Raw genomic sequence first — 72,089 nt, 5'->3', positions numbered from 1 at the left:
CAGCCATTAAGTCCAAAACGCTAATGCCCCTGTCAACTTTAATTGAAAATAAGGTATTGTATTTGTGCATACAAATAATAAATGGAACACTTGGCAGATGATGCACAGTTTAGAATTGGTAAAATAGTATATTCACTGGGTGCCTTAAGATTCACAATAAGGCTCTGTTCGGTAGCAAGCTAAGGAATAGGAATGGAAATGGGAATCAAAAATTTTGAATTAATTTTTACTATTCATCGTGGAAAAATAACTTAGCTTTGAGTGAATTTTTTTTTCTCACGGTGAACAGTAATCTGCCGAACAGGGCCTAAAATAAAACGTAATCGCAGAGTTTAGAATCGGACCATTTGATCTGAATCTGTAACACCGTGAAAATAAAAAATAAAAAATAAAAAAAATAATAACATAAAATTTTAAATGCAAATTGAATTAAAAGCCTAAGTGTTAAATTAAATTGTATATATATATGTATATTCTTCTTTTAGTAATATCAAACAAGTGGAGGGTCTATTTTGAAAAATATCCAAAATGCATGTAAACAATTCAACCCTCTCTTTCTCCCTTCGTTGCTCCCTTGTGTGTTTGCTGCCAAAAGAAAGAGAAGGAGAGATCATCTCTTCTCTCTTAAAAATCCACCAAGAAACCTTGAGAAATTGAAGAAAATAATGGAAATTGTTGAGAATCTCTCTCTAGTGGCCATCTAGCTTCCCCATTGGTACTGCTTTTCTCTCCTCTCTCATCAAAAATCTGAATTTTATCTCCATTGCTAGGGTTTTGCTCAAATCTGAAATGTTTGTATAAATGATGAGTAATCTATCTCCATTATGCTTCTAGGTTGTAAATTTAGTGATTCTCTTTTCAATTCTATCTTAATCTTGATTTTCTATCTACGATTTGGTTCAAATCCGAAAATTAGAGAAATATTTTGATTTGCCTAGTCTAATCCAACAAACAAAGGTGTTGATTGGTAAGTTCTTCTCTCACTCTCTTAAAATCTGAAATCAATTTGGTGTTGATCTATTTTCTTTGTTCCCTCTTTTGTGTATGGTGATAATTAAACAAAGTCATAATATTTTTGATGAAGTGCTAATATTGTCTCCGAAAGGCTTAATATTTATTGTGTATGGTGATAACTAAACAAAGTCATAATATTTTTGATGAAGTGCTAATATTGTCTCCGAAAGGCTTAATATTTACTGTGTATGGTGATAACTAAATAAAGTCATAATATTTTTGATGAAGTGCTAATATTGTCTCCGAAAGGCTTAATATTTACTGTGTATGGTGATAATTAAACAAAGACATAATATTTTTGAGGAAGTGTTAATATTATCTCCGAAAGGCTTAATATTTATTGAGAAATGCTTGATTATTTATTCCAAAATAGATGATACTGATTGAGAAAGTCTCTATACTGATTAGGAAAGTCTTCATATTAAATCAAAAGGAATTTTAAATCGGAAGGCTATTAAATAAGTCTCTTTTATTTGTTCCCTCTTTGGTGTATGTTGTTGTTCAATTGGAATCCTAAAAGGTGAACTTTGCATATTCTATGATGTCCAAAGTATTGAATCAAAATAGCAAGTGTTGATGAATAAACTTGATTTACCATTAAATTTGTGACTGCACAGTGGGCAGATTTTTAGGCTGATTAAGAAGCTAATTTGAATGGGCAATTATAAGTCATTCTGGACTAATGAACAGTCTATTTGATGCGTCTCGGAGTCTAGTTTCTAGTGGTTCAAGTTTCAAGTTGTTTGGAGTTTCCTATAAAAAGTTATTGCAGTTTTAGTAACCAAGGGTCAGAATTTAGGGCTGCTGTCTATAATTCTGTTTTTCATTTATTTTGTGTTCTTGTTTACTCTTTCTCCAATAGCGCTCTCTATTTTTAACACCAAGAAGGTGGATACAAAGTTATATGGATTATGTTAAGGAAAGTATATATGTTAATATAGGTGTAGGCTTGGTTGAGCAAGATTTTGCGGGATCTTTCGAGACGTCCGAACCATAAGCGCGAGATACGCTCTTCATAATCAGGTGCGGGGGTTCACGGGATCTGTTTTGGATTCTATTACTTAGAATTAAATAACGGTACATGTATATATATATATGTGCTTATATATATATATACCGATTGAATTGTTAATTGACTTATTGTGCATGACCTCATGTTGGATCTCCATTGTTAGCATTATTTGCAGCATTGCATGAAAATAAGTAATGATATAATTGAACTGATATGATATTGTTGATCTAGCATGTTGGTATTGTTATTCGATTGATTGTTCTATCGTTTTGATAATTGAATGGAACCACAGTACTGAAATGTGAAGAGGGCAGAGGATAAGTTAATTGTGAATGAAATGAGTGAATTGTAGGGACAATGTCTAGCTAGCTACTAGACTTTGTCTCAGGGCCCATATGCGCATACGGTGAATAACCCTAATTGTGGAGGGTATCGGTAACCAAGGAGAAAGGCAGAGCTAGGCTAACTGATACCAAAAAGGTAGAGTATAGCAGGAGGATTGAAACTGTGGATAATTGATTGTTATTGGTCTCTCTTTGGAAGAGTGACAACCCGTTGCATGATCGGGAGATATGCAATCCTAAATTGGAAATTGACGAATTGATATGGATGTTTGACTATAAACCAGACCAGAGAAATGTTAAGCCAAATGAGATGGATAGTCGATATCTATCAATTGTAACCGGACTTAGCAATTGTATCTGTTATACCAAACCATTCTATGAATTCTTCGATTTCATTTGATTGTGATATGAGTTGGATTTCAATTGCTTCTATATATTGTTGCATATGCATTTCTTTTATCGAATTGTTGAATTGAAACTCGTTGCGGGTTTATTTAGTTCCGGTAATGGATTTCTTACAAATCCAGTAGCCCTGACTAAATTCCGCACTGAGAAAACGGTTGACAAGTTTTCTCACCCCGTATCCCCTCGGGGAACTTTATTCTTTTGTATGTGTTTGCAGGTAAACGCGAATAGAAGGGATTCGAGTGCTCGACCAGTGAGGTTTAAGCCGCATAGCGATAGGGTATGCCTCACATTGAGTCCATTTTGATGTCGATAGGGTTTTGGTATGGTATTTGTGTATAACCATGTTATCGGACCGTGTCGAGTGGTTTTGTAAACATAATTGTATATTAAACGTTTACTGTGATTTAATATGAATTTTTTTATGTTTTAAACTGTGTATAAAATGTTAATGGGAATGGTTTATATTGATTTGGAAATATGGGGATCGATCGAGTTGAAATCGGGGAAAAGAAATGGTATAAAATGGGAATTGATTTGGGATTGTTTAATCTTTCAATTATATAGTTATTGCACGAATTTATATATACTATTAAGTATATTATCATAATCTATAAATGTATTTGTATAAACATGATTTTAAATCGAATTAAATGAGAAGTGGTGATGTTGTAAACCGATATTATGTTAGGTTTACACCGTAATTGCCTTGTGAATGTATAGTCATCTATATATTCACGGCGTAACTGCACGACCCCTAGTTCCGGGGTGTGACAGAATCAGAGCCAAGTCGGATTATTCACTGGGTGCCTTAAGATTCGTATCAATATATAATGAATGGGCTGGATTCAAGCTCAGAGGATAAAATACGTTAGGTGATATAAATTCACTATTTTGCCATTTAACTCATTCCACTTATATTAAAACAACCAATAAAATAGCGAAATAACGAGGCTTCAATTAAAAATTATTATCAAACATGTGTTAAGATGTTTACAATGATGTTATTATATCCAAATATAACAAAGGATATGTGAAATATATATTATATATCTTTCATCATCATTATTTTTGTTTTTCATATTGTAATTATGGTTGTAGTTGAAAAAGAGAGGTAGCACGATCGGTGAGGAAAAAGTTTTAGAATTATTTTTTTTTTTAAATCAAGAGTTCAATTTTTTTTTCTTACGACTTCACAGTTTTTGCAAAAAAAAAAAAAAAAAATTTAAATATGGTTGTAGTTATCATTGATGTTGTCGTTAGTGTTGGTACTTTTTTATTATATGCTTTACATATAACATTTTAAACTTAAAAATTGTTATCCATGGAGCAATTTGAAAAATTAAGAGTCTAATTTTATTGACAATTAAAGGGCGACCTGGCAATATTCCAATAGTACCAAATACATTGCACAACCTAAATTATTAAAAAAAAAAGAAACATATCTACAATAATAATTTTTAATTTCTTTAATACATTATTTATTGTTGTCTGTCAATACATTTCTTCGTTTATCAGACATAGTGATTGTCTTGGAATTATCCTACCATCTGCAGAGAAGATGCAGATAAAAAGAATGGGTTCAATTTAATTTCTTAACAAAAATAAGGCTCGGAATGGGTCAATTGACTCCAATTCTTTATGACAACCTCTTTAAATTATTACTGTCAAATAATTATTTTAAACTAAAATACTATAGATACATTAAATTTGACATTGTAATTTTTTTTTTAAATTTTTGTAGAGACTACGAGTTGTGAGAGGGACTCGAACTCTCGATTAATGGATAGTCACAATCTTGGGATTTTTTTTTTCTAGCCAACTATACGCAGAAGCAGAATGAATGGGTCAACTAATTCCTATTTATTTTTTTAAAAATTGTATTTTGACACAATTTTGGTGTATAAATTAGAGTAGATACTATGAATACTATAAAATTGACTCATGTATTTTTATGAAAATTTTATAAAATTGTCTCTCATACGAAAGTTTTCGAGATTTGAGCCCCATCCCATCTCTTGACATTGTAACTTAGTATACTCATATTACCATGAAAATTATTTTGTGTTCATCTCCGCGTTATTAAAAATTTAGATGCAACTATACGGAGTTCAAGTTTTGCATCATAAATTGTTTTTTGGATTTAACTAATTAAAAAGAGACCATACTCTATGACCACATACCAAAGCACATACGCTTTTATATCTTTGGATTTATATTCACATGACATGAGACTATGAGAGCTGTGTACCACCTCTCATTTTATTTGTAATTAAATTTTCTTTTAATTAAAATATAAAAAAGATGGTTCAACCGTCTACATTTTTTTATACCTCCATTATATCTCCAGCTCTGATTTATTAATAAGAAATTAAAAACTCATATGTTAATTAAAATGTTAGATACAATTTATTTTATTTTCTCAATAGATGCACAAAAAATTATCACTTTTCAATTTTATTTTTTTAATCAACAAGTTGAAAATTTAATATTCATAATTGATCCGTAATAACAATGATCATTTTTTTAATATATAACAGAAACGGCCCTGAAACAAAGTAAAAAATAAAAAATAAAAAAAAATCTTCTCCGTAATTAAATTTTATTTACTTCTCAGGGGCCCCTCATTTGTTTCATGCTAATGTTAGCAGCACCTTTTTTGGTTCACTGCAGCCCTTGTCTGTGCTATAATATGATCATGATAGGATAGTAACCTTAGGTGCTTTCATAACATTTGGAAACTATATGCTAAAATTAAGAAAAAATGAATAAATACTTAGGGCGTGCTCCAGACGAAGGGAGGCGGAGGAAGGGGAAGAGAAAATCACTGTGGAAGGGAGACGCTCAACTCAGACTGAACCTGTCTGACGGTTTTCCCTGCTCTAGAAGAGAAGAACCAAAGAGGGAGCGGAGGTGAAAAGGTACTGTTCGAAAGGGAGAGCGTAACTGCGTAGCGTTGATTTTTGATGAATTTTGTCACCTCTGATTTGAGGTGTAAAATCACTGTTTGAGAGGTAGCGTCCCATCTAAACTCTTCCTTCCCTTCCCTTTAATGAGAGGGTTACTCTCCGTTTGTGGAGCACGTCTTTAGTAATTATATGAAAATAACAAATTTATTACGTAGAATTTGTATAACTGGAAAGATGGTAAATTTGTCAGGGAGAGGGAGCCACTTTCATCTCACCAACAAAACTAATTTGACTGTTTGGTCCTTTCTAGGCTATTTTTAATCTATTTTCAGAATTAATTTTTAATCTAGTGATTAAAAACAATACTTTTCATATGAATTGTTACAAATTCGAAATTCAGATAAAAAAAATATAATTGGCGGGTGGCTTGACCCCAACTCCTTACTCTAAAAAAAATTAAGAAGGCACTAAATCTTAATCTAATGATAGTTAATGATTAATGTTAAAGGATAGAAGCTTAATAGTTAATACACCATCTGATATCTGTTGTTGCTAATCATTATAAACTGTAATTTAATTGTCCTTCAATAAAGCAATAAAGTCTTTCCATATTCTCATAGCATTATAAATCCAACGTGCAAAATGTTTTTTAAAATCTCCATTTACCTAAAAAATGAAAACTTCGTTACCTTCTCAAAACATATGAAAGTAATTATTTTCATCATATATGCAAAATATAATACAACATAGTTTAATGTTAAGTAAATAACAGTTTTAGTTATGTGAGTGGATGAATTTTTCTATATAATATTAAAAAATTCTTCTATCATGAATAAATCTAATTATTCGTACTAATAATTACAAATCGTGAAAAAAATAATTGTGTTTATTATAAATTATTAATACTAATAATTACAAAAAAAACATTTAAAATAGACACAATAGTTGGTAAGAAATAGAACAATTGAAAAGGTAAAATGGAGACCTCCATTTTCTGGGTAATGGAGTTTGAATTTACAAAGTTTCATTAGCAACACTATATAGCAAACGGTGGGTACTGCTCATTGGACGCATAGTGACAACTTAATAGTTCGGGAAAGGTTCGGCAGAGTCAAAAATTCGTGATTCGGGTATAATTCGGAAATAATTCGTTTTTGTAAACACCAAATTAGTATAATTCAGGTATAATTCGGGTATAATTCGGGAATGATTCGGTACAGTAAAGAAGCCAAAAAAAAAAAAAACGCCTAGTGAATGCTGATACAAATGGCTACATTGTAAGTTTATAGAGAAAATCTTAGAGACATGACTCTAATAAAAAAAAAATTACCTTCTCATCTGACATGGAGAGTGACAGATTCTGAGGCGCACATGGTTAACTTCAAAAAGCAATGGCAATTCTGTTATATTACTTAAACCAAAAGGGTAGTTTTTCTGAAAGGAAAAAAGTTTGGAGGTTTGAATAAAACAGGAGGGAGACGAATTTTTCGAATAAAACGCGATTTATACGGAAAATTCGTATAATTCGCGTATCAATCATTTAATTCGCGAATTACCAATAAAAACGCGGATTGATTCGCAGGATGTTCAAATCCGAATTATTCGCGAACTGTGTTACTATGATTGGACGATGACGGTCCAATTCTCTAATCAGTTGTCAGATCAAGAGACGCATTTCTTTCGCCACATTGAATCCGACAATATTGTTTGAGCTTTGTTTATTCATCGGTTCTCACCTGGTGGTTGCTGCCGAAATTTTTATAAATATCCAAATCAAATAACAAATTACGAATCTACCATGTTTTGCAATGAAATTCGAAAAATATCCAATCTGGTTATCCAATAACCAGATTTGATACAAACTTCCGGTTAACCACTTCCCGGACTCAAAATGCACAAATCCGGTTAAGATTTGTGCATTTTGCCTTTTTTTTTTCTTTTTTTTTTTTAAACAGAAATTTTTTTTTTGTATTAAAATATTAGAAATGTTGAATATATTTCTTTAAAAATAGATGGAATACAATATAATTTGATTTATTAGAAAGACTGCAACAAATAACCCGGATCAATATTTTTCAGATCGGATTTTTCGCGGCTGTAAGAAAAATTAATATATTTCTTTATGTGTTATTGGAAAAAAATAAAAATAATTAGATTCTGAGTTATTGATTCCGGTTCAAAAGTCACTTCTAGGTAATCCAGAAAATATTGTGACCTTTCTAGTACATTTAATTTATAAAAAGTTGTATCTATTTTGAGAATTCTTTTTGAAAAACAATAATTAAATAAATTAAAGTTTTTGATTTTTTTCAAAAATAGATACAACTTTTTATAAATTAAATGTACTAGAAGGATCACAATATTTTCTGGATTACCTAGAAGTGACTTTTGAACCGGGATCAATAACTCAGAATCTAATTATTTTTATTTTTTTTCCAATAACACATAAAGAAATATATTAATTTTTCTTACAGCCGCGAAAAATCCGATCTGAAAAATATTGCTCCGGGTTATTTGTTGCAGTCTTTCTAATAAATCAAATTATATTGTATTCCATCTATTTTCAAAGAAATATATTCAACATTTCTAATATTTTAATACAAAAAATAAAAATAAAATTTCTGTTTTCAAAAAAAAAAAAAAAAAAGGCAAAATGCACAAATCCGGTTAAACCATTAACCGCATTTGTGCATTTTGAGTCCGGGAAGTGGTTAACCGGAAGTTTGTATCAAATCCGGTTATTGGATAATCGGATTGGATATTTTTCAAATTTCATTGCAAAACAGGGTAGATTCCGTAATTTGTTATTTAATTTGGATATTTATAAAAATTTCGGGGTTGCTGTCTCCTTACTTTTGAAACTTTATACATTATTTTCCCCTTTATTGTTAGTCTTTTTGTAAAAATATTTTTTACTGTGCATACAAAAAAGTCAGATAATAATAACTTATGATATTTATAAAGCATGTTTGTGTTGTTGCATGATTACACGGATGAAATTTTAGTATAGAAACCCTTAATTTTAGTGCATGATTATACGGATGAAAAATACTGTGCAAATTTTATATTTTAATAAATGATATCCTTAATTTTTTATTAATAATTTATTAATATTGCTTAATAAGTATTTATTCATTATAATATTTGGAAAAATATCTAAATATAAATTAAGAGAAGTGCGAAAATAATTAAAAAATAATATAAAACAAAATAATTTATAAATTTCTATAAAGAAAAATAAATAAAAGCAATGACAAAATATAATATTTTATGTTATTGTTTAATTTTAACAAATCTCAATGTTGAACTGGAGAGAGCTATAGATCGGACAAAATAAATGGGATAAGTTCAGTTTTTCTTTTTCATGATTTTGATCTAAATGCTATTTTTTTGTTATTTATAATTATTAGTGTAATTTTAAATAAATCACTATCGAAATGAGTTTTTTTTTTTTAAATTATAGTGAATATTTTTTGTTAATAATTTAATAGATGATAATCCAGTGCGCTTAACAAAATTATCCTTTTTTTAAGAGCTACAAGTACTTAAGTTCCTCAATTTATATCTCATTATTATTTATGAACCTCGACCTATATTTTTAGGATCCTGATAACAATCCCCACAACTTTATTCCCGCATAAAACCCCCACACAGACTGCCAAAAAAATAATGGGGGGACCGCTGAGTCATTAATAAGTGTTTCGTAAACTGTTAGTATTTAACTTTAAGTATAAAATATTTATCTTGAATTTGCAAAGTATTAATCCCTATGCAATGATCTCTATTTATGAAAGAATAAATCAATCCATCAATTGTCCCCGCACAAAATTTTCTTTCTTTTTAGATTGTCCCCGCGCAACTGGGGACCATTAAATAAACAACCCCTCACCCAATGATAAATACTTCTCAGACATAATGATAAATACTTTATGTTACATGGATACTTTATGCTACATGGATAAATATTTCTCAAACATAATTGCAACTTTCAATAAAACATCAATAATAAATACTTCTCAGACATAATTATAAATACTTTATGTTACATGGATAAATATTTCTTAGACATAACTGCAACTTTTAGTACAATATCAATGATAAATACTTCTCAAGCATAATGATAAATATTTTATGTTACATGCATAAATATTTCTCAGACATAAATGCAATTTTCTTATGTATAAATATTTTCTTATGTATAAATATTTTCTTATAATTTTGGACAAAAATTTTAACTGAGAATTTTTATTCTCTATTATGTATGTATGTATGTATGTATGCATGCACATTATAATTTTCTTATGTATGTATGTACATATATGTTGATCCTTGTATTTTTTCATTGAAGATGCAATTTTGTTGGAGACCATTAACCAAGAGGCATCATGTCATGAATCACATGCACACTCCTTTTTTGATATGTTGGATTTAATACAACTAAGTATGTATGAAATTTCAGTCCAAACTATATCATAACCAAGCGTTTTGGCAACATTGTATTAGATCCCAGGGAATATATGTTATGTTTTATCACATGAGATTGCATGTGTACAAAAGACAATATGTATATATGTTGCATGAATTGAAATCTGTTATGGTTTTATATGAATTCATATATAATAATCGGCTCAACGAAAGTTTATTGTATATTTTTCATATAAATAATTTAAACCATATAACGTTATTTTTTTTAATAATTGGTTTTTATCAATTTTTATCAACTTTAAATTGCAATTTTCAGTAAAATATATGTATGTCAAAGACAACGATAAATACTTCTCAGAAGCAATGATAAATATTTTATGTTACATGGGTAAATACTTCTTAGACATAATTGCAATTTTCAGTAAAACATATGTACGTCAAAAACAATGATAAATACTTCTCAGATATAATGATAAATACTTGTCAAAATAATGATAAATATTTTCTTGAACTTTGTTCTTGAACTTGTCAATAAGTAATGTTTAATCAAATCAAAGTATTATCATGTCAGGAACAATGATAAATACTTCTGAGACATAATGATAAATACTTGTCAGAACAATGGTAAATACTTTTTTGAACATCAATAGACAGATAAATAATTATTAGCGGAGATTGTTATTAAATGACAGTATAATTAATGTGGGGATTGTTATTAGAGGATAGTATAATTAATGCGATGATTGTTATTAAAATGACAGTATAATTAATGCGGAAATTGTTATTAAATGACAGTAATTAATGCGGGGATAAATGGAAATTCTTAGCGGAATTAATGGGGGGGGATAAAAGGCAGTTAAGAGAGTTAATTTGGAGAGAGAGAGTGGAGGATAAATGAGGGGACAGAGGTGAGAAGAATGATATAATTATTCATATTTTTAATCTAAAAATAAAAATTGCACAAATTTGTGATGAAGTTGGATGTACGGTGGGAATAAAACCCTAACCACATTCATGCAAAAAATGGGTTCATTTCAAACTAATACTAATCCAAGCTAAATTTTAAAGGAAAAAAGAAAAGTCATAAAATTGTCAAGTACCGTTTTAAATTCTCTGCCAATATTCCAGCATGGATAGGAATACTAATTTATGATAAAACCAATAGTGCTCTCAAAATTCCACGTCAGCTTGTTAATTACTTTTTTTTTTTTTGATTGAAAGCTTGTTAATTACTTGAAACTGCGCAAGATGAGTAAACCTCCAATGAAAAGAATTGTCTGATTACAAGAACTGGGGTCTGGGAGCATAGTATGCCAGTATGGAGCGTCAGGAACGAGTTCTCTGACTTTGTTATGTCTTATCACATCAACCATTTAAATATTCTCATATCCCCTCCATTGTATTAAAACAGGAGGGTTCCATTGCATACGATTCTCTGCCAATATTCCGACACGGTACGGTTTGTACGTGTAACAACACCACGGGAATACAAACACGCAGTTTTAGATGTGTCGTGTCATGCCTACGGGCTTTTCCTCAAAAAAAAAAAAAAAAGATGTGTCGTGTCTACATGTGTCTCTATCGTGTTTTTTAATGGTGTTATGTCTGATGATTAATAAAATCGACCCTGTTTAACACGTCAAAGGGCAAGGTACGTGTCAACATGGTACGGGTTAACACGGATACAACATTTTTTTTCTTTTTTTCTTTTTGACATTAGCCCGTAGACACACACTAAAAATCTTGCTAGTCAGAATCGAACCTAGGAACCCTCACATGAGGGCATATATCTCAGCCACTGTGCTACACAGTACTTGGCAACACGGACACAACATAGTTATTGTGTCGTTTCCGATTTCGATACTATTAAACACAGCACAAATCTTCTTTAAAAACAATGATTTTGTAACTATTTTAAAAAATAAGTAGAATTTGATCGCCAACCATATTATATTGAGTAATTCAGATTATTTATCTGAATTTTAAAATTAATAAATAAAAATGTTAGAGTAACGTCGGAGCATAAAACAATGCAATATTTGAACTCTCCTCGTCTTTAAAATTATTAAACTATATTCTCAACTCATTCCAACATAAAAAAAGAAAGAAAAAGAAATCATTACTCAGTTGATGTTGACTGTTGCGCTTGTGATAATAACAGTAAACTTGTGATAATTTAAACGTGACTTCATTCTTAGACAAAAACGTGAAACTTCCGTGAAAAATGGAAAGAAAAAAAGAAACAGGCTTTGAATGGGCTGAATTAAAGGCCAGATTCAATAAACCTAATAATAATTTGAATCAACGTGCGCAAATGAAACCCAGTTTAGGCCCAAGAATATAATTATTTTGTGCCATTTTCTCTCTTTGAACTCAACTAAATTTAGAGAACTTCTAAAAGAAAGAAGAAAATTCTCTCCCTTGGTCCATCTTATTTTATTTTTATAAATTTTGTTTTGTCTTCCTTGGTCTTCAATTTGGAGAACAATGAAAATAACCAAGGATGTTTTTAGAGCTCGTTGTGTCAAGGTGAGAGGAAGGGGCGAAGGGTAACTGAATATAACGGATAAGGTTCACTTGTAACTGTAGTCACAAAATTCGTTAATTATATCCGAAAAATTTATTTTCTGGGTGATGTTGAACTGAACGTCGAATTATTCGGTTGACTGTACTTTGATTGAATTAAATCCGAATAATTGGTGAATTTGACGAATTTTTGCCGAATTTTTGACTTCATCGAACTGAACCCGAATAATTTATTTGTCACTATAGTTGTAACTAGGGGTGTACAAAAAGTTCATAGCTCATGATTTGATTGAGTTCTAATCGAAAAAAAGGTTCGGTTCAAAACGAATCAAATCAAATCGGTTCTGAAATGAATCAAACTCAGTTCAGTTCGAAATTGATTTGAATCGAACTCGAACTGAGTTTGTTCTTCTTTTTAGTTCTAAACCCTGCTTCAATTTCATACCAGTTCAGTTCGAAACTGGTTCGAATCGCACCAAATCAAACTTGAACTTTTCTTTTTAGTTTGAAACCCTACTTCAATTTCGAATTAGTTCAGTTCGAAATCGGTTAGAATTCAAACTTCAATTGAGTTAAGTTTGATTCGGTTTGATTCATTTGCAACCCTAGTTGTAACTCAACAAAATTTGAAGAGATGAAAGAGAAGATGAGAGGAGCGGAGATAAACGCTTTGTATAGATTAAATCATTTTTGTTACTTCAAATTAAAATGTAAAGAAGATAAATTTATACGGTAACCCTAATTATTTTGGTAATTTTATAGCACGACTTAAGAGAAAATATGATGAACATTTTCTTTTATGTAAGATAACACAAAATTATTGGATTACTGACGAAATCCACAAGAATCATTTTTTTTTTTTTTTAAGTTAGTCGGCTTGGTGCCGCTAATAATTGTATTAATAAAAAGTTATTTTCAAAATCCAGAATCATTTCTTATAGCAATACTTTAGCAATCAGATCATTTGGTAGATTGAAATAAATCCGAGCTATGAATTCTAAAACATTGTCATTATTTTGGACAATTTATCAATAAAAACTTTAAATTAATAATATTGAGTTTTATAAAAATAAGAGGAGGGTTCAAATGCCTCCATGTTTTTGTGCCTCCATCATGCCTCCATCTCTCTCCATTATTTTCAAAGTTCAAACAGTCGATTCGAACCGCTCAACCCAACCTCTATACTAAAATATGTTTGAAGACCAAATTTTATATTTTTAGGAATTTTTTTACTATTTTTTTAGATAGGTACAAAATCAGTAAATCTGAAGCATCTAAAAACAGTATTTTTGTACCTATCTAAAAAAATAATAAAAAAATTCCTAAAAATATAAAATTTGGTCTCCAAACATATTTTAGTATGGAGGTTAGGTTGAGCGATTCGGATCGACTGTTTGAACTTTGAAAATGATAGAGAGAGATGGAGGCATTTGAACCCTCCTCTAAAAATAATCAAATTATACTTTCACAACAACAAGATTTGCGAACCTCATTTTGAAACTTAATGATTATGTTCAGAAATTATAACTAAATGTATGTGGTTTAAGATCTATATGACATAGATATGTACCCATGTAGGTCTCTATAATTTTAGAAATCAACGATATAAATTAGACTTGTACATCCCGTCAACATTTTGAACTTATGCATTTATATTCCTAACATAGTTTTATAATTCTTTGTAAATCTCAGTATCGAAAAAAAAATATTTAGTTAAGATTTACTATTGATTTGCGGAGCTGTCTGATTAAGTATAAATTCGAGTAGAGACCACTTTTACCTTTTTTTTGGATCCTGATAACAATTTTTGCAGCTTTATTTTCGCAAAAAACCCCGCACAAACTGTCAAAAAAATCATGTAGGGACCGCTCAATCATTAATAAGTTGTTAGTAAAACTTGAAGTATCAAAGTATTTATGTTGAATTTGCAAGTATTAATCCCTATACAATGATCTCTATTTATGAAAAAATAAATCAATCCATCAGTTATCCCCGCACAATTTTTTTTTTTTAATCGTCCACGCACAACTGGAAATTATTAAATAAACAATCCTCTCATAAATACTTGAAAGTTATCCCCGCACAAAATTTCATTTTTTCTATTGTACCCGCACAACTGGGGACCATTAAATAAACAATCCCCTCACCCAATAATAAATATTTTTCAGACATAATGATAAATATTTTATGTTACAAATATAAAAATCTTTATGTTACATGAATAAATACTTCTCAGACATAATTGCAACTTTCAATAGAATATCAATGATAAATATTTCTCATACATAATGATATATATACTTTATGTTACATGGATAAATACTTCTTAGACATAATTGCAATTTTCATTAAAACATCTATGACTTATAGATTAGATGAATATTTTATGTTATATGGATATATACTTGACGATACAAAAATAAATACTTTGTTCTTGAACTTATTACTAAGTAATGTTTAATCAAATTAATGTATCACCATATCAGTGACAATGATAAATACTTCTCAAATATAATGATAAATACTTGTCAGAAACAACGATAAATATTTTTTTGAACTTTGTTCTTGGACTTGTCGATTAGTAATGTTTAATCAAATCAATGAATCATCATGTCAGAGACAATGATAAATACTTCTCAGGATTAATGATAAATACTTGTCAGAAACAATGATAAATATTTTCTTGAACTTGGTTCTTAAACTTGTCAATAAGTAATATTTAATCAAATTAAAGTATTATAATGTCAGAGACAATGAAAAATACTTCTCAGAAACAATGATAAATATTTTCTTGAACTTCAATAAACATATAAACATTTATTAGCGGTGATTGTTATTACAGGACAATATAATTAATGCGGGGATTGTTATTAGAGGACAATATAATTAATGCGGTGATTGTTATTAAATAATAGTATAATTTAATGCGGAGATAAATGAAAATTATTAGCAAAATAAATGAGAAATAAATAACAGTTAAGGAAGTTAATATTAAGATAAAGTGCGGAGATAAACAAGAGACATGAGTGAGGTGATTTATATAATTAATTTTTTTTAGATAAAGCTTACTTTTACGCGGTTCAGAGTTCAGAACGACCTTTGCATTTTTTGGAAACTCTGTGGTTATATCTTTCCATCTAACCGTGTAACAGACTACATTTCATTGGGCAACAGGTCACTGAAACAGTTGTTGTGTTGAAGATTATGGAAAAGGTGCAGTACAAAGGTGAAAATTGAGTACAAATGCGGGACCCACGACAGCTGATATCTTATATTTATTTTTTCTTTCTTTCGGAAATGCAGTAATTCTTGTTGCAAATACGAGTACGAATATAATTCAAATAATATTTAAATACGAATATGAATATAAAACTTGTTTAAATTATATATATAATCGATTTTTATAATAACTTTTTCAATACTATTATGTATTAAAATATAAGTAAAAATATCAAAGTTTATAATATTTATCTAATTATAACGGTGAATAACATAAATATTTTCTTAATATATATATATTAAATTATATGACGTCTATCTACTATTTAGATACAAATAATTAAAATTAAAAACATAAATCTCTATCCGCACAGATATTTAAATATCAGATATCAGTATTTAATTATCAAATACGGATCAAATACATAACATATATTATCCAACTGCTCAGGGTTAAAAGATATTATTCTGACTTCTTTTTTACTACGTTAAATGTTTTTAATTTGTTCGATCTACATCCGATGGTTGGGAAAGTCTTATTTTCAATAATTTTTTTTTTCCTTTCTGATTCTATGTTTTGGACAAAGGATAAGATATAATTTGAATTATTCAAAATATATATAACATGTTTTCAATGTAACTTTTCTCAATTTTAAACCATAACATATTCCTGAAATATTTTACCATAGTAAAAAACTATATCGCTCGTAGTTTGTGATTGATCGTTTGGCCAGAATAATACTCTAATTATGCATATTTTATAATAAAATATGCAATTCAAAGCATATTCTAGTATTCTACAATCCAGAATAAAATAACTATTATCCCATGATTATTATAATACTGCAATGATAGGTCTTCTGATAATGACAGATTTGACTTTTTAAATATGTTGCTTGCAATCTTAAAATTATCATATGTCCAGTAAATATATTATCCATAAAAATTGAAATGATTATCCCTTAGTTTAAAATGTGTCCATTTTGAAATGATAAATTTGATTTACCTTTTTACTTGAGACTTAGTACACTTGTTTTGATAGTTACAGCTGTCTTTAAACAAAGGCAAAAGAATTCATGGTTTTGACTTGTGATAGCCCAACCGTCAAGTGAGAAAATCCGGAGCAATTTGCAAGAATTTTCACAAGTTTCAACGCGCAAACAACAAAATATTTTTATAATTGATGCGTCGGAAACACAAGAGTTAATATTTAACATTAATAAAACATGCATTGTCATTATTTGTTACGGCCATTGTGCCAAACGATTTTACAAATTCAACTTGCAATGAAAATAAATAGGGTGATTTACTAGAGTTATAAAATTAAAACGACCCTGTGTTCTTGTGCTAGTGAAAATATCTTTTTACATGAGAGGTTGCATGTTAAAAAAAAATTATTATTTTTTGCTAAAATAATTGCGTTTTTTTAATTTTGAACAAGTTATGGTACAAAGATATGTTTTTGTTCAGTTTAGAGGTCTTTTATAGGAGTGAAGGGGCGCCTGGAGATGAGCGGAGACCAAATTATTTGATGTGGATACAGCTGTAGTAATTATTCACCAAAGGGCATTTTGGATACGAACTGTATTGGCTAATATGGCCTGTACTCATACAATGTTGCTGCAAGAATTTGTCTATCTCTGGTCCGTATTGGGGCTCTGGTCTCTATTGGTGAATAAGGCCCGTAACAGAGTTTTAGTTCTGATACTGCGCTTTTCTGATCGATCCGATTCTTACTCCATATAATGTAAAATATCCCAAAAACACAGTCATGCACTAAAACACAAAATAGAGTAACATTAACCTATTTCACGTAATAATTAAACATAAATGTGAGAAAATAAGATAAAATCTAAGTCAAAATTCTACATAATTTACTACTCAAATAAGCTTGATCGAGCATAACCATAAAAATTACTCATTTTTATAAACATGTAAATGAGACATGTCAAAAGCAACGTAAAGCATCTTTAGAAGCAAGAAATATGTGAATTTAATTAATAAAATATAGACCCATATGCGTCCAATGAACATACCAAAAGCAACCAAAAAATGTATCGAAATAAAAAAAACTTGTGAATTTAATTATGGAGAATATTGAAATAAAAAAAACTAGAGCAAACAACATGCTTTTTGCATGAAATTTTCTTTGTTTTCATGCTAGGAGGGGATGTGTTTTGGGGGTTTTCGGATCCTCTGCTTTACCTCACCGTTTGAGTTAAAATTGAAACCGTGTAATCAAAATTTAAACCAATCCGGACTTAAATTGTATGGCCCCTTTAAAAGTTGTGTCACTATATAACAAGCAGACCGAATTCAACCTCAAACTGTGAGATACCTTGGGTGGTATTAATACAGGGAGGAGGAGGGAAGCAACGAAATTGTCCATTTTTCCGAGCTTGGAATTTGTACACGCTATGCTTGAAACTTTTATATAAGTTCACAGTGGTTTATTAGGTTTTTTTTATTTTTTTTAAGTAAAAGTTGGAGATCAAGTCACTTAACTATTTTTAGACGATCGGATTTAGCTAAGGAAATAAGTAGTTGAGACCTTGTGAGAATATAGGGTATCTTGTAATTAGATTACTTTCTTCATGGATTAATTGAGGTTAATCCAGGTAGCCCTGGACTTTGTAAATAATTTCTTTCTTATTAAAATCAATCGTTAGTCGGTCTTTGCCGCTAACCTTCTAAAAAAAGTCACTTAACTATTTAATATCCATGTTATTACAAACAAATGATTTCCCTCCTTCGAATTTCGAACCCGTGATCTCTCACATAGAGACCATGTGTCTTGACCACTGCTTGTTTATTAGTTATGAGTTTACATTCAATTAATTACGGACTCCTATTTGATTGTTAATGAATAATACTTAGTCGACGAGCCTTACTACATATCTTTCAAATGCCTTTCAACATACTCCAACTATAATCTTTACCTACTCTTTTAGTATTAGTCTCTATAATAAATCGGATGGTGTGGTGCTTCTCTGTAAAAATAATTAATTGACAACTCAAGAGCACCAACAGCCTCTGTTTTGTACAACAGGGGAACCATGCATATATGCTCCTATTCCATGAGATAATTTATGCTTATGTTTTGTCAAGAAATTTGGTAAATTAATATTTTATAGAAGTGTTAATTATTATTTACAAGTATCAATCTACAATATCGAGTATAAATTAGAGTAGAACTAGGGTGTTCTTAAGTTAGTTTCTTTGTGAAATTAACTGTAAAATTTATTAGATTGACTTCAAAATAATGAATTCGAACTGTTGAAGCCCATCTACCTTATTAGTGACGCGTCTACGTACGAAAATTTAAAATTTGAATTATTTTCTTATGGAAGCAGCTAACAGTTCCCGGCCCTCAGTCCTCCGAAAATCTCCGGACTTTTTACACTAATCCTATAAACAAATTCATTAGATCCGGTAATACTATGAAAACAATCCTATAAACAAGTTCAATGGATGTTCTGCAAATGAAACCGCGTGGTCCCAGATGAAAACGCGTGAAAGCTGTTGAAAACGCGTGGTCAACGAACAAAGTACAATTGAAGTACAATCGGCAGTTAAACTAGGGATCACCTTCTGTGAACATACACATATTATCCTGTGAATATACAAATATTATCCTGTGAAAATACACATATTATCCTGTGAACATACACATATTATCCTATTAACATACACATATTATCCTATGAACATACAAATATTATTCTGTGAACATACATATTGTACTTGAAATTATGACAGTTGAAAGCGCGTCGTTGCCGGTTATGGCAGTTGAAAGCGCGTGGCCGAAAAAGTACTTCTTCCGTTACCGACGGTTGAAAGCGCGTCGGAACTAAGCTAAAAAGGGAAGGTTTTTATACGCGGGGATTTTCGGAGGACTGTAGTTCGGAGGACGTTACCTTTTCTCTTTTTTTATAGAGTCAAGCGCTAAAAATTAAAAGATTTATAAATTAATTTTATGACATTTATATTTTGGACGTTTTTTTTATGACTTGACTCAAAACAAAATTAATTCAAAAATTTTAAATTTTCACATGTAGAATTCATAAATCACTTGTACGGTAGATGGATTTAACAATTTTCATTCGTTGTTTGAAGTCAATTTAATATGTTCTAAAGTTGAGTTCACAAAGACTTAGAACATCCTAGTTCCACTCGTATGAATTATATATATTTTGTATACTGTTGCATTTGTCAGAAACACAATTGTCTTATTTAGATGACTGTGGTGGTTATCAATCCTGAAGTGAACTTTCTTCCTAAGACCAAAATTAATTTCCAAATTTAATGCAACAACTTATATGTTATAATTAATGGAGAAAAATTCCAACACTTTTCCTTTAAAATTATTCTCAGCTCAAAAGTTTCCCTATATTTTTGTTACTGTAAAAAATGAACTCAAATGAATCTATTTCTCCCTTGGGTTTAAATTTTGTTTAACCATTTTGAAATGATTAAGTGGAATTGGAGGGAGGGTTTGTGAAGCGGGAGCGTGTTTCGGAATATCTTTTTTTTTTTTTTAATAACCAGGTAGCGACTATCAGGAGTTTCGGAATATCTTCATTAATGGAAAGGAATGGGAGGGGAGGAAATCAGGAATATAAACGTAGCTAACAGACGTGAGTTACTTGCTTCAGAATTTCTTCTCTTTTTTTTTTAAATGAGCGGAAGTGAGTCTATATATAAAGTTAGTAATTTTGTTCATCTCCAAAATAAAGTGTACAAGAAGAGCTCTTTGTCTCATTATTTTTTCTTCCTGTCTCTATCCATTATGAGGCTAGAAGCCACAATATTTTTTATAACTGGTGCATCAGGTTCACAAAAGTCAATATTTAACGCCAAAAAGCATGCATTTTCATCATCTGTTACTGCCAATTATGACTATTCAAACAGTATTCTTTTTATTTTTAAATTCAACTTGCAATGAAAAAGAAATAAGGTGGATATTTTTGGAGTTCTATTTTTTTTTTCAATCAGAGTTTGGTTTTAGCTTGACCGCATTTAAAATAATAATAATAATAAGTCCAGCTAGTATGATATGATTGTCATTTCAATCTATATAATACCAATTTTAAAATCTATTAAATCGGCTTTAAACGATAAATCCAAATCATTCAAACCAATCTACTTTATTAGTTGTGTGTTTACATGCAAAATTTATAATTTTTCGAATTTATTTAGTTTCAAGTCAAGCAATCAAATGTGAGAGTTTTTAAGTTAATTTTAATGCATTCATTCTTCAACATATTTTATCGCATGACCTGGTACTAAAATAACTCAAAAAAATAATATAAATATTGCATGTAAACACATTAAATCGGTTTCAATAGTTTGGATTCATCGTTTAAAGTCTATCTAATAAATTTTGAAATTGATATCATATGACACCATTGTTATTCTAGCCAGACTCAATAACAATAACAATAACAATAACAACAACAATAATAATAACAATAATAATAATAACAACAACAATAATAATAATAACAATAATAAGAATAACAATAACAATAAGAATAACAATAATAATAATAATAATAATAACAATAATAATAATAATAATAATAATAATAATAATAATAATAATAATAATATTTAATGAGGACGGTTCAAATGCCTCCATGTTTTTGTGCCTCCATCATGCCTCCATCTTTTTCCATCATTTTCAAAGTTCAAACAGTCGATCCGAACCGCTCAACCTAACCTCCATACTAAAATATGTTTGGAGACCAAATTTTATATTTTTAGGAATTTTTTTACTATTTTTTTAGATAGGTACAAAAATACTGTTTTTAGATGGTTCAGATTTATTGATTTTGTACCTATCTAAAAAAATAGTAAAAAAATTCCTAAAAATATAAAATTTGGTCTCCAAACATATTTTAGTATGGAGGTTAGGTTGAGCGGTTCGGATCGACTGTTTGAACTTTGAAAATGATGGAAAGAGATGGAGGCATGATGGAGACACAAAAAAATGGAGGCATTTGAACCCTCCTCATATTTAATTGTTATTATATTATTAATTGCTTTTGATGTTGGTTTCTTCACATATTTTTTAGGTGAATGGCTTGTATAGTCACCTATACTTTTGATATATGAAATTTACTTGATTCACCTTTTATAAAAAGATCCATAGAAAACTGAAATTGATGCTCCGTGTTTTCTTCCAAAACTAGAACAGGTTATCTAAAAGGAAGAGAGGGACTCCGATAGGTAACAGGGTTTAAGTCGTTCGATCTATGTTTAGATTCGCATAAACCATTTAGATTTATGGAACAGTTCAAATAAGTGTATATTTAGATTGGTTTGCATGAATCTCAACCATATCAGACGATTTAGATCGAACATATCTGACAAATTTCGATCCGATGCTCATCGGAAACTCACCGTCTCCTATCTGAAAAGGGTAATTATTTTTTTGAAATGAGAAAAAGGTAATTATATTAGCATTAAAATTTAAAGTTTGGGACAAGCAATTGAGTTCCATTTTCTTTAGTGATTGAAAAATCTCAGCACAAGACGGTAGTTTTGATGATATAAGAGGACTGATATACAAAATGTACATACCTGAATTCATAACTAGCTAATTCTTTTTGAAATTATTTAAAACATGAGAAAAGAGAGGTAGCACAATTGGCTAGAAAAATGTCCTAGAGTTGTTATACTCAAAGGTCGAGAGTTCGATTCCTCCTCACGAATCTTGATAGCTACTACCAAGTTTTCAAAAAAAAAAAAAATTATTTAAAACATATCTGAAACGTCAATGAAATGCTTCCCAAAAGCCAACATGTGCATTTGACTTGGATGGTTCCCCTCTAATAAATTAATAACAATTAATTGATAACTAGAGAGCTCCAAACGCCTCTGTTTTGTACAAGACAGGAGCCATCCCTGCCCATTAGTTCCATTAGGTTATTTATGCTTATTTTTTGTCATTTAAAACAAAAATTGTTTTTGTCTCTGCCAATATGAACACAATATGTAATTTTTAAGTGCCAATCTATATTGTCAAGTATGAACCATATATGTATATTAATTTTGTATATATTTCACATTTTATAGAAGTATAATTATTACCTAGTAGATGATGTGGTATGACTTCATTAGTTGGCAAGTTTGAGGTGAATTTTCTTTCTAAGCCCAAAATATATATTTTTTTAAATTGAACACACAACAAACTTAAGTGTTATAATTAATGTAGGGAAATTTTAAATTTCAATACTTCTCCTTTAAAATAATTAAAAACATATACTTTGAACCGTTTATATGAAGAAATTAATCACTAAAAAGTAAAGCATTTTTTTTGAAGTAACTGTAAATAAATGGTAAGAACAAAATTTGTCACCTAATTTTGGACTACATTTTGATATTTTTGTTTACCATCTCAAGTTTAAATTAAAAAAATGGAGAGGATTTATACATTTTACGTGTTAAAATCCTTATGACGTGCATGTTACTCTTTAGTGGGCTAACAAAGCATTAGTCAAATCTCTTAGAAAAACAAAATTGTGATCTCATTAATTACATTCCTTTCATGAAAATCTTTCTTCGATAGCCTTTTTGACTCTCTACAAGGATTTCACATCTTTGTCAAAAACAAAAAGAAGATTTCAACATATCCGTACCATTTCGGTGTCACCAAATTAAATTTCAGTACATTTTTGATCCCTACCAAAATTAAATAGTCCAGTCAAACATTTGAAATTTGGAAATTCGGCGAAATGAGTAACAATCTCACCGTCAAATTAGAATATAAAGCCACCCCCTTGCTTCAATAATTTTTTTCTATTCTAAGAAACCATCATTTCATCTCTCTCTATAAATCCATCTCTTTTACAACTCCAAATATATATCTATCCATGGCTTCTTTTTTGAGAAACCCAAAACCCTCATACACTTGTTTCATTTTGATGCTTCTTATACTCATAATTACACCACAATTGTGCACTTGTAGACCTATTGTTAAGTCTTCTCAAATGGATTCAAGTTCTTCACTAACAAAGGAGACAAACATGGGGGTGATGGAGAAGTATACGCCGCTATTGTTTAGCATGTTACCGAGAGGCAAATCGCCGCCTTCTGGCCCAAGCAAAGGGACGAATGAGAAGAACACCTAGCTAGCTAACTAGTTCATTAATTAGAGAGATTTTCATTGTTGTTTAATTTGTGATATAGTTAGTTGAAGAAACAATGCTTTGTACATGAGTCTGTCTACAGATATTTATGTAGATAGGTGATATAATTGTATACATATATAGTATAAAGAGCAAATACATAATGGAATTTTGTTTTGTTTGTGTCTTTGTTTACTTTCCTTATTATTGCAGTGATTATGTAGTAAAATTGTTTCACATACAGATCAGCTAAAATTGTATAAATTTATTAGATTAGACAGTTTGTTATCATGTAAAGTTCCCAATTAAAATCTCTTTCAATGTGGAACTCTGTTTTCATGATTGTTGATCTCCATAATTATGAAAAAAATATATATATGCAAAAATTCTTATTCCTGTTCAGAAAATTACAGTATCCAATATAACAAAAATTACCCCAAAATAAAACCACCACAAGAAAAAGAATCTTATCTTTTAGAGGATTAGATCTTATTTTAATGACAGTATGGTCACTTTCTCTCTTTCTTCAGGCACGTAAGAGTATGAATAGAAAAAAGTCGGTGTCAACCATTATACAGTAATTTGTTGGTTACTTGATATGACTTTTCATTGCATTTTTTTTCTTTCATGAGACACATTTTCCTAGAAAGATAAGAAATGAAAAATCGGAAACTAGCCTCCTTTGACCGCTGACTTTTAAATGCCTGGCTGTTACGGTGTTACTGGTTAGGCATTTGTGGTCCCCACACGTCATATACCAAGTTGTAGTTTCCTTCCTCCTTTCGGATTTTCTTCTCTAGTACCAGTACATAATGACAGTAATAACGGGTCACTGATGAAATTAGGGACGAATGTACTGCCAAGCAGGCATGGAATTAGAAATTGAGAGGTTTGATATATAAGTATTATGTAATTTTATTTTATGAAAGAAACTAATAGTATAATTTATTTGTAAAAATTAGAACTTTTGAAAGGATAAAACTAAAATATTCCAATTTAGAGGAGGTGCTTAGCACTCCTTCCTTTTCACCTAGCTACTTTCATATCAAGGCAGAAGTGTTTTGTCACACCCCGCGGCCACGGGTCGTAACAGTCCCCCGCCGTAAGCATACAACGCCGTGTATGCTTACAAGGCTACTCACATTTCAAACCAAACAACAAGCAATTCAGTGATGTTTCTAATATATATATCAGAGTACACAGTCTGGTCAGCATATAATACAACAAAAGTATCTCATCCGGATACCAACCACGAGGCCTACCCTAAATCTATACAACAAAAGATATCTAGGGTCATATACTGGTAAGCTACTAAGGCCTACTACTCTCGTGCCTCTCCGGAATCAGTCGCACCAATACCTGTAAAATAACGGGGAAGGTGGGGGTGAGAATAAATTCTCAGTGCGAATTTGCCACATTTGAATTATTGGACTTGCAATCAAACTCTATATTCAATAATGAAACCCAAACAACAACAATGCAAACAGTTATATAAGAAAACATAAATAACAGAATGCCACTACTCGACAACAGTTAATCAACCTGAAACACAGTTTACGGAATTTCCAAGATGAATCTCAAACACAACATATATTTTGGCTTAACTCGATTCCTAACTCAGTTCAGTAGGGCTTGTAGCAATTACAGATGTTCTTTCGAGCTGAACCTTTATCAAACCCACATCTGTAGGGTTACTGACACCTACAGATGGCCAACCGCTGGACCCTTTATCTGACACCCATCTGCAACCGCTTGGCTTAACAGTTTATTAAGGTCTGGTTCAAATCATGTAAAGAAAATCCACTTTAGAATCGTTTCCAATATTCGTCATATTCAATCGACCGTTCAAATGCATTAACACGTAGGAAAATGCTACCGAGCCATAGACGTTACACAAGTCAACCACAATTTCCAATCACACATCTCATAACATAATCACCCTCCCTCGTCCCAACCGGTACTGGGAATATCGAGGGCCGTTCACCTAAGGCCATTTAGGATCCTGGGAATCCAAGTCAGCATACAGCCCGACTTGGCAAATTCATTGGATCCAAGTGCTTAACTTCGTAAATCCATTCACATACATATCAAATCAAATCAAATCAATCGTGGTGACTTTCAATCAAATCAGATCATAATAGATCGACACAACCTACAACCATACCAGCATGCAAAATCACTCAAGTCATATCAATTCGAGTTTAATTTGATTGGGCTATGCAAATGCTTTACACAATTCAGATGCAATCAATGATATTCAACATGACAAAACGAATACACAGTTTAATTCCTGAAAATAAAGTATCAAACAAGTCCAAGAATCCCGCACCTTATTATGACGAGCGTACCGCTTAGCTTAAGGATCGGACGTCTCGTATTGTCTAGCAAGTTCTTGCTCGACCGAGCCTACACCTATATTATACGTTTACCTGGTTTAATTCGGGTTCAGTGGTCCATACGTTTACTTAGGGTTGGTACAGTCCCAAATCAATTCTTTTCGGTTCCTTCTTTCTTACCAAAATCCTCTAAAACTACACAAAATCTCATCTAGGTCCTCTGGACCATACAACTCTCCATTTGGTGACCATCAATCACCGTTTCACTACTTTGGTTCTCGGTTCATTTCAATTTACCATTTGGTTAACCCTAATTTGGTCAAAACCTCAAATCAGCCGTTAAATGTTCTAAAAATTCACGATCAGGAGGCAACCCTACCGATTACAAGTCTAATTGGTCGGGTTAAGCAAATCAAATCACGATTATGCTAACTTTCAATTTTGGAACGAAACCCTAGAAATCAGATTTCATAAATCGGAAGAAATCGGGAAAAAGATTGGCAAACAAACTAGTAAGGAGTGTAGAGGAACTAGTCCTCGAGCAATTCGAACACAAATCTCGGGTTTAAAACGAGAATCTGAGAAATCGAGAAAATTCGAGTTTTCGAAAGAAATAAGGAGAGAAAGAAATACCAAATAGAAGGGTTCGGAGAGATCCTCGGCTGCTTTCTCGGTTCCAAACTCGATTTCTCGCAACAATCGGGAGTCTGAAAGAAACGGAAACTCACGGGCTCTTTTCCTTTTCTCTTGGACGAAAATAACTTAGAAATGGGGAAATGGTGAAGTGAGAGAGAGAGAGAGAGAAGGTTGGATTTGAGTTTTAGGGCAAAAATCACCCTGAGTGCGGATGCCCCCATTCGCACTGCGGGTGGCTTGACCCGCACTCGGGACTTAGAAAGTTTTCAGACCAAATTCAAGAAAAATCCGAGCCTAGTGCGGATGAACCCCACCCGCACTGCGGATGGACCCTTACCCGCACTGCGGATGGACCCTTACCCGCACTGCGGATGGACCCCATCCGCACTGAGCCTATAATGTTCTGAAATCTCGAAATTTCGACGCGATTTCAATTCACAATTAACTTACTTATTTAGGGAAACCTTAATTAAGGTTTAAACTTCCATTTTATTAACACAATTAACTTGATTCTTTCTTTTAAATCATTTTAATTTAATTGTAAAAATTTCGTAACGTAACATGTTTAGTCACCTTTATAATGTTTAAAATTTTAATTATGTACAGTAAAATTTACTATATATATTTTTTGTGAGTATGTATTAACCTCCTATACATAATATAACAATTTTAAAGGGGCTTTAATGTAAAATTCCATAACTAAAATATTTTGAAATTGTAAACAAAGGCTCTAGCTACATGCTGGGGTGGCTAAATGTATTACCCCTTCAATTTTTCTTGATCGTTCAGCTAAATATTAATTATGTACACTAAAATTTAATAATTTTTTTGTATGTATTAGCCTCCTATATATAATATAACAATTTTTAAAGGGGCTTTAATGTAAAATTCCATAATTAAAATTACCCCTTCAGTTTTTCACTTTTTCTTGATCGTCCAGTTTTCGTATAGCCCCTCTTGACATTAAAATCCTGGTTCGATGTAACAAATAGTTGAGACTTTATTCTATAAAAAGAAGTTGAGACTTTAAGGTGTATTTTTTTTTGGAAATAAACTTGTTTGTTTGACGTACTAATTATGACCCGCCACACCGTAGGAAGATTTACTGATCTACAGCAGATCTTTTGTTTAATTAGACTTTGGTATAGTAGAGCAGAGGTCAACTGTCTCCATGCCTACTCTTTGACAAAATGCACACACTTCATTCATGCATGCCTAACAAGTTGTAAATTGATGGAAGCTTGATTGATAATTTAGCGGTGATTTTTCGTTCCATTTGTTTTTCTAACTAGCAAATAAAATGTTCGTATCTTGTTTAGATATAGCGAGTTTGATTGAATGTTTATGAAATTGTTATAGGTAGCATGTATCATTTTACTAGTACAAGTGTGTGTGTGTGTATTTATGTTTACATGAAGATCAATGGATAATTTTTTTCTTACTAATTTGACATTTTTTTAATGTATATACATTTATTTTTAGAGCTAAAATAACATAAAATTTAAAACTTAATGTCAAAATTAAAATCATTAAGTATGATCTATATCATTTTGTTCATTTTTTTTTCTATGAACATGTAAAAAATTATGATACTTTGATTTTGTTTTGTTTAGTACTAGAAGTTAGTAGAAATACACTGATAGATAAATTATGGACGTTGATATTTTAATTTATTCATATAAAATCAAAACCGAGAAGTAATAAATTTTATATACATTAGAGAAATAATATAAATCACATCTAATTGTTTTATTATGAAATATAAATCTTTGAAGTTTTTTTATTAGCAAATTAAAGAGTAGAAATATAATGTTAGCACAAACTATGGGCATTTAAAAGCTCCACATTTTCTTACATGGGAGGGACATGTGACACCACCTAAAAAGAGAAATAAAAATGCTAGTTTTTTTCTCTCCTCTATTACAAGTTATAATAGTCAATATGAAGATGGCCATAATAAGCTCCCTTGTAAGACATACACAATTAGAGGCGGGGTCAATTGACCCATTAATTTTAAAAAAAGTTTGGACTTATAAATGATTTTTTATATAATTTAGAATAAAATATTATAAGTGTTGTAAAATTGATTCTATTCAAATAAATAAAAAAGTTTATATAATTAATTATTTATGTTTGATTCTTATAGTTTAAAAATCTTGCTCCGCATACACAGTAATTCCCACTTACACCTTTCAACTCTGGGATAAAATTAACAGTATCATTTACACCTTTTAATGGGCCAAAATTCGGCCCAAGGCCTATTGATGTTTAGGGCAAGAGCATGGGCCATTTTTAATTACCCTTTAACCCATTTAATTTTTTTCCCGTATAGCTCATATAATACTACCGGTAAAATGATATCTGAGTGGTTTGTTTTAATATAATACGAGAAATCAACCGGATTAGTGCAATAAACCTTTTGTGAATGCCTCGGTAATATGCCATAATTCAGGGATTCATTAGTAGTTGGTACTATAGTAACACAATTCGTGAGTTATTCGCGCTTAATTCTTTCTTTTTTTTTACATTTTCGAACTGAACACTGAATAAAACACACAAAAAAATGTATAATACATTTTATTCGTAAATAAAATGAGAATTACGAATTATACACCAATAAAATGTGATTATTTATTTTGCTTTATTATGGTATCGAATCATTTTTGAATTATACTTGAATTATTCTCGAATTAAGAATTTTTGTTCTACCAAACTGAACCTGAACTATTCATTTGTCACTATGATTGATACAAGCAATCGCTAACCCCAATGTGGTGATATCGACTGTTGGAGGGAATGCGACAGTGAGGGATTTGCCCAAGATTATAGCAGCAATGAAAGAAGCCCTCGATTTTACGTATGAACTTTTTTTTTTTTTTTTTTTTTGAATTTGGTATCAATACTTTGATTCTTAAATTTGAGAAGCAAAGAATAACTTCTCCCACAACTAAGCAATGGTGGTGATCAAACAATTACAAATAGCTTTGGTGAAGGTGTGTTAACGGATTTTTCCGATTAGTCGGTTGATTATTTATGTTTATATCTGTTAATTCCTGTTTAATGTCTGTTTATTCTCATTTAGTTGGCATTTGTTGGTCCATGATCCTTTATATGTTGGGTGTTTTAGTCAGTCAAATAGACCGATTTGTTCGATTAATCTGCTACACGTTTTGTGTTGTCTTATTTGGACTTTTTCTAAATGACAATTTAATCAAACTTTATTATTGATAAGGAAATCAAGTTAAAAATAAGTTTACATGATAAATTTTATAAATTAAATTAATTATTTTTGATAAATTATCTGTAAAATTCTAATTAATAGGCCGCACATCGATTAATTACTTGACGGTACTCTGTCTGTCTGACAGACGCATACCGTAATTTACAACAAAATGTACTCTTAAAGATGTGTTTATATGATCCCTCAGATTTTTTTTTTTTTTTTTTTTGTAATTCTGTACAATGAGGCCCTTTACTTGACTTCCGAGTAGGGAGTTCAAACGGACTTCAAGTTAAAAGGAACTTCAATTTTTTTTTTTATATTGACCATCTTATATGTTATACAAGTTAACAAGATACAGGATTATGTGGTCCGCATATTGCCAAAATTATAATAATTCCGGACATTGAATATATCCCCCAAATTGTTGGTAGAAGCTATTTATTTCATATAATTAAATAGTCTGCCAACTTTAGTATAAATGAAATTAGGATTCTAATGATATTGTCTAAATGGTAAACTTTTTTTTCTTTTTTCTTTTGCACACCCTTCATATATAACAGAAATCTTAAAATGAACCTCCTATAATTCAAATAAGGCACGAAATTATTTTAACTTGATCGGGAGTTATTCTATATGTAGAATACCCCAGAGAATACTCACGCACCGGTGCCTGTGCCAAATTGCATATTGGGATCTTTATTTCAAATAATTAGATAGTCTGCCAAATTAAGTAGTATAAATAAAATTAGGATTCTATTTTATGATATTGTCTAAAAGGCTAATTGTTATTTTTTTTTTTTTTAACACCGTTCATATATATAGAAAATAAGTAGAACTCCTCCTCATTATACCCTTATAAATATATTCCAATAATTCTAGTAGGCTCTATTCATGTCACTGCATGATAATCTCAACAAGATATTCTCTGGTATGAATAATTATGTTTCCATTATGAATGCAATTTCTTTTCTCTCTTTTTTAGTTCTCTCCCTACAATTAATGATTTTCGTCACTTTTACCTTAACTTGTAATATTTTTTGGGTACTTGTGTCTCAACAATTTTATACAATCCATGCCCCATAGTAGATTATGAAAATTAAGCTTCGGAACATTTATGTATTAAGAATATAGCTTCTGGAGTATGTATGCCAAATGAACTCCTTCGAATCCCAATTAGTACAAATTAATTGTTACAGAAATGGAATTAGAATGTTGGGAGTTTTGGTGCTTATCGTTTATACTTTCTACAGTATATTTTGATTCTCAATATCATTCTTAATTGTTAGTGTAAATATAATAAAGATTTACTGACTAACTAAATTTTATTTCTTTTACCTTTTCATGCTTGACTTCCGAAGCAAAGGAAATTAATGTATGAATCAAATCATTTGTAATCTTGAAATCTCTTACGAAGATAATTCAATTGTAAAGACCTGATGGCCAACTGGTCAGAGCTCCCACATGACCCCCTTGAACTCATAACCAGCTACCTTTCTTTAACCGATGTCAATCGTTTCTCGGCGGTGTGTCAACCATGGAGGTACATTGCGAAAAAGAAAAGATATGCTCCAGTTCCACAACTCCCATGGGTAATACTAACAGAAGACCCTGAAACCCGAAAAAGGAAGTTTTTTAACATGTCAGAGCAAAGGCATTATTATATCGATCTCCCGGAATTACGTGGAGGATACTGTGTTGGTTGTTCATTTGGTTGGCTTTTCATTGTTAGCTCCAACATAGAGCTCTATCTTGTAAATCCATTTACTGGAGTCCGCTACTGTCTTCCACCCTTGCCATTCTTCAACGAGGGTTTCGGTCTTGATAATTCTCTTGACGAATTTTTATATGAATCATATGATGATGATGATGATGATGATGGGCATTTAACAGAGACTTGGTACCTTAAATTCTTGCAAAAGCTGACTATATCAAGAGCAGTTCTATCTCATGATCCTAACAAGTGCGAAGATTTTTTTACGATGATTTATGTTCGTGGATCATGTAGGATGGCCTTTTGTAGACCCAAAGACAAGGTATGGACCATTATTCCTCATAGTCCCATTAATGATGTGATATGTTATAAAGGGAACTTCTATGCTGTAGCAGCATACAATAGTCTTTGTGAGGTTGATTTGGGTCCTGATCCTCAAATGCGATTGATAGATCCTTGGGTCCAAGAGTGTACTACGGGTGAATCTAGGTACTTGGTGGATTATTTTGGTAAACATCTCTTACTAGTGTATAGGAACAAAGTCAAGTGCCGTGATGATGATACAGTCAAAAAACACGATGAAGATACTGACACTGACGGTGATTTAATCCGGTATCGTGATGGGACTAAGACTACCTTCTTTGTTGTTTTTGAGCTTGATGTGGAAAAGGAAGAATGGCAAAGGTGGAATGATTTGGGTGGCAATACCTTATTTGTGGGTACTAATCGAGCTATTGTTGTATGCGCCTCTAAATTTCCAGGTTGCAAGGCTGATTGCATCTATTTCACTTCTGATTCCACTGATTTTTTGGCCAGTAATAAATACGGGTACAATGATGTTGGCGTGTACAATCTTATCGAAGATCGCATGGAGGCATTTTATGAAGACCATATCCCGAACACATCCATGCCTACTTGGCTGGTTCCCAACCCTTAATTAGTAGTCTCTGATATTAGAAAGATTTTTGTTTATTCTACCATGCATGCATGTTTGCTTTAACTTTTATCAAAACAGTTTGTTAGATAGTTATTTATGCTCTATTTCATGTTCTATCTGACGTTAAGTATTACCAAAAATAATTTATGAATAGAGAAAATATTTTAAAAGTCTTTTGATGATTTTATGCTCTATTTCATGTTATTTTTGTTCTATTTATGCTTTTCAATCAATAAATGCAGGCATTTGATTTTTATCCTTGTATCATTTCTTTTTCAATATTTGAAAAATCTCACCGTTAGAAAAATACTAAGATAAAAAATTAAATGGTTTCAGAGCCAAGGACGGACCCAATAAGGCAGTTGTCCCCCTGAATTTTGAACTGTATTAGAAATTTATGGGCCGATTCTTCTTTTGCCCCCCCTCTGGCCCGTTATTTGTCAGCCCAAACAAGAACAAACTTTAAGAAAATAATTTAACAGCCCAGATACTTGATAAGGCTTTTGTTCTCTCTCGGTTAATTTAAAAGAATTTCAAAGAAGTTAACAGCTCAATTTTTCTCCCCTGCGCGCAGAGGGCTCCTCTCTGATCTCTCTCGCTCCCAACTCCCAAAGTTTAATTACTTCACGTAACAACATAATCAGTGAATTGAACTATTGAAATTGCATATTCTAAAAATTGATTTGCTTCTTTTCTACTTTAGTGCTTTCGGGCATATGAGCTTATAGCAGCTATAAATTGCTTATAGAAATCAATTCATTATTTTTCAATTTGAAAATTCTCTCTCTGTTTTCTAATTTGTGGTCGGATGAAATATTGAAACTTCATATTAGGTTTAAATTAGAAAATTGTATAGAGGTACAATTTTTTGAAAATACATGTGGGTCAATTACCCTCATACCTTGAAGGTCTCTCCACCCCTATTTAGATATCCACCATAAACTATTAGGACAATTTGATAATTTACTACAAGTTAGTTGTAATTATGACTTGTTGATAATTTGATCACTACTAATTTCTGAACAATATATTTTGCCTTCTCATATTATATATTCACAGATTCTAAGGCTAGTTTGATGTCATTATGGTAACTTGGAGGTTGAAGGGCAAAATTGTCATTATACAAACCAGCACTGTTGTGAGAAATAATGTTGTGAGATCAGTAAAGTGCAATCTCAAATGTACTTGTAGTTGTCAACTTGTATTGGTTGGATTATATAATTGAGTGACGCTATGGTAATATCCATATTACAAATTAATCCATTATACTAGACGAGGTGGACCAGCTAATAGACACCATGAGAGATTCTAATCCTCCTCAGTTATTTGTTGTTAGTTTATCATTATTTTACTTATTCATTGTGAAAATTAATAAGTTGGGATAAAGTGAGGCTAATTGTAAGTTATAAACTATTTTAAGATAGAAATACTGGTTCAAGTTGAATTGAGTCAAACCCATTGCAGGTATATAGATAGGGGCGGAGGTAGTAACATCAAATGGGGGTCAATTGATTCCATTTATTTTTAAAATTTATGTATGTATATGTGATTTTATGTATCATTTAGATCAAATTGTTACGAATACTGTAAAATTGACTCCCATTTACAGTATAAAATTTTTACATTATTGATCCACATTAACGTTTGACCCCCATAGTTCCAAGGTCTGGCTCCGTCCCTGTATATAGACAACCCATTGCACAGGCATATAGACAACCCTCCCATGAGCATCCTAGAACAAAAATTTCCAATTTTAAAAATTTCTATGATTTATAGTGAATTTTTGAAATTTCTATTTCTATGAATTATTTTTATTACCCAGAACTTTTGACGGTATTTTTTAGGAAAGACAAGTTTAAGTCGGCGCTTCTTAGACATTGGAAAAAAATCTTAGAAATACGGAGAAAGTCAAATTTTGTGCGTTCCTTAAACGCCGGCAAAAAAGCCTATAAATGCCAGAAAAGACTTTTGCCGACTCATATTTGTAACACTTGTGTAAATGCCGGAAAAATTATTTAGTGGCATTTTTTAGAGTATTTAGTGGCGTTTTAAAATGTCAGGATATATTTCTTGTAATGACTTATAGAGATATGTAATATTAAAAATAAAATTATTTAACAATTACAAAGTTAAGGAAGTAAAACTATAGATTAGAAAGGCTAATGATGAATTTTTGTCGGGTCTTAATCGGCAATCAAACGATTTTCAAAATGCATTTAATTGATATACAATCAATCTAAATATATGACATGTCAAAATTTTATCTTCTATTTTAATTATATTTTGTCGTGATTTTAAATAAATTTTATTCTTAATATTTATTTATTTTTTTGAAAAATTGGCAGCAGCTCCAAAAAGAATTTGATTCTTATATCACTATATATTTCTTCAATTAGTATAATTTTTCGAGATTGTAAATGGTCAAGTGTGTCCTTCAATGTTCAAGTATATTGGTACATAACACTTGGTGTATTATTTTTTTTTCATGAACTAAAAAAAAAAAATATTACAAGGTGCATATGAAGTAAAAAAATTGCATACAATATCAATCATTGCGATTATAATTCCATGCAAGCAAGAAAATACTACTAATGGTTATACATGTAATGTACTAATGTGTCATCGAATGAGTAACTAAACACATTATGAGTGACACATATAAAATAAATTATTCACATTTTGTTGGCACCAACAAAAGAGATTTTAATTTGTTAGAACTATCTTTCTAATTCTTTATGAAAAATAAACCTTAAGTATAAAAGAATTTGCATTGAGCATTTACTCATTTAGCTATCAGCTCTTAGTAGTAAGCTCTGAAATAAGTCCAAAAAAAATGAAAGAGGCAACAAGTGAAGTCATTCTTGCATTCTCTTCCAATAGCATTTAATAATTTCCTTTTACATATCTAATAAATGCTTAATTAAGTTTTACCATAAATGGATTCTAAAGAAGGGTAAATTGAGTATCAAGAAGGCCATAATAACCTAATTGTTGCTCTCAAAATAGCACCGCTTAATTTAAAACAAAAAAATCAGGTATCAAATAAGACTATATATGGTACAAGGAAACAATTTTTTTTTGTTTTGCCACTGCGAGCAATGCAGTTTAAGCAATTAAAATAGAGCTCCTTAGTTTAGGAAGTACAACACAAATCAAACTCAAACTGAGTAATGAATAAAACTTAGGGCTCGGGTTAAACTTACCCATAAATAGGAGCAAGTTTTAATTGTTTTCTAACACGCCAATTGTATTAAAAAAAACAATTTTTTATTATCTTCAACAACGCAAATATGACTCATGTGGATAGCAATGCCATCATCACCCAACATCCCGAGCTCTTCCAAGACACCACTGGAAGCATCACTCGAGAGGAGATAGAACAAGTTATTGACACTTGGTCGGCTAAGAAGCTATATTGTGGAGTTTTTCTAAAATTAAGAAGCTACTCCTGAGCTTTATTAAGGGCACAAGAAATATTTCTCATTCTGTAGGCTTATCACTCTCATCTTATTTTTCCACTGTCATGCAAAGACACTTTATAAGAGATCAATTCAAACCTTCCATATTCAGGTTGCTTCATTGCATCCAGACTGATCTCAAAGCAAAATGGGCTGTTCTTGTCTTGTTGGAGCAGAGACTTGAGCAAAAGTACCCAAAATTTTTGAAAACTAGGATTTTCATCCCCTTGGTGGTTGCATTTGTAAATATTTTGAGCAGTAATATTTCCAAATATTATCTCAGCAGTTTTGTTCCTTACCAGTAAAGGAATATGCCCTGATGGGTCCTGCACATATAGCTGTGGCATTTCAAAAGAGAGTTAATTTTTACTTTCAGACATTTTTCTGGTGTGGGCGAAGCTACAAAGTTGAACGAAAATTGAGGTTAAACTTTGTGGAGGAAGCCCAAATTTCTTGATGTTGGGCACAAATTGTATGGCTCAGCACTAGCTTGACGTGCAATGGCCAAATTAAGATTCTAATCCTAAGGTTTCGAGAGGCTTGATTGAGGTTTCTTGGTCTACTTTATCAAACAAGAAAACAATTAGGTTTCCTATCTTCATTAAGAGATTTTAATGTCAAGATCTTGCTATTGAGGCATATTTTCTTTGGCATAAGAGGTCACTGGTTAGGTACTGTAATTTTGTGCAATTGCCATTTACCCCCAATTGTGGAATCAAGAGCCAATTCAGTATAAGATGAGTGTACCTAAATTAACCTCCATCGACAATAAAAATGTGCAACTGAAGTCCAACAAAAAAGGCGAATAAATAGAATGAAACAAAAAGCAAACAGTCTACGCATACAGGTGCATAAACTGGACATTACAGTAGAAGAAGATTTGGTACCAGGAAAGGCCTATATATCTGGCTTGGTTCATGAAGACATGTACTGCATTTTTCGCTATATAGCTGAATTATATTTCCTCCTGATGAACTTCTGCAAAATATTTAAAAGAGTGCAGTAATTACTCGTTTATTATTAATGACACACTAGTACAATTTGATGATGATCGATATTTAGTTAGGTTTGATGTTAGAAATAGAGATGTGGAAAAGCTTATATAAAGTATTCACTAACTTTCAAGCATGCCTGAAATGATCCCTCCATTAGCACTTCAAAATTTAACTAAATCCTCCAATGTACACTAGTACAATGGAACCAAATTTAACTCAAATTAACCCTCCAATGTACACTCAACAAAAGAAAAAAAAAGTTATATTCTATTCACTATTGAGTATTATGCCTCAAATTCCAAATTCTAGCTATATCCAGCATTTATGAATATAGAAATAAAAAACAGACATAGTTGAACATACCTTAAATCGAGTGGTACACCACATTGGCAGCAACCTTTGGTTACAAAAGCTTGTACAATTTTCTTGTCTGGAATTCTGTAAAGGGTACTGCTGACATAGAAATTCTCCTTCATACCAGATTTTTCAGGGAAATGCAATGAAATGTCAATAATAGAGGCTTGAAGGCTCATGCTACCCGAGCTGGAGAGAGACAGTATATCCATGACTGACAAGTCAATCTTTGGTTTCTGTTCTTCTAAAGATTTCACCTTTGGCAACTCAATCTAAAATTATAAGCAACTGGTTAGAAATACTGTACATAAAATTCCAAAATTTGCAGAGTAAAAGATCATTGTGATCACTTACTTTTTCAATTTGATCAAGTGCGGATTCAGTAGACAACACCCACTCAATAACCTTTTTCAACTTTGCTCTTAGAGCTTCCCCCAAATTACAGTCAGCGGCCAAGGCATTAATTCCTACATAGGTTAACATGACATTACAGGAATGAATTTGAGTTTGTAAAAGGTACTGGAAAAATATAGCAACTTATAGCCCTTTCCATATTTATATCCTTTTCTTAAATTTTTCGTGTTTAGTTACACAATAAATCCAAAGAATACTCACTTGAGGCATAATTAGACATTTGATGGGTTAATAAATAGCAGCAATTAAGGTAACTTCGTTTTTGGAAAAACACCCACTACTTATAACTTATTGCCAATAACATAATTGATTTGCGCTACTAGAGTTACTCTTTCTTGCACAGATTCAAATGAAAAGAAGAAATTCAAATGAACTATACTATTCTTTTTATCACTAGGGCAAGTCTTTTTTGCACTTTCATCTATTGCAATTTGCAGTAACTTAGGAAGAAAGGATTCAATTCCATGTCAGCTCTTCAAATTAGAATATTAATCTGAAATTTAATGTGCTTACCATACTTAACATTTGGGGGGAATTTGACGTATACCCCTCAAAAACTTCAAAATTACATATTTCCCTCTGTAAAGTTTGAAATTACATATTTCCCCCTCTAAACTTCAAATACTCACAAATTTACCCATTTTATTGTCTTTTATATTAAAACTCATTCTAAATTTATAAAATACCCATTTTACCCTTTTATTAAAAGCATATAAAGCCCATCAAACTCAAAATTGAATCTGAACAATTTTTCTACCATCCAAACTACTTTTAAATATGCGTGCGCAAGATCAGCACGAATCTTGATGCGAACACGCACGTATATTGATGTGACGTGCACAGATCTTAATGGGATGCGCACCAATCAATATTGTTTTAAGATCCGTGCATACTAGATCAACACGAAATTGAAGCACTATGCACAGATCTTAATGTGATGCACACGAATCAAACGGTAGAGGAACCCTTTAGATTTAAATTTGAGTTTGATGGGCTTTATATGCTTTTAATAAAGGGTAAAATGGGTATTTTAAGATTTTAGAATGAGATTTAATATAAAATACAATAAAATGGGTAAATTTGTGAGTTTGTGAAGTTTAGAGGGGGAAATATGTAATTTCAAACTTTAGAGGGGGGAATACGTAATTTTGAAGTTTTTGAGGGGTATACGTGAAATTCCCCCTAACATTTGGGTGTATTGAAATTTCATGAGTGGACATATTTCATTAAATTTACCACATCACTAGTGCTGAACCCTCAAGTTATGGGTAATTTTAGCAAATGAAACAGTTGAAGGGTGTTTTATGAAATAATGTTATCATGTGTGCTTTTGATAAAATTGAATCCAAAACATACCTCTAGAGGCAATTAATTGGCTCGAATATACCAAAACCCGAATGGTTGAAACCTGGACAGTTGAGGCCTCCAAAGTTTCTCTAAATTTGGTAATTTTGACATCTGAAATCAACAGTACAAGATTGAAGTACTTATATTCATTGAAATAAAGGCATCATAAAAATAAGGAGTCTACTACTGTTTTAGTATTTTTACGTGGAACAGATATAAATGAAATGTTTGTGGACATGAGTATGATTCACAACAATAAACTGCAATTTGACTAGTACAATGGTACAGGGTTCCACCTAACATAAAGAATCTAATTGTTTCTATACCAGTTTAAGCACAACTAATCTTTAGGTCACATTGTACAATTACATCAAAGTTCGACAAAAAAAAAGGTACACCAATGTGTGAAGGTACCATTACAGTATGTACAGTATTGCAATATGGTTAATTATCCCTAGATTGAGCTTCTGCTTGTAATTTATAAATCCGAAACCCTTACTTTGCAATAAAATAACATCACCAACATGTATAATTGACCTAATATTCTTCGACCAAACAGAAAGAGGGAAATTTGGTCTTGAGTTGTCACCGACTTGAATCAAAGTCTTGAGAAATGCACCTTGTTTTGGCCCATATTCTCTCTGTACCAAACAAAATAATGATTTCAGCACAAAATATAGGCAGCTTAAGACTCTCACCTTCCCAAATTACAACAAATGGGTGCTCTAATTTCGTACGTCTCAATTCTAGCCACTATTGTCCCAATTAACCTAATTTTGTTTTCTTTTTTCCCGGAATAAACTTGAGTGTTCCCAATCTAACCAACGCAGTTGCACTGTCAAAAAGTGGTCATGCTATGAAATAAAAAAATTAATTAACCTAAAGGAGAAATCAAATCACTCGCCATTATCAAAAAGGAGAAATCTACACATTTCGGTGGTACAAAAAAGGAAGTTGGAGATTTTAGTAAACATTGCAAGTAGTGAGAAATCTAGAAGAGATCGAAGATATAGCAAATGTACATACGTAGATTGACTGGGAGTGGCGAACGAAAACGAGGAGCTGGACGAAGTGGTCCACGTGGCCGCTCGCGCTGGCGAGATCGATCAGAGGTCCGTACCATCCGGTGATCGACGCCATGATAGTTCCCTCTCTACTCTCTTTTCAATTTTAATGTTTTGGTGCGGTTTGAAAATTCAAATAGAAATCGTTTAGTATACAAAATACAATCGATATACACTGTAGAAATAGGGTGGTGTACCGGGTACGCATGCATGAAGCCTGAATTGGTTGGATCCGGATAGTCGGATCTAAGATTTTAAAACCGATCTAATCCGGCGCAACCGCGCAATCATAAATGATTCATATTAAGTCCGACCCGTCTAGCCTAGCACAATGCACATGGAAATATGCAATGATGCACAGCAGCGTGTCTCATTCTGTTATTAATTCCTAATATAAAAATATATATAATTATTTATTTATCAACGTATATAGTTAATGAAAACAATTAATTCATGAATTATATTCAGTTTAATCATAGATTATTTATTCAGCAAAATACTCTAAATAAAAAAACATACGTTTAAGCCGATTAGTCGTTGGTGGTGACCAAACTGTCATGGATTTTCCGACTAATTGATCGATTATTCCTGATTAATCGCTTGACTGTATCATGTCCGTTCACCAGCCGCATACCGTTATTTACAGCACTGCTCAAACTAAGTCACCTATAGATATATTGTCTAGTTTAATTATAAATTTGAATTCATATCTCTGTTCTTATATTAAGCACGATTAAAAGACGATTTCAGATTGAATATCAACCCTCCATTCAAATAGTCTGTCTTATTTCGATCCTCTGATCCTTTTAATATTTTTTTACGTATAGAACTCTAAATTTATTTAGACATGTACTCACCATATATAAATTGTATCATCTTTCTTATTTGTCTTGATTTCTTTCTATTTTTAAATGTCATTTAAGAATTTTTTAGATTGATTGACAATTAATTGGTCATGTTTTCATTTCTTTCCATTTTATTTTATCATCTAAGGAATGTTACAAGTCATTAGTATAGAGTCCGGCTAGTTTAACATCAGTGTCATATGACACTAACTTCAAAATCAATTGAATAAACTTCAAACAACTAATCAAAACTGTTCAAACCGATTTACTTTATGAGTGATGCTTTTAGATATAATTTTTTATATTTTTGAGTTATTTTAGTATCAAATCAAGCGGTAAAAATGTTGAAAAATGAATGTATTAAAATTAACTTAAAAACTCACACATTTGACCACTTGAATTGATACTAAATAAATTCAAAAAATTATAAATTTTGATGTAAACACACAACTAATGAAGTATATCAGTTTGAACGGTTTCGATTCACTGTTTGAAGTCGATCAATAGGTTTTGGAGTTGGTGTTATATATGCTAAAATGGCACTGATGTTATACAAGCTAAACTCATTATTATATCATATTGTATGAAAATATGTTAAAAAGATCAAAAAGTCGTATATGTCATTTAAGGAGTATTATTTACACGTAGATGTCATTTTATATGTCATTTAAGAATATTATTTGTTATTTAGTCTAAACCTTTTTTATAAAAATATGTTATTTTGTATAAAAATTTTTAACTCATAATAATTTTCCGCAACGCACGGACAAAATATAATACATATATCACCACTATAAGTCTTAAATATATAAAAATTAAAATCCATCACAACAACATTAAGTTTGCTGTGATCTTTTGTACATGAAGTACATTTCGGTAATATTTTTCTTCTAAAATTAGAAAGTTAGCAAATTTCAAGAACATATATGGCGTAACATTAGCATGTAATATTTGATTACAGCAAAATATATTCACTGGATAATTAGAACATAATATGTCCAAATAATTTATATAAAAAATAAATACTGCGGAATCATTTATAATTAAGTTCTGTAAATGGATACAATATAATAGGCCTAGGCCCAAATTTTGTATCCAAAATAGTTTTTGAGCCCAGAAATATCACACGCATAAAAACATAAATATACAAGTGAGACTATGCTATGCAATTACGGATCGACCGTGATTTTTAATGGAATCACTAAATAATAAATATGATTTTTATATTAAAAATATACTGAGAGGTCAAATTATGTATTTCTTTTAGATTTTTATTATTATTATCCTAGATAAGTAGGAGATTATTTTTTTTATTCTTAATCGGTTAATTAATTTTAAAATAAAAAATATTAGTCAATAAATATACATATTATAATAATATTGTCATTCCAAATATTAGACAATGGAACATTCAAACTTTTAATATGTAACATGGAAATGGTCCATGGAACAAAATTCCTACGGTAATTAATTACTTGACATTTATTACAGTCATATAATCTCCACAAAAATACAGACGAATCCAATATCCAATACCAACATGACCAAAACAAAACAAAACAAAACAAAAGTCATATACAATAATGCATTGCATTGGATTCTCTCCAACCACTAGTCTCTATCCCTCCACAAAAATACAAGGTCAAGTTGAACAAATTTTCTCGGCTCATCATAAGATGATGTTTAAATGGGCCCAAAAATCATCAGCTCGTAGCATCAATCTACAATTCTAACACATTAAAGCCCAAAATGTGGACCCATTAATTACTCTACGTACCACTGTTTCACTTTCGCGTCCCTTCCGTACGTATATTTAATTAATTTATTTTGGTCTTATTTACTTACCCTCTTTGCATGATTACAATTAATTACTCTACGTACCACTGTTCCACATCTCTTCCGTACGTATATTTTATTTATTTTATTTATTTTGGTCTTATTTACTTACCCTCTTTGCATGATTAGTTTTATTACTTACCCTCACATCGGGCTATTTTCATTTTTACTACGCTCTTAGCTTTAAACTGCATACATAAATTGGTTAAGCTGTCCTCAGTTTGAAATATCAAAAAGTTGAAACTGTAGACATCCAATTTCTGTCCGCAGTTTGAAATTGAGGACGTGGTGAAAATAAAAATACTTAGAAATCGTGGTTATTTGATTTAAATTTTTTTAAGATTGTATAAATAAAAATTTCGGGTACTGCTATTTATGTTGAGTCCTTGTGTTACTTTTGGAATGTTTAGAGCATCTACATCTCAGTAACTCAAATGAGTTTCTAAATAATCGTTAACTATTTTTTACAAATTAAGATATTTATAAAATTTCTAACTCTTACATTCTTGAAATTAATTTTATATTTTCTAATAAGTCACGTCATCAACAAATTAAAAAGAAAAAAATAATTTGAGCTAATTATTTAGTTAGCATAGAGTTTATAAACAATTTCTTAATAACAAATTTTACTGCATAGTTTTTAAATAAAAAATTCTCTCACATCTCTCAAACTGAATTAAAAACTACCATGTCATAATAAAAAAAAACACCCGAAGGTCATAATATCATACAAAGCTAAAAACATATTTATTACTTTTAACTTCTAATTTTATTATGTTTATGCTATTGTCAGATTTACCAGACACGCAAGTTGTCAAATAGAATTTATTATAAAACACACTGTCTTTTAGGAAATAGAATATAACCTGGTGGAACCATTACCTCCAATACAGTTCTTTTTTACAGAAGGCCATTAAATCCTCTTAATTAATTTCATTCCCAATATATATGCATCTTGTTTTTTATTGTTTTTTTTTTGCAGGCCATAAAATCCTGTTAGTCTTCATCAAAGTAGGTGTAGTTCAGTTAATGCAGTGAATCACACAATTTTTTAGACTATATTGCCCCTATACCTTTACTAGAACTTGGGGTTTATTACTTAATTTCATGTCTATCTTATGCAGTGCTGTTAAAAATGGTTGTTTAATTAGGTCGATTAATCGTGCGGTTAGTTGTTGGTGGCGACCAAACTGTCACAGATTTTTCTGACTAATCGGTTAATTATTTCTTATTATTGCCAATTATTTTCGATTAATTGCTTGGCGGTATCATGTCCGTCCGACAAGCGCAAACCGTAATTTATAATATTGATCTTATGTATACGACTCAAATATTATAAATAATTTTATATCTCTGTATAAAGCAATGACCATTTATTATAAACATTACATTGCGTTTACTTACTCCCTTATAATTTTACATAAATTATTATATGTTTACATATTCTACCACTCAAATAAAAACGTATTAACCTAATTACACAAAAACATTTAATTAAGAATATTTTTTTCTGGATTCTGCCGGTGATAATTGGTCAAATTAAGTTCTTTCTACAAATATTTTTGTTTCATTTTATTGAAATAGCTAGTAACAATGTTTTTGCTGACTTTTATGGTAATATATATATATCTGAGGCACAGAAATAACAGTGCTTTTTGCTGACTTTGAAGGATGCAAAGATACTAAAAAATAATGAAAAATATATAATTTCTTAAACAAACAAAAAAACATGATTACATGTAAACCTGAGTAGCTGTGTGGTCATCTATCAAAAATCATTCCTCAGATAACAATTTTTGTTATTTTCTTCTAAATAAAGCTCTGTTGTGTCACAATCTAATTAATATTAATTGGTAATTTAGTCTGAGAGATAGGGAGAGATCATGTGCAGTGTCACATCTTTAACAAAAATGGGATGGAGACCTTTAAAAAATAGGAGAGAGAAATGGAAATTTTGCGGACTTTCATTTTGTAAGAGTATATATACACTATATTATTAAAATGAATAGAGACAACAACCAAATATTTGCTTGAAGAAAAAATTGTATGCATATGCTGTCATGCTCCATATCAGTGAAATTAGTTAAAAATTTGAAATACCTGATTTTTCTGATTTGTATTTATATCAGTTCTCTCATTGTTGGCATTGAAATGCAAAATTAATTAGTAAAATATTTGGAACCTCTGATCATTCTGATTTGTATCCATATCTTATCCTGTTTTTTGTCGGAAAATTCCTTACAGGCGTTCTTTAAAACTAAAGCTGTGTCTGGACATTAATGATTTATATAACCATTTTTGTATAAAATAAATTTTACAAGTAAATAAAATTTTATAAAAGGAGGAGGGATCAAGTTACAACAAGTATTTTTTACATTTTAAAGTCCAAATCGTCGATCCAAACTGTTAGATGTGATCTCTACAATAAAATGTGCTTGGAGACCAAATTTTATATTTTTTGAAATTTTTTTACTATTTATTAAGATGGGTACCAAAACTAGTCAAATTCAGACGATTGAATTTTGTATCCATCTTAATAAATAGTAAAAAAATTCCAAAAAATGTAAAATTTGGTCTCCAAGCACATTTTATTGTAGAGATCACATCTAACGATTTAGACTTTAAAAAAGTAAAAAATGCTTGTTGTAACTTGTTGTAACTTGATCCCTCCTCAATTAGAATTGAATTACTTTGAGAGTTATAACATACCTTAATTAAGTATATTAAAAACATTTGTTTATTTAGTGAGTTGAGAAAATTATATATATGAACCATATGATCAAAATAAATGAAGAAAAAAAATCGAATGACCGTGCTGATAAATGATGTAGCATCCTTAGAAAACTCGGAGACTTAACCATGTTTGTATAAGATGAATATTCTTTATATTACTTCTTTCTTTGTCCCTGTAGCAATACAAGGATTCTTAGATCTCAGTTCCATTACTCATATTATTGGAGCTAACTATTTGAATTACTCATGAAAAATTGACATGTTGAATCAAATTTTTTGTTAATTTAAGTACGAATAAAAAAATTAACATAATTTAACACCAAACTTTGCATACCTCCTGATCATAAATTCCGCGTAAGACAGAACTACCCTAAAAAATTGACTTGATATGTATATATAATAAAAATATTTTGAATTAACAACTTAAACTGAAAATGGTATGTGTCAACAATTATTTTGGTTGTAGATTAAAGTTACTTTGGATTAAATTGTTTACTTTGAGCTAAGACAAATTTAAAATAATCATGTTTAGTTGGAGCTTGGTGGAGTAAACTCATGAAGAAAGAAAATTATAAAATAAATATTATTCTAACCGTGGGATCTACACATAAAGTAAGTTATTATATCTAGAGAGGTGGAATAACTTACTTTCGATTAACTCAAATGTTAATTCGATCATCTTACTCGATTCTTTAAATTTACTTCTCATTTAACTACTTAAAAGTGAAGTAGAGAGTTTACTCCACCATTTACTCTACAATCAAACATGACCAATGACAACAACAAATTTATAAATGAAATGAAATTTGAGCATGTATGCAACATTATTTTGAATTTGATGGAGGCGCCAATTTATGTCCTTAATTAATTTATATCAACCATGTCTAAAATAAATAATAATTAATGAACCGCTAAATTTTGTCCTGTCCCCGTAGAATTAGGAAATTAAAAACACAATTGCCATCGATCCCGCCTACCTAATGCTCTCGACTCTCGAGTGTGTTATTAATTTAGTGTGGTTGCACCTCAATTTCATAGTACAAGAGAAAGGAACAATACAAAGGAAAATGAAAAGAGGTGATCATGATTGGTAGGTAATTAAATAGGGAATGGAAATGAGGAAATTGTTTGTGAAAGTTTAGGTGGCATGCACTCTTCAACTAAAAAACATAAAATGCTACTATATATATAGAGTAAAGCTAGCGTGTGACATGCTCATCAAGAAAGTTTGGTGAGCATAACTCCAAAAGTATATCGGATCGACGTCAAATGCCAAATCCAAACCGTTGAAATCCATGTACTTCATGAGTGATGCTTATACATGCAAAATTTTGAAAGTTTCGAGTTTATTTGCTACACGGTCAAGTGGTCAAAGAAATAATAAAAATTGAATATATAAAATAACTTATAATAAAATGTTCATTTCTTTGACCACTTGACCGTGTAGCAAATAAACTCGAAACTTTCAAAATTTTGCATATATATGCATCACTCATGAAGTACATGGATTTCAACGGTTTGAATTTTGCATTTGACGTCGATCCGATATACTTTTGGAGTTATGCTCACCAAATTTTCTTGGTGAGCATGTCACACGCTAGCTTTACTCATATATATATATCAAGTTTAGGTGGCATGCATGCACTCTCTATCTAAAAATAAAATGGTACTATATATCACCATCCGACAATAGCATAAAAATATTGTCATACCACCATTTTCATTCCAAAATTTTCTCAATTGATGTCTCCAACATAACAAACCATCATGGGCCTTCGATTCGTTACACTTGAAACATTATTTCCCCTTTTTATATGGGGAGCGAAGGGGTTAACGTTGGATGAACATCGATCATACCAAGTATTCGAAGTTAATTAGAAAACTTCTGTAAATGTTCCCATTTAATTCAATAAATTAATTTAATTATGCCATCAAGCAACCGAACCCAAATATGCTTTTGAGTTTTGACAATTGATTTTTCATTTCCGTTTTGGCTTAAAAAGGCCGGTCGCATTTAATTTATAATCAATTTAGTAATAGTCTTGACAAGTATCAAGAAACATTAATTATTATAAATCTAACAATATTTTAAGAGTGACCAAATGTACACTGCACGCACCACGCATCAATTAATGATTCATATGATATCACAATTCACAAGTCCCATTATCTGCAAATTATCTAAAAAAGGGTCACATATTAAAAAAAAAAACATTTAGCTAGTCACATTGTGACATTTCAAGTATTTTTGAGACAATTTGTATCTAACCAGGCCCAGATGGACATATAATCGGTTTAAATTGAAATTCTGACTAAATTTTGAAAAGCTATCTGTATACAATATATATCAATTAAAGGGGGGAATTTTAGAAGGATAAGTTTTATATTATGAAGTTTAGAGGGGAAAATATGTAATTTTGAAGTTTTTGTTTCCCTTTAATTGATGGGCTCCCTTTTTATGTAATTGATGGTTCATTATTTATCGGTACAAAATTAGGAATGGCTGCTCTGCTCAGTTGTGTTGTGTTGGACCAATATTTATTTATCTCTCCTTTTATTTATTTAACCTTACCTGATTAATGATTGTATATTTCCCTTGTTTCTTTTTGTCGGACCCATACAATTTGCTTTACGACAAACCCGCACGTCTCCTTTTTAATGCCTCTGTCTCTCCCGCTTTTTTTTCTACCTATTTAACCCCCCTCCCCTCTCTTCCTTTACTTTTAAAGCCACCACAGCACGGTACAGACTACAGACTACAGACTACAGACACAGAGAGAAACAGAGAGAGATAGAGGTCATAGACTGTGCAAAGCTTTGTACTTTGCTTTCCAGAGAAAAAAAAAAACAGAGTATTATTCGAGGAAGAGAAAGAAAGGCCATGGGAAACCACAAATTCAAGTTATCAGACATGATACCTAATGCATGGTTTTACAAATTAAAGGAGATGGGAAACAGAGGAGGCAACACCAAGCTCATGAAGAAAACTAAACCATACTACCAAAACTACGCCTCTCCTTCTCCTCCATGCACACCTCACAAACAAAACCAACCTCTCACCCCAAACAGAGCATCTTACTACATATCTAGAAGACTAGAATTAGATGCAGACAAGCTGTTAAGTGTTCCTTCTCCAAAAACCATCGATACACACTTCACCTTGTTGGATTCACCAAGAAAATCCAAGAGAAGAACCAAGAGGAGGCAATTGAAACCAATGTGTACTGCCACCAAGCCAGTTAATTCTACGGATCCCTTCCGTTGCGGGTGTCGAGTTCGGAAACCGGAACCGGAACCGGACCCCGAAACCGACTCGGGCACCGATTGGTCTCAACCTTGCTGCACATGTAGAGTGACTACTTCTCCAACGGATATAATCATTGATGTCACCGCATCGGAGAGATTTGTCTCAAAGAAACTCCCTCCGATCGTCACGAAATCCCCGCCTGACGAGAAGAAATCTCCACCAAAGGAGGCGCAAAGGCGCAAAACTAAGGGGAAAAGCCCTAGGGTTTTAACCAAGAAGATCAAGCACCGAAAGAGCAATGCTAGGCGGAAGGATAGCGTGATTTTGGACAGCTTTGCAGTGGTGAAATCTTCGTCAGATCCGATCAAGGATTTCAGAGAATCGATGGTCGAGATGATAATCGAGAACAATATCAGTAAATCAAAGGATTTGGAGGATTTATTGGCATGTTATCTCTCGCTCAATTCAACTGAGTATCATAGTGTAATTGTGAAGGTGTTTGAGCAAATTTGGTTTGATCTCACTGACATTAATAGGTTGTAGCAGAGCAGGGGGGTTAAAATCCGTTCGATTTACATTGAGATTGTGCGATCGGAAAAATTTACAGTAATCTAAACCGTCTGCGTAAATCTCGATGCTAATCGAACAGATTTCGGTCCGATGCTTATCGGAACCCTTCCTCTTCATGTAGCAAGAAGGATAGTTAATTATAGATGAATAGTATGTGCCTTTTATTATTGGCTTCTTTAATTATTAGGGTAAGTAAGAATTGATTATATATTTTTTTTCTTTCTGGTAGTGTAATATGACTATAAAATAATTGTAATTGTACTGTTTAATTAAATCCTCGGTTCTTCACTTCTTTTTTTTTTTTTTTTTTGCTTGTGGTAAATTTAGTTTGGCCTATAAACACTTTTTGCTTATTGCAAATGTTTCTTCAGCTTCAATTTGTAGTTGCAAATTGCCATAACACCCTTTTGTTTGTTTTTTTCCAAATAATTGAGATAAGTTCAAGCATATATTTTTTAGCCTTCTTATAATTTAATAATTAAAAATTTAATGGCTTCTTAAAACCTGAAACTAAATTATTAAAATAAGATAATTGGATACAATTTGCATCATTTTTGCGTAACAATTTCCGAATGTTAATTCTTCCCACTTTCTATAATTATAAAAAAAAATCATTATAAAAACTTTCAAAACTATTGAGGCAAAATAAATAATGATATGTAAATACTGCTCTATGAAACAAGACATAAAAAAATGGACATTTTTTTATTGCCGCACGGATTACTCATAATAAACAATTTAATGAACATGCATTACTCAACACATGAAGCAAGCTCAGTGGTCTGATTATTTTTTGCTGTTTGTCGGGTCATCTTGATATTATTCAATCAATGATACAAAACGGCTGCATTGTTATTCATAGTTAAGTGGTGCATTATCAATTAGGTCCTTCATAAATTCATTTTTATTTATTTAAAATTCGTCCAACATTTCTTTTATTTACAAATTAAGTAGGTTTTCTAGCCGAAACTTTTTAATTTAATAAAAGTTAAATTTGGATATAATTCTTTATGAAATAACTAGGTACTTCAAATTTAATTTTAAAATTTTAAAATCTAAGTTACTAATATGACAAAAAAAAAACATTGTGTATGTAAAAAATCATTACTTAATCATGTCTCTTTTTGAATCCAGTAGCTTCTAGTGATGTAGATTGGGCAATTGTCATATCAACAACAGTTTTATCAAAATTTATTGCTATGATTAAAAATCAAATATCTTTTCAACCAAATCAATTACCAAACAGGCGCTCAAATAGATTCTTCTTGGAAATGCGGTAAGAAAAAAAACAAAGCCTCAAATTATAAATGCAAATGGTTATCTTGAGCTCCACACTGAATGGATTAAACTTTAAAAGTCAAATTTTTACCTTAGTTTAAATGTGAGAGGTTGTAGGCCTGAATCTTTGCTTAAGGCCTAGAGAACTTGAGTCAGTATTCCCGCAGGTACCTGAGGTACAATTTTAAAAGAATGGACGGTCCAGATTAATCCTAGCGGGCCAAACTCAATCCGGAGCAAGTGGTGACTGTAGGGAGTCTGCTTTGAGATTCGTGTCACAGGAAAATAACGGTCCAGATTCATAGCTTGCACCTCAGGTACCTGGGGTGATACGGATTCAGAGAACTTGAGATATCTATAATCTATGTAGCAATTAATCTGGTTCTATCCCTCCATTAAATAACAAGCATGTGTCACTTCATGAATAGTTGGCACTGGCAGTGCATTGTACAAAAATATTTAGTCAAATCTAAGACCTGAAATGTTGTCAACTGTAGATACAAGTACAACGGGAAAGTATCCTCTGCTGAATTTTTCCGTGCGAAGCTGTGCGGTGCTTTTAATCTGGTCCGTTCGTTTCGAATCGGACGGACCAGATCAGATCTTGCGCGAATTTAAGAAAAACTCAAAATTTGGTGAACCCTTAATCCAGTTCGTCCGATCCGAAACGAACGGACCAGATTAAAAATACCGCACAGCTCCCCACAGAAAAATTCCACAGAGGATAGCAATTCCAAGTACAACACCCTTTTTAACCCAGTGTTGTAAAAAACGTCTGATTAGTTGTTAATGGTGATCAAATTGTCATGATTTTTTTTAATAATTGATCGATTATTTTCGATTAATCACTTGGCGGTACCTGCTCCGTCCGACAATCGCATACCGTTATTTACAACACTGTTTTAACCTTGTCATATATTTCTCATTTTTATCTATTGTTTTATCTGATATTTAAACAAAACAAAAAAAGCAAATGGAATTATTCCTCCTTTTATTAGATAATTACATGGAATTGTAAACAAAAAAGTTTCTCTATTGTTGTACTAGATTATAATTTAACACTCATGTGACAGTCTAAAACCTATATTGTATTACTCTTTTTACTTGCATATTCATCTTGTTTGAGTGGAGATGGAAACAAAAAGCTGCAAATTGCTTTTAAAGCCATATATTTTTAAGTATTACTCTTTAACATTAACATTACGTTTGGTTGATACCAGAATTATAAAATAAAGTTAATCTAGCCTAAATTATATTACTTTCTCAGATGACTTAATTTTCTTGCGTTTTGATTTATTTAACAGGACTACTTCTCTCTCTGTTTTTTATGTCTCAATCAAACATAAATAATTTAAACAGGCTTAATTTAGAATAACCAACTTAAATCTTCTTAATCTTTGTCCCCAACCAAACATCAATTGATTAACATTCACAAAAGTGATTAATAATGACATCCCTTTTCATTATTCTCCGAGTCAGTGAACCAATAAAATTGCAGTTAGACACTGTTATTCAGAATAATAAAGTTACATTAAATTGCTTTTAATGATATACTGTGGAACACATCTATTGCTGAAGAATTTGATAATCTAAAAAGGGAGTACAAAGGTGTCCTTTTCTTTATTCTCTCACTTTACCGACTATACTTATATAGTTATATGAAATTGAATTTCCAGACTATACTTATATGGAATTGAATTACCAGAAATTTTATTTTTAGAAATGAATTAAATATTTTGTAAAGAACTCGAAATATGGAAATTCTTTTTGATACACTAGATATACCTGATCATTAATTAGATTTCTTTAGAAATTTAAGAAACTAATTCATGTATTATGTTCCTTAAAAGTTTGTAAACACATTTCAATGACTAAAATACAAACTATAAGAAATTAAATCAATGATTTGGTTATTAGAAATCTAAAAAGAAGACCGAATCAATTATTGTATTCCTAATGCATAAATAATTTTCCATCTTTCTCATTCTTGAAAACTATTTAATAGATTTCTAAAATAAAAAATGTTGAGTTTCTTATGAATGTTTGTCGACAAAATGAAGAAGCTTGAAGAAAAAGGTTGCAATGATAGATTTTGATAAGATGCCACTAGATATGTTTCCTTTTTTGTCCCCAAATAGACAGAAAAGGCAAAGTTCTAGCAAACTTTTCATCAATATAAAAATTTAAAAGGAACGGATACTTTCGATATTAGAAAATTTTATAATTAAAACAGACAACACAATTTATTATCCAAAATGTAACCCAAAAAAGTAGTTAAAAATATTGTTGGAAAACAAGAATAGAAACCATACAATGCATGCAATTTTTTTTGTACTTTTTAGGGTTTTTTAAAAAGAGGATTTTGGATTGTGTTTCCCTTTCTTTAAAAAAGTGGAAAATTGGATTATACCTAATAAATTACGACAAAATTTTAATTATTTAAACTATGAGAAAAGGTAATGTCCTACAGTCCTTCGAAAATCCCTGCGTATAAAAACCTTCCCTTTTTAGCTTAGTTCCGACGCGCTTTCAACTGTCCGTAACGGAAGAAGTACTTTTTCAGCCACGCGCTTTCAACTGCCATAACTGGTAACGACGCGCTTTCAATTGCCATAATTTCAACTACAATATGTATGTTCACGGGATAATATGTGTATGTTCACGGGATAATATTTGTATGTTAATAGGATAATATGTGTATATTCACAGTATAATATTTGTATGTTCACAGGATAATATGTGTATGTTCACAGAAGGTGGTCCCTAGTTTAACTGCCGATTGTACTTCAATTGTACTTTGTTCGTTGACCACGCGTTTTCAACAGCTTTCACGCGTTTTCATCTGAGACCACGCAGTTTCATCTGCAGAACATCCATTGAACTTGTTTATAGGATTGTTTTCATAGTATTAATTACCGGATCTAATGAACTTGTTTATAGTATTAGTGTAAAAAGTCCGGAGATTTTCGGAGAACTGAGGGCCGGGGACTGTTAGCTGCTTCCTTAAACTATATCACTTTATTTACAAAATTAACTATTTTTGTCAAGGCTGCTCATCACGGCTGGTTGAGATCTTGGTCTCCTACGAGAGGACCGGAGTTCAAATTCTACATGTGAAAATTACATAATTCCATTTAAGGAGGGGTTATTAATTAAAAAAAAATCAGAATTTTGTAAATTAAAATTCTGAATTATAATCAAACAAAAATATAAATTAAATATATAATTTCGAGCCAAAGCTTGAATTTAGTGTTCAAGTGCAGGATAAACAAATTATCAAATCTCATTTTATTTTCAGTTGCAAGGTTATAGTGCAATGTCCATCTTTCATATCAAAATAAAATGCGTTTGTGATGTATTTCATCAAAATATAACAGTAAAGATAATTACTTTCTTCTTTCTGTTTTTGAGAGAGCGATGGAAAGATAAAATTTAAAAAAGTTTGATAAAATAAAAACGAAAGATGGAGAATATGAAAAGGGTCGAATCAAAAGTGACTGAGTACAATTGATTAAGATTGACAAAAGATAAAGGAGATGGAATCAAGAGTCCATAGGAAAGATGGCACTTGTGCTTTGAATATTGAGTACCAATTAAGAAACCAAGAGGCCCCCCTTCAACATTATTATTAGTAATAGACTAATAGTTGATAAAACAAAGTTTTTGAACTTCTGTTGTTCAGCCCACAAGCAGATTTGGCGAGCTTAATTTCAAAATCTATTAAATTAACTTCAAATGATAAATTTAAACTATTAAAACTGATTTACTTCACAAGTAATGTGTTTTCATACAGAATTTAGCATAAAGTCAAGCAGTCAAGAAATGAAGATTTATAAGTTAATTTTAATGCATTCATTTTTTATCCTTGACTTTATAATAGAGTAATTCTAAACTTCAAAAATTTGCATATAAATAGATTGCTTGCCAAGTGATCCGTTTCAACGGTTTAAATTTGTCGTATGAAATTAATTAGATTGATTTTAGATTTAAACTCACCAGAGACTATGTGAGATTAAGAACATTCTAGTTCTACTCAATATTAAAATTACTAATATGTTGTATTTACAAAAACAGAATTGAGGAGGGATCCTCTTACATTCCTTTTTGGTGACATCAGATTACAGTCTGTATTTTCAAAATTCAAACAGTCGATTCAAACCGTTCAACATCATGGATATATTAAAATGTGCTTGCAGATCGATATTTTTGTGATTTTTTTTACTATTTATTAATATGAGTACAAAAATTCAATGGTCTGAAAATAACGATTTTGTAAAATACTTGATAAATAGTAAAACAATTCAAACAAAAGTAAAATTTGATCTGCAAACACATTTTAATTTATCTATCATGTTAAACGGTTTTGATTAACTGTTTGAACTTAGAAAACTTTGAAAATGTAGATTGTAATTCGGTGTCAACAAAAGAAAATGTAAATAGATCCCTCCTCAATGGAATTTGCGCATTAAACATTTTTATCTTTTATATTGGAATGTAATAGAGGGCGATTCCGACACCATGAACATGAAGGATTTATATCACATATTATATTTCTTCCAATAAAATATTCCCCATAATTCTTGAAATTTTCAATTTTCTGACCGTAAAGAACCCTAAATACCCTCTTGTCTCCATCTTTGCCCCAACAAAGACATCAAATTGGCACACTCTACCTTGGAATGGGATCAGTTGCTCTTCAAATCCCTGCTATTTTATGCTCTTCTCTCTATCTCTCTCCTCTTTTTCTCTCTCCTCTTCTTTGAAGTGAGAGATAGAGAGTAAAAAGAATAGCAGGTTCCTGCTTTTTCTTTGAGAAAAACAGCGGATGCTGATCCCTCTACCTTCCATTCCATCCTTAATGGCTTCATCTGCCATAATTTTCTTATAATATTTGATACTACCATATTTATTAGGGGACGCTTATACATGCAATCTGGTACCCGCACTGCACGGTTCTATATGGGACCCCCCCCCCCCCCCCCCCCCCCCCCCTCCAAGTCTAGATACTGCTACGGTTCTTTAGTTTTTCCAAATAATCTACCATTGGGTTAAATCTCAACTGTTCCTCTAATTCTCTGCTCGATTTTTCTCTACTATTTTATTTTGTGCTGTTTTTTGTCCTTTGATTGGTGCAGATAGTTGGGTTAAGATAGGGGTCAAAACGGAACGAATTTCGAGCGGATAATGCTAATAGCCAAATATGAATACTAAATGGATATCAAAATTAAAAATTAAATCTGTCTTAAATGAATACAAATATTGGAGTGGATAATTGATAAATAAAATTCAAATACAAATAAGAAATGAATAATTATTAGATAATTGAGTTATATGAACTTTAAGATACAAATATTAATTAAAGAAATTATATATTATTTTAATGAATAATTGTAAGTTGATGAAGAAATTGATGTTTAAATGATAAAAGGTAATTCATTTACGTAATATATAAATAAAATAAAGAAAAATAAACAAAATATAGTATAGCATATTAGTTAAGAGTTTTGGCACTCAACCAATAGTATGTGACTTGTACCATGAATTTTTTACAATGTACTATGAGTTGAGGACCAAAGCTCGATCTTAACCAATGTACTATGCTTCTGTAGTTTATTTTTCTTTATTTTACTCACATATTACATCAATGGATTATCTCCCATCATCCAGACCAATGTAGTAAAATGCGGATTTGTATGCGGAAGTACATATGCAGTTTTACTATGCTTTGTTAAAGAAATATAGATAAAATAAAACTAATTTATATCTAAAATTTTGTTTAGTCTAGTAGTTTGTACTCTTTATCATATTATAAAGGTTATAAATTATAATATCCTTCAACGCAAAATAAGTTTTAGGCTTTTTTTCAAGTCCACATAGATCGTATATGTGCATGTATATTTAAAACTGCATAAGATTTTATATGCAGAAGACTACTGCATAAGCATATTGTATCTTAAAGACCACTGCCTGAATTTGACTGCATGAGATTTTATATGCAGAAGACCACTGCATGAGATTTTACAACACTGAATTCCAGACATCAATCTCTCCATCAACTTAATATTTGAATTCTTTTAATTAATATTGTGTCTTAAAGTTCACATTACTCAATTTTCATTTCATACGTATGTGAATTCGTATTCGTGGATTATCTGTTTCATAGCCGTATCTAATTAAGGCGGAATTAGTTTTAAATTTTGACATACGTTTACTATCCGCATTCATAATTGTATTCGTTCAATGAAAGGCAGATACGAATTTGGTATTAGCATTATCCGCTTCAAATTAGCTCTGTTTCACTCCTACTTTTCTTTGTTGCATTTTTTTTAAAACCCGTAGGTGATATTTCATTAATCATGACAAAATCAGTTGCATATCATTTCGTACTAGTACATACAATATTTGTACTAGTACTTACACTATTACAACTGAAACACCCTTACAAAGTAGATAAAAAAATCAGAAAAAAAACAAAAGCAAAGGTTACTGTGCTCGGATCAGTATATAGTGAGTCTGCAGGATTTTCTGTGCTCATGCTCAAATTGGTAGATTGTGAGCTCATATAATTTCTTGTCATTAGCACAAAGTAGTGTTGTTGTAATCAAGACTAGGCAGGAGTATCCAGAAGAGCCTTAGTGCTCAGATGAGTTTTGTACTTGAGTTATTTAAAAAGAAACACAGAGAAAGGAGATAGAAAGAAGGAGGAAATGAGGAGGAGGAGAAGAAGAGGAGAAAATAGGTCACCGTCAGCATTATCATCATTATTGACTATAACTATTTATACATAGATATAATAGATACTACAGTAGAGGTAGGCAAATTTATAACACCCTCATCTGAACCCGTTGAATCAAGACGAGGCAAAGAGCGACAAAGCGAAGGAGCCAAGATTGGTGGACCTCAGATCCCTTTATCGCCTTGTTGTCGCCATTGACGATATTAACAAGTGAGTGGACCAAACCCTAAGACTACCCGAGCAGCACAACTGGAGATGGGATGACAGTGCAAAACGAGGCGAAGTGAATGAGCCGTGACTAGATCTGAAGTGGAAGCATTGGCTCGACAGAAACAAGGTGGTGGTAGTTGGTGAAGCGTCAACTCAAAAGGTGGACCTCGTCGGCTCAATAGAGATTTTTTAAGGGCTGAGAATGGTCATCAAGATTTTGATTTGATTGTCGAAAAAGGGGGAGAAAAAGAGAAGAACTTGACTTCATCATCGACCTATTCGCGCTCTAAGTGTAAGAATCTAATTTGCAACTATTGTAGGAAGAAAGGGCACACTAAGGCCGATTGTTTCAAGCTTAAGAATAAACAAAAGACAAACCAAAAGGCATACTAGAATGATAGGTCTTTATGCTATGCTAATATAGTTGAAATTCAAGTTGATGATGTATTTTAGGAGTTTATTTTAGGGTTTTGTTTTAGGAGTTGATGATGTGTCTTTTGTTGTATTTTTATGTTACTATGCATGCATGCATTGTACTCCGGGGCAGATCGTAGTTGAAGTTGAGAGGTGCTGAGCCACCCCAAGGTCCCCAAGTTTTCAAAATTGTATTACCAAGTATCTAAAATTATTACTAATTTGTTTTTTTTTATATGCATTAGCACTCTCAGTAATAATAACAAATTTAAAAAGCTTGAACGTAAATTTCAAGATATTATTTAGCCTCCTTATACCGCCGTACCCCTAGTTATATTGTATTCATTTATGTACAACTAGGTTATGGTGCATGTGTTATTTCGTATCTATATACAGTAGTTGTCATGATAGGTTTCGATCATCAATAATAGCTTCTATTATGGTAATATTTAGAATAACTATGGGCTTCAAAGAAAGAACTTGTTATTCATAATAACTAATATTCTCATTAATCTGTTGTTTCTTGTATTTGATAAAATAACAACTATTCAGAGATATGAAGAGAGAGAGAATAATTCAATCTTTTTCGGATTTCCATAATAGTATTTTTTTACTAATCCAAATAGCACAATTTTCACACTAATGTAAAAATTCTTATTTTATTCTATTTTTATCTACTAATCTCGATTTCTATATTTTTTTTATTACATTACATATAAAAATAAAGACGAAAATTAAAAATAATAAACGAAGTTGTGGAAGATAGAATCTTGACTTAATGTCTTGTCGGGTCAGTCAAAACCTCTTGCACCGACTTGAGAAAAATAATAATTCGCTATAAAATATATGTACACCTTACGTTTTTCTTTAGAAATAATTAAATAATTCACCGGGAAAAAAGTTGATGGAATTTTTTGATGCACCAAAAAAAAAAATCATTGATTAAGTTAGAAGGAAATCATGTCTCTTTGGAAATTAAAATATTTTTATGAGTTAGGAGAGATAAAATTCTCACAAAATTGAACCTGACATCTAAAGGATGGTAATGTGATATCTCTTGTGTACTTTGTGATCAACCTGAGAGTAGTGAACATTTATTCATCCATTGTTCTTATATTATATTATAATAATTTTACATTTGATTGTGAATCATTAGCTGATTTATGGATGTTGGATGCTTATATTTCCTTAAAAGATATATTATTAGTTGAATTGTTAAGAGGTGCTATACTATAAATCGTATTTGTTTTAATGATGCTAGTCTCCTTCCCATTAAGGCTATTGCATCTAAAATTATTTCTTTATCTACTTTTTGGTGTCAATCTAGATTAGATAATTCTTTCTTACTATTAAATCTAATGCTCCCTTGTGATGTTAAGAATCTCCCATATCTACTTCAGGAGGAAAAGGAAAAGAGTCCAAAAATGGCACAGGTAGTGGATCTCCTACTATCTATTTCCAAAGTGGAAAATTCAGAGGAAGTTCTAGATTTTGGAGATGGCAACCCCCCATATTCAATGTCTGGAGAAGTTCTAGATTTTGGATCTCCTACTATTCATGCCGCCATATGATGGCTATAAATAGGGGTGGAGGGGTGTTGGAGAAGGCATACCATTTCCTTTGCTAAGTTGGAAAGTCTAACTGATCGTCTGCGGAAGTTAGGTTCCTTTCTTTCTTAGTTTTTTCTCTCAAATAGTGTTTGAGTAAGAAAAGAAATATATACGGGTTGACGTATATATTTTTTAGAATTGTGAGTTGTAATCTCGTGAAGTTCGCGGTAACTCTGCCTTTGCACGTGGTTGTGAATTAGAGTATCTGCAGATCGTGAGACAACTGTTTTTGCGAGTGCCGCAGGTAGAGTAGTTTCTGGCAGAAGAAATATCCGCTCTCTGGTTATTCCTGGTGGATAACTGATAGAGGCATCAGGAATCTAGTGCTTCAAGTCCAGCAGTAGCAGGTCCAAGGCAAGTCCAGCGGCAGTTCCAATTCGAATTTGGAACCAACGTATAATGTTATATTAATTTATTTAATTGTTAAATAAATTTAGTTTTAGAAATCAATCAAGGAGTAGATCCTCGGCTTAAGTTAGATGTAAAAAAATTTGTTTTACGGTTTTTTCCGTATTTAAGCCAGTACAAGGGTAGCAGCGAAACCCTACAGGTTCATGTCTTCCCAGTCCTCGTCAAGCTTTTCTCTAATTGGCGGATCAACAATGCTCATAAATTCTTCGGCGTCTTCGGGTGAAAACATACGTTGCAAATTCCTCCTCGTGAGGGTTTTACCCGTCCAAAGATTGTTAATAATTTCTTTTTTTTCTTCACGTGACATTGTAAGAATAGGATTTCAAATGACAGTGGTGAATTAGACATTTGGTATTAATTCTAAACAATTCATAAAAATTAATAACAATTTATCTTGAGCAGTTTGCAACAATTCCTAACAATTAAAAAAAAATTTAAAAATAAAAAATAAAACTGCAATCGCCTTTTTCATTTCCGTAATCGCTTTCATTTTCTTTTTTTTCTCTCTTTCAATTTTGGTGAGTTTGAGAGAGAGGAGAGAGAAACTATATATTTATAGTGTCAAGAAAATAAAATTATCCAGACCTGATCTAATTTCATTTTGAGTATTTTAATAAAGAAAATTGAAACCTCGGTAGATTTGATTATTTGTATTTTAAGTTGGAAATTAATAAAAATGTCGGTCTCGTGTTTGGCGCATGCATGCAAAATATAAACCAAATATTCTTGCTCTAGTAATTGTGATTGGATCGCTCAAGGCTTCTATTTGCTCACATGAACTCCACAAACTTCAAAATGCGCATCTGCATTTAAGTGATGTGACTTAATTCAATGCTATTATAAATTGCGAAAAAACTTAAAAGTCATTAACTGCTTATGGGCATGTAGCACGTTGTATAAACAAAGTTCATCACACGGTTTCGTGTTCATGTCTTCTCCAGACCCTACAAAACTGGAGTCGTCCGGCTGTTGCAAAATTTGTTCATGAGCTATCAATTTATCAAGTTACTGATAATTTCTGACAACTACATCTTTTAGGTGTTGCAAGTAATATATTTGGATTTGATTATTTTACAAATATTTTATTTAAATGGTAGTGAAGAGAGAATATTGTTGTATTACAACTCGATAAATGTCAATATAACAGACACATCTATTAATTTAGTAAGATTTGGATGAAAAATATAACTATCAATTTATCGATTTCGATTGATTTTTTTAAACATAATTTTTAAGAGGATATTATCAAATGACTTTAGTTTTTTTTTTTTTTAAAATCTAGACTACTATGTTATATCTTTCGGCTCTCTTTTATCTTTTTTAATCCAGACCACCATTTTGTGATACACTGAGTTTTATTATTGTTTTTTTCATTGTCTTAAATGAGTGAAAATAACTGTCAATTTAGTTGTAATATTTTATTAGTACATTATTTTTATAACTAAATTATAGTTACAATAAACTACTAATTGCAACAAAAATTTAGTTGCGAATTTACTGTAATTAAATCTTTTGCAACCACTAACAATCAACATTTACCATTGCAAATTATTTTAACGCAACTAATTTATTTGTACTGCCAAAAAAAAAAAATTGATAGTCCGACCAGCTTGTAAAAGGTGTAGTGTTTTTTTGTAAAAATGGAGAAAATACTAGGAATTGTACATTCAACAAGCAAACTAAGATCGATCTGTGACAGGTTGCTCAGTGCATCTTGCCATGTTGCTTGATATGAAATGGTGCCAGCCTTATAAGCGTGAGAGGTACACTGCTTCTTTACTCAGTATCTAATATAAAAAGTAATAAAATTTTGTGCAAGTTCATCGTTCATCAAATAACATACATTTACTACAATTTATAGTTAACAACATTTGATGGGATGTCAAATGATTTTAAAATTGTATGAAAACTACTGCACAAATAACATATAAGACATAAATTATGTTTATAAAATTTTGTCTATTTGCTAAACATTATTAAAAGTAGATTGAAAATATTTTAAATTATCAAGATGAGATTTTCATTTCAAAAGGAAAAGGAAGCATGACCAGTTCGTATCCTCTCAGGTATTGCAGAGGATTATTATCACTTTACGGTTTGAAATTAAATCTCAACCGATTTGGGATTCAAGCCACCATAGATACAGTACTTTTGAACTTTGAGATTCGTGCCAAGTTAAAAAGAACGGTCCATATCTAGTAATTGTAAAATATTCCCTTATCAGGTATTGGAGAGAGGATGTGAATTCGTATGGCCGCTGACCATAGTGACAACAGCTGTGTTAGATTAGAATTTTTTTTATAAACCATAAATAATTAAATCAAATTTAGGGAACCAATATGATTACTTTTTTTTTTTTGAAAAACCATAAGGACCGAACGGCCCATTCGGTCTCCAAAATTGTCTTTTCCCCAGACCGAATGGGCCATTCGGTCTCACCTTTTTTTTTTTTCAGTTTTTCTAATTTCTCGTGTGGCCGATGGTTTAACTGGGAAAATTATACATTATGCATTTCTCGTGTGGCCGGTGTTGTGAGCAATTATTTTCCTTTTCTTTTCAGAATTTTTTTTTTACAAATATATTAAATATTTTGTCAGGAAGAGAAATTATACATTATGCATTTCTAAAAATAATTATACATTTTCTTTTCTATCTTTCTGATTCCTCACAAAAAGAAATTATACAATTATAAAAATAAAAAATTCTAACTATAGCAACCCACATCAACTTAAAATTTTAAATTAGTTTCCTTTCTTTTTGGTAGTATTTCTAATGTATGTTTCAAGATTTAAATTACTATAAACTTGTACCACACAGAAGACAGCATGGAAATTGTAACAGAAGAACTGACAACAGTGAAAAAAAATATGGGAGACTTAACGCACCGTTCGGTCTGGAGAAAAAAATGGCATGGGATTGATGGGATCTTCTGTGACCACAGTTGTGAAGCAGTGGAAAAACTGAAAAAAAAAAGTGAGACCGAATGGCCCATTCGGTCCAAGGAAAAGACAATTTTAGATACCGAATGGGCCGTTCGGTCCTTATGATTTTTCAAAAAAAAAAAGCATTCATATTGGTTTCCTAAATTTAATTTAATTATTTATGGTTTATAAAAAAAAATCGTTAGATTAAGCAAATTTATTATCTGTTTTACATGTCGCAAATGTACTTGCAAGTTATTGGAAGATTCTCTTGACTTGCATAGTGGACCGTTTTCTATTTTTTCTAACACAAATTTTCAAATATTTTATACAGACAGAATGATAACTTTTTTGAGAAATTTGACCATAAGGATATATTTGGGTGCAATCTAGAATAAAATAATTAGAATAGCTACTATTTGAGAATTGTGCTAACTCAAATCTATTCAGAATAGCTAAAAAGTTGTTTGGATCCATTCTTTGGAATAGCTACTATTGAAGAGCTCATCCACGCTATTCCAAGTATTTGTTGGGTTAGCGGAACAAGGCTATTCTTGTTGTTCAGAATAGCGTTTGATGTTGTTTGGATGACTCTATAATAGAATAGCACTACTATTCTAAGAATAGCGCTATTCTTACTGCATCCAAACATTAAGTTTATAGTACAAGAGAGTTGTGTATTGGTAACAGGATCCGTATCGTTGTTTTTTTTTTTTTAACAAAAAAACAGTTTCCTACTATTTTTTTCTCTATATATCTCTCTTCAAAGAATAGAATAGAGAGAAAGAAAATCACGTGAGAGAGAGAAAGAGGAAAGAGATAGAGTTAATAGCAGGGGAACAATAGAGATTTAAAGAGCACCGGATCATGTTCCTTTGTAACAACATGTATACACAAAAAATATATAAACTATCATGAAATAAGAAAGAACAAGGAGATAATAAGAAGAAGAGGAAGAAGAAAAAGAAAAGAAAAAGAGGGATATATCATATCAACAAATATCAACAACAAAATAAAAATAACATTTAACTACGAGAGAGTTGGACTAGAGGAACGTCGAAGCAAGACGAAGAAGTGGCAGTCAGATCCGAATTATAGGCGAAACATTTTCACTTTTTCTTCTATATGAATATGTACTTGTAAATTAAATTTTATATTTTTGTAGAACTTTTTAACTATCTTTTTTAGATGGATAGAAAACCATTGTTTTTGGATGATTCAGAATTTTCAGATCAAGTTATTTTCTACAAATCTAATTAACTAGTAATACAATTTTAAAAATAATATAAAATTTAGTTTACAGATACATATTAATATCGAGACTATGTTGGACAGTTCGGATTGATCGTTAGAACTTTTAAATTGCAAATTTGTGTCCCTAGTACGGACCAAATGCGCTATGCATACCATAGACTCACTCTTGAATATATTAAGAAAACATTCAGATAGTTGTATTTTTCATATTTTATAAAATTTAACTCCAAATATGTATAACATATCGTCCAATTTAAATTTGAAAGACATATAAGTTGTTCATATTTCTTTATTATGTACTCAGACTGATGTATTTTTCGTTCCAAATGATTGTTTTATTGTTCTAAGCATACAGAGTTCAACATTGAATATATTCGGGATTATAGTATGTACATATTATCCTTAATTTTTAAACAGGTGGACTATAAATTTAGAAAATACCATCGTCTACTTTAATGTAGAACAAAATGCCAATATTTTTATTGCTATCTATTTTACAGTGTTCTAAATAGCGACGCTGTAGCGTTTGTGAACCCTAAACGCTAAGCTATGGCATAATAACGCACTATTTGAGCTACGGACGCTATAGCGGTAATAGCGGTCCGCTATAGCGCATAGCGTGTAGCGCAAATAGCGCCCGTTATGCAACATTTGCTGTTTGTTTTTTTCAATTTATATGAGCTTCAAAAAAAATCTCATATTGAATTTTAACCGTAATTTTTTTTTTTTGCAATTGACGTACTAAGCTTTATATTAAACTATTAAATATTCAATGAGAGATCCATCAAACGAAATCAAAATAAGGAAGCTACAACGCGCTATGTAACATGAGCTATTTTTTTTTTTTTTTTTTTCCTTTTCAATTTATATGAGTTTTAAATAAAGGCTTAGATTGAATATATTAAGATATTTCTTGAAGTAACAAAAAGATAGAAAAAAGATATTTACTATAAATAGAAATATCTATGTAACATGATATTTACTATACAGTAGTTTGAATATTTTGAATATATTAAGATAGTCAATTATGTCATACTGTCTATGTTATTTTGAAATTTAAATAGAAAAAAGATAGATTATGTCATGATGCTGAATATATTTTCAATAGAAAAAATTGATAGTTTATGATATTAGTATTACTATAGATATTTTGAGTCGCAATTTGGACTTTGTATTGGTTTAATATGAATATTATAATTTTTTAATTAATTTGATATTATTTATTGTTCTATGAGACTTAGATAATGGTGATATTTAGTACAAATATATGATACAATTTTTATAAAAATAAGAAAACGCTATGTAGCATAGCTTTCGCTATAGCTTTTTTTATAGACTTCCCGCTATGACGCGATAAATGCTATTTAGAACCTTGCTATTTTATATCAATATTATTTTCTTTTAGATTCTCTTGGAGTGCCCTTCTCATGAAACTACAAAAAAAATTATCAATCTTGAACAAAATACTATGAAAATATGAGAGAATGCATTTCATCAAATATTTATATGGACGATCGCTTGTTCTATATTAAAAAAAATTGTCATGCATGGCACCCCGGTTTTATTTCTTCGTTAAATATTTGAAAATTTCTATGAACATAATTTAAAATGTTTTATCACAGAATTCTGAAACACATAAAAAGCACATTCATTTTATGTTCGACTTGTCATTTCTTCAAGTTTTTAACCCTTCCCTTTGTTCGAGGAAATCTAGTGTAGATATCCATCACATCTAACTTTTAATTTATTATAACTACGGATTTTTGTCAAAGAATTAAAAAATATATATATATGAACATTACAAAAGAGAACAATCACAAAATGACAAAATCCTTCATAACACCCGGCGTAGGCATTTTATAAGTACATGCCAAGACGAGAGTAGGCACAACTATTTAACATAAATTTTTTACTTCAAGAAATATATCAAATTTAACTTTTTTGTTCGTATGTTTTTTTTGTTTGATTAATTATAATTTAGAATATTAATGAGAAATTTAATGGCTGTTGTAAGTTATATCAATAAGAGAGATATAGTCCTATAGAGTTTATTATTTGTGTCAATTTTATTGAAAAAATTTATAACAATTTTGATTTTGTTTGTTTCATTTCAAATTTGAAAAAAAAAATCAATTCTATTGATTACAATTATATAAAGTTAAATCTTTCTCCTCCTGTATCTTTTATCTCCAACATAATTTTGTCAACTAAACACAATTGAAGAGAAATTTTTCTTTTATTTTTGTTCCCATCCTTCCTCTGCTCTCCATCCAAACAGAGTATTAGTTTTTTAGAGTTTGTACGCGGATTATATATTTTTTGTGGCTAAGGGCTGTAATATGCATACAAATTCAGTTTTTTAGAATTTATATGTCAAATTAGACATTTTTTACAACTATAGTTTGATATCTATATATAAATTCTAAGGAACCGATCGAATCGGTTCTTTAGAAAATGCTTAAAGGAAATAAAACAAAAATCGGTTCTTTAAAAAATGCTTGAATGAAATAAAACATTGATTCGATTTCTGTTATATTCCGAAATTTTAAAATGTGATTAAAATGCTAAAAACAAACTTTACACTAAAATAAAAGTTTTATAAAAAGTTTTAAAGTTAAAATAATTATTTTAAACATTTTTCGAACTTGTACAAAAATTCGTTGCTAATTAATAAATGACAGTTAATTAGCAACGAAAAATATTCGTTATGGACTTAGATTCGAAACGACTAACTAAACGTAGAAATTTAATTAGTGATAAAAATAACGAATTGCGCGACTTAGAAATAAAATTAGTTAGAAAACACGTAAAATAATTAAAGGTCCTATTTTTAAAATTTTATAAACGAATAACACTTCTAGAATATAAATAGCTTAACTATATTAAAACGGATTATAAAATTCGCAATAATCATATAATTAATAGATTATATTTAAATGATTGCCTTAGGGATTTTAATTGTAAATTAACGTTCAAAACCGAATTTCGAACCCTTTTTAAAATTAATTATAGTCTGATCTAAATAAATCAAGTAGATAGGAAATTAAAATATATTAGTTAAGTGAAAACACGTATAATGTACCGCAACTCTCGAACAATTATTTTATTACGAATAATTCGACATTTGAATTTATACAAGCAATATATCTTCAAATTAAATCATTAGAATATAAATTTAATTAGGATTAAATTAGATTAAATTAGACCAAGGTGAATGATCAATAGTTGACGAACTTATAAATTAAGATTAATGCTAAGCTCAATGACATGAGATTAATTAATTAATATATGCCTAATCAGATCAGTCCGACTGACTGAACCGGTAATTTTATAAAATCGAAATAATCGAGAAATCGACTTGTACATTAATTGGGACGAAGGTTAGAATAAAATTAGCGTAGATTTTAATTAATTTAAGTTACGTGATCACAGATCAGCCGACTCCGTACGAGTTCGACTCGTGGACCGATCCGACTGACCCGCAGTTCGGAGCATACGTGGAGCACGTTGATTATTAGCGACTGAGACTCCAGCCCCCTCAGGTGTGGGATATCTGAATTATTCTTTTCGTGGGCGTACTCTTACCAGTCGTTCCATCTGACCTGACATTCGCACTTTATTTTTAAGTAGTTGTATTAAAACTTTAGAGCATGTTTATCATTTCTGCACTGTAGGTAGAATTGCATAAATCCTGAAAAACTCGAATTTACTGTATTTTAAAGAGTAGAGTAATTAAATAATATTATATATATATCTTATTAGAATGTTAGGTTATTAGCTGTCTTCTTCTCGTAGAAGACTATATTATTATTTTACGTGCATACGCATGCATTGGTGAGAGCTGAGCAGAGCCGAGTGACTTCGTTCCGTCTTGGTGTCACTTGGCATGGGACGGCCCGACAGCCACTGAGCTGAGGGTCACTTGATCCTTGGATGGCTTTAGGATTTATATTATATGTATAAACTTGATTATGTATTCTTTTCGATTCATTTTACCATTGCGTGCGGGCCGGACTCGAGCCCTGAGGCACGGACGATTCGGGATTTATTCCTTCCCTACATTAGGAGCTACTTTGCCTAGAACGGGATTCCAAGCCGGGTAGTGTTGGGTAGAATCTTGTACGGGGTTCCAGCACCGGTTTGGGTAGAATCCAAAACGGGATTCCAAGCCGGGTAGTGTTGGGTAGAATCTTGTACGGGGTTCCAGCACCGGTTTGGGTAGAATCCATGTGTGGTGTCCTATTGGTCTGGCCGGACGGTAGAGTTCTCTTCTGCTCATGAGGAAAGAGATTAACTTTTTACGACTTGCATTGTATGATTTCTCCTATTGGATATGTTTGGGTGATGAATCGTAGGTGAGATGACACACCGGATTTTGGTAAAGATATAACCATCGGCTAGTGTGCAGTTCTTGTGGGCAATGCGCGATGTCATTAGGCAACGTGTATCATTGTTCCCTGATCACAGTCCTTGGATTATATTATTCAGATTCTTTTGGTAAAGGTATAACCATCGGCTAGTGTGCAGTTCTTGTGGAGCAATGCTCGATGTCACTAGGCAACGTGTATCATTGCACTCTGATCACAGTCCTTGGATTATATTATTCGATTCTTTTGATCCTATTGGCACGGCACGGGGTGATTTACTTTATCCATATTATTATTATTATTATTATTGTATTTGGACACACAGTGCAATGAGTACTGGATTTCGATTTGATTTATATCCGATATTACACCTTGATTTTATTTTGGGTTATTTCGCATGTTGGCATAATAGAATAATTGCATCATGACATCATTCAAAAGTATTATAAGTTCTATTAGATATTAATATAGGTTCACACATGTGCATATTTTTAATTGTATTCATTTTATAAAATAAAAGTGCTTTGGCCGTAGAGGATCCCTGAGGGGATAATTCTGGGTCACATACTGGGCGATTCGTCGCTCACCCACAAGTTGTTTCGTGGGTTTTAGGTACAGGTTCTGGCGGTCCACAGCAGGAAATGTCAGGAGCTGTCCCCGAGGGCCACATCACTTGACCTAGTTAGGGTTAGGCTTTTGATTAGGTTTACGAGTCCCGTATTTTCTGTGTTATATATACGGGTTCGATAGATCATGTATCTCCTTCTATAGATGGTGTTATTTGGATCCGAGATGGATCGAATTATATGTTATGTATGTGTATGTTTATTTATTTGCTATGTGACTGATGCTTGATATTTATATTATGTTGCTTCCGCTGCTGTTTGATTTATTATTTGTGATTAGCCTTGCGTGCTTAATGATTAATTAAGCACGAGGCGAGGGTGATCACATCTTAAACCAGAATTCCTGGTTTGGGGTGTGACAATTTCTTCCATTGCGTCGAAAATTTATACTTCTTTCTTTTTTCAGATAAATATTTAATATATTTATTATTAAAAATTCTTCAATTGTTTAATCTCGAACTTTTGAAGTTGTCATTTTAAAAAATTAACAGAGTTGATATTTTTTTAGTTAAAACTAAAAAAATATTTTTACTCGGTACATATATATTATCCGTATCCGTATAACCATTTCTCGTTACAATTTGGATATAATTTTGATCAAATGGTAGCACAGATAATGTGTGCGTACCACCTCTGTGGGGTGCGCATATAATATATGCGTACCAGATAAAAAATGAAAAATATATAGCAACTCTATATTATTTTTGAAAATGATAACTATAATAATATGGGTTTTAAAACATAAAAGAAGAAGGCAAATGCCAAATAGAATCTACCAAAAAAATATAAAAAAGACAATAATTGCTCAAAGAAGGAAACCCGGAACTCCTATAATTTGGAGTACGGCTGGCGGGAAGAGGAGATCTTTTAATTTTTTACATGACAAGAAAACAAAAAATATTCCACCGTAAAAACACATTATAAAATCAATAATTTATGGTTTTACGGGGCCCCACTAAATCTGAAGTCAAAGTTGGGTACACGTGGCTTGAGATTCACCTATTATTTCGGGTTCTTTTTTCTGAATGGTGGGACCCACTCATCTTGTCCTACCTCCACCGCCCTAATCACTCTTTAATAATTAGGGTGAAGTAAAATATTGGTTCGATGAATATAATATAATAGAGGAGCGTTCAAATGCCTCTATCATGTCTCCATCTTTTTTTGTCATTTTCAAAGTTCAAACAGTCGATCCGAATCGCTGAACTTAACCTCCATACTAAAACATGTTTGGAGACCTAATTTTATATTTTTAGGAATTTTTTTATTATTTTTTTAGATAGGTACAAAAATACTGTTTTTATATGGTTCAGATTTACTGATTTTGTACCTATCTAAAAAAATAGTAAAAAAATTCCTAAAAATATAAAATTTGGTCTCCAAACATATTTTAGTATGGAGGTTAGGTTGAGCGGTTCGAATCAACTGTTTGAACTTTGAAAATGATGGAGAGAGATGGAGGCATTTGAACCCTCCTCAATATAATATCTCACGATGAACAAATTCTCGAGCACAAATTATATTAAAATGAGAAGGGTTCAAATGCCTCTATTTTTTGTGCCTCCATCATGCCTCCAATTTTAAAAACTTAAATAACTCAAAGTTTAAAACTTAAACGTCAAAATAAAACCGTTAGATGTGATCTATGTTATTTTCTCTATGTGCCCATAAAAAATTATCACATTTTGATTTTGCTTTTATATGAATCAATAAGTTGAAAAATCAACGTCTAGAAATTATCCACATTTGTATACATTTTTACAAGCTCAATATGACAATCAAAACAAAGTTGAAATGCCATATTTTTTTACATGTGCATAGATAAAATGATATAGTTCATATCCAACGGGTTTTTTTTTTTAATTTTAAGATTTAAATTTTGAGTTATTAAAATTTTTAAAAATGGAGACATGATGGAGGCACGAAAAATGAAGGCATTTGAACCCTCCTCTGTTAAAATATATCTAAAAATTTATGATGATTGTAGGACTTACAATAAAGTCTCTATTGACTAAAATTATTAATAAAGATTCACATCACCTTTGCTTAATTGATGTATCTACGTATTAAAAGTCGTACACGAAATAATTGACGAGCACGGACAGAGTAAAATATAGCAGCTCTGGTAAATTTGATGATGGTATTAAGTTTGATATGAAATCTCTGTAACATTAATAAATTTGGTAGATTGTATTAAATTAAATTGACTCGTATATATTTAATTGGTCAATGGAGAAGTACCGGGCTACCGGGACAGCACCTGACACAATGGACAAAAATTCTACATAATGTAGATAAGGAGCTCTACACGTGCGGTTCATCTAGTCGGTGTGTGGTCCCAGCATGTTCGCACGTGTACGTGTTGCTCACCTCACCTCACCTTTGCTTAATTGATTGAGTTATATATAATTCCCAAAGCAAAGAATCATTGCAGTTCTGAGAAATTCTTTTGACATTCTAATTTGTATATTTCTAACTTCAGGAATCAGGTTATGCTTTCAATTTTCAAATGAGAAGTTAACTAGGAGAAATATTATATTATTATGTAAAAAAGGTGGACATAACTGACA

The 72,089-nt window shown here is 31.2% G+C and overlaps 3 protein-coding genes across 4 annotated transcripts; 2 read left to right on the top strand and 1 right to left on the bottom strand.

Annotated features, from left to right (window-relative positions):
- The first annotated feature begins 31,617 nt into the window (after nucleotides 1-31,617).
- On the top strand, nucleotides 31,618-32,829 carry LOC144575179 (putative F-box protein At4g22060). Its single transcript, XM_078325296.1, has one exon. It carries the CDS (start codon nucleotides 31,618-31,620, stop codon nucleotides 32,827-32,829), a length of 1,212 nt encoding a protein of 403 aa, XP_078181422.1.
- Nucleotides 32,830-35,900: 3,071 nt separating this feature from the next.
- On the bottom strand, nucleotides 35,901-40,599 carry LOC144574863 (uncharacterized). Of its 2 annotated transcripts, XM_078324948.1 has the most exons (7): nucleotides 40,424-40,599; nucleotides 39,897-40,038; nucleotides 39,407-39,508; nucleotides 37,991-38,103; nucleotides 37,646-37,908; nucleotides 37,175-37,265; nucleotides 35,901-36,625 (listed from the first exon to the last, which is right to left on the bottom strand). In XM_078324948.1, exons 1-7 carry the CDS (start codon nucleotides 40,535-40,537, stop codon nucleotides 36,332-36,334), a joined length of 1,119 nt encoding a protein of 372 aa, XP_078181074.1. In that variant the 5' UTR covers nucleotides 40,538-40,599; the 3' UTR covers nucleotides 35,901-36,331. The 2 variants fall into 2 exon arrangements, with proteins under 2 accessions (XP_078181074.1, XP_078181075.1); XM_078324949.1 differs by lacking the exon at nucleotides 39,897-40,038 and having other exon boundaries at nucleotides 36,093-36,625; nucleotides 40,424-40,578.
- Nucleotides 40,600-48,588: 7,989 nt separating this feature from the next.
- LOC144574570 (transcription repressor OFP1-like) lies at nucleotides 48,589-49,980 on the top strand. Its single transcript, XM_078324554.1, has one exon. The coding sequence runs from the start codon at nucleotides 48,757-48,759 to the stop codon at nucleotides 49,663-49,665; it is 909 nt and encodes a 302-aa protein (XP_078180680.1). The 5' UTR covers nucleotides 48,589-48,756; the 3' UTR covers nucleotides 49,666-49,980.
- The last annotated feature ends 22,109 nt before the right edge of the window (nucleotides 49,981-72,089 follow it).

Source organism: Carex rostrata, chromosome 23, assembly GCF_964058835.1.
Source record: "Carex rostrata chromosome 23, lpCarRost1.2, whole genome shotgun sequence".
NCBI lineage: Eukaryota > Viridiplantae > Streptophyta > Magnoliopsida > Poales > Cyperaceae > Carex > Carex rostrata.
This window is presented reverse-complemented; position numbering and strand designations above follow the sequence as displayed.

Excerpts from the sequence above, each read along its gene's own strand:
- LOC144575179 (XM_078325296.1), top strand. The coding sequence starts at position 31,618 with ATGGCCAACTGGTCAGAGCTCCCACATGACCCCCTTGAACTCATAACC.
- LOC144574863 (XM_078324948.1), bottom strand. The coding sequence starts at position 40,537 with ATGGCGTCGATCACCGGATGGTACGGACCTCTGATCGATCTCGCCAGC. Across the intron at positions 38,104-39,406 it reads CCAATTAATTGCCTCTAGAG|GAATTAATGCCTTGGCCGCT; the intron begins GTATGTTTTGGA and ends TAACCTATGTAG. Across the intron at positions 37,909-37,990 it reads CACTTGATCAAATTGAAAAA|ATTGAGTTGCCAAAGGTGAA; the intron begins GTAAGTGATCAC and ends TTATAATTTTAG.
- LOC144574570 (XM_078324554.1), top strand. The coding sequence starts at position 48,757 with ATGGGAAACCACAAATTCAAGTTATCAGACATGATACCTAATGCATGG.